At 34.3% G+C, this 55,255-nt stretch overlaps 5 protein-coding genes across 6 annotated transcripts; all 5 read left to right on the top strand.

Annotated features, from left to right (window-relative positions):
* Window positions 1-115: 115 nt before the first annotated feature.
* Window positions 116-12,255, top strand: yellow-e (L-dopachrome tautomerase yellow-e). Its single transcript, XM_017625306.1, has 5 exons — window positions 116-181; window positions 9,650-10,002; window positions 10,137-10,476; window positions 10,749-10,935; window positions 11,017-12,255. The coding sequence occupies exons 2-5, from the start codon at window positions 9,679-9,681 to the stop codon at window positions 11,888-11,890; spliced, it is 1,725 nt and encodes a 574-aa protein (XP_017480795.1). The 5' UTR covers window positions 116-181; window positions 9,650-9,678; the 3' UTR covers window positions 11,891-12,255.
* Window positions 12,256-22,741: 10,486 nt separating this feature from the next.
* yellow-d (L-dopachrome tautomerase yellow-d) lies at window positions 22,742-29,335 on the top strand. The gene is made up of 6 exons (XM_017625307.1): window positions 22,742-22,828; window positions 25,495-25,739; window positions 25,846-26,030; window positions 26,207-26,434; window positions 26,728-27,240; window positions 27,306-29,335. The coding sequence occupies exons 2-6, from the start codon at window positions 25,532-25,534 to the stop codon at window positions 27,435-27,437; spliced, it is 1,266 nt and encodes a 421-aa protein (XP_017480796.1). The 5' UTR covers window positions 22,742-22,828; window positions 25,495-25,531; the 3' UTR covers window positions 27,438-29,335.
* Window positions 29,336-39,536: 10,201 nt separating this feature from the next.
* yellow-e2 (L-dopachrome tautomerase yellow-e2) lies at window positions 39,537-44,455 on the top strand. 2 transcript variants are annotated; one of them, XM_017625305.1, is made up of 4 exons: window positions 39,537-39,661; window positions 42,909-43,165; window positions 43,234-43,421; window positions 43,487-44,455. In XM_017625305.1, coding segments are annotated over exons 1-4 (1,308 nt in total). In that variant the 5' UTR covers window positions 39,537-39,659; the 3' UTR covers window positions 44,348-44,455. The 2 variants fall into 2 exon arrangements, with proteins under 2 accessions (XP_017480794.1, XP_017480793.1); XM_017625304.1 differs by lacking the exon at window positions 39,537-39,661 and adding an exon at window positions 42,779-42,854.
* A 4,303-nt stretch (window positions 44,456-48,758) lies between these two features.
* Window positions 48,759-52,116, top strand: yellow-e3 (L-dopachrome tautomerase yellow-e3). Its single transcript, XM_017625303.1, has 7 exons — window positions 48,759-48,978; window positions 49,090-49,364; window positions 49,472-49,662; window positions 49,717-50,113; window positions 50,443-50,714; window positions 50,797-50,901; window positions 51,972-52,116. The coding sequence occupies exons 2-7, from the start codon at window positions 49,133-49,135 to the stop codon at window positions 52,092-52,094; spliced, it is 1,320 nt and encodes a 439-aa protein (XP_017480792.1). The 5' UTR covers window positions 48,759-48,978; window positions 49,090-49,132; the 3' UTR covers window positions 52,095-52,116.
* An 859-nt stretch (window positions 52,117-52,975) lies between these two features.
* On the top strand, window positions 52,976-53,514 carry LOC108370060 (dolichol-phosphate mannosyltransferase subunit 3-like). The gene is made up of 2 exons (XM_017625302.1): window positions 52,976-53,240; window positions 53,300-53,514. Exons 1-2 carry the CDS (start codon window positions 53,085-53,087, stop codon window positions 53,432-53,434), a joined length of 291 nt encoding a protein of 96 aa, XP_017480791.1. The 5' UTR covers window positions 52,976-53,084; the 3' UTR covers window positions 53,435-53,514.
* Window positions 53,515-55,255: the final 1,741 nt, after the last annotated feature.

Raw genomic sequence — 55,255 nt, 5'->3', positions numbered from 1 at the left:
AAACTTGCGAAAAATGGATCAACGTAGTTGCTAAAAACAAGTAGCAACATCCAAGCATTACCTGTGAGCATAGCAATAAATAAAAAAGAGCATAGCAAAAAAAAAAACAAATTGAACAACAAACAAACATTCGCGAATATATAACTATTCGTATGTAAAAACGTATATATTTGGTATGTACGTAAGTATATATGTAGAAGCAACAATACCGTGTTGCCGCAATCATCAACACTATCGACTAGTTACCGGCCTCCAACAGATTTTTAGCATCTGGCGGAATCAAGTATAGCAACAACTTTTGTCGCGACTGACTTTTAACACATCTAGATAGGTATACAAATGTATGCATAGTAGATATGGACCAACAAACATACAAAATTTAGTGCAATTTTAAAAATTTCATTGATTCTACTGTGCGCACTAGTCACCGGGCGCATGCACATTGGGGTTTAGGTCTTAGAATCCTCACAAAGTGTTGGAAAGGTAGTTAAGAATAAAATTTCTCACAGAACTACTTATGTATGTAACCCTATTATTTAAATTTCAAATAAAATTCAGAAGGCTTTCTATTTTGCTTAATTATGAAATATTGATCAGTGAACGTAACATCAATCATAGAACAATATAAAAAAAAATCATGTGGGAAATAAAATTATTGCTCAGTCGCACAGTGTGAATAAGTTTTGTGTGGATCCTTCTTTCTCTATTAATCCTATTACCACATTAATTGTGAACCCGCATGGCATTAAAACGTCAAAATTGAATTTGGCATTTTAATTAAGTACGTGCAACGCTCTTCAAAAACCGAACGGATATTCCAAATGTTAGTCACAATTGCATACATACATATAAGCGATTCGTGGGCCAAATTTCATGTAAATCCTGGCAACCGCTTCTGAGTGGAGAGAAGTCTCGCAAGGTATGGTTTCTCTCATTTTAAATCACCCTGTACCGATAAAAAAAAAACTCTCACTTCAAAAGAAACGTTAGTTCACATCTACTTGCACGTCTCTTTATAAAAAATGTCTTCGCGTTGAGATGGACACGACTTTTCGAATAGGTGGCAACCTTAATCAAATGTATTTTCAAACTACAGCTTTCATAAAACTTCTTCGCTTGACACTCTTCAAATATTCAAAGATACTGATTTTTTTTTTTAAATATTCACAATTTTTTTCATTGTTTCAATATTTGAATGTTTTTTTTGTTATTTTTTATATAATCATTGTCCAAGCTCCAGGTAAAAATCTCAGCGTATATAACGTCAATTGACTCTATTTCCCATAGTGGTGCAAAACAAAATGAACCGACGTAACTACCTTTTCAAAAGGTAAATAAATGCAACAACAATTTAGAAGTAAAGTAAATGATGCTATTTCCTAATTCAAATGGAAATAACGCCAACAATGCTTAAAGTATGCCGAATAAAAGAAAAAAATGTCGTACGTGAGATATGAATGTTACAATAAACAATGCCCCGTAGGTGTTGCCATGGATGGAGGTTATTGCCCAATCCTCAGTGCTATTAATCAACACAATCATTAACCACCACCAATTGATTTTATTAAAAAACTTAAAATTGCGAAATAATTAAAACACCCCTGCGAAAAACCAAACCATAGACCAGGTATTCACAATACGCCAAATCTTGGAAAGGACCCGGGAGAAAAGGGTCGACACTCATCACCTATTTTCACCACCTCCCTCTCGGAAGAGTTTAGGTTCAGTTATTCATGTTTTTCTTATACCAATCCAGCATCAAAAATCTAATTATTACAATTCCGTTAAATTTATTATTATCATTTTTTTTTAATATTTTTATGTTAATTTTTGTTTTGTTTTGTCATTTGAGGGCATTTTTTTTTTAAATCATCTTTAAGAACTAATTTTATTCACAAAAACCTCCATATTTGGAGGTATTTTCAAATCGGTCCAGCTCGCTTACATCTTAATATTTTTCGGAAATATTTTGGTGGACGTCTGAAAATATAATAGATTTTATAAATCCAATGGAAAAACAGTACCGATTTTTTTTTGGGTAATGATGCAGTCTAGTGTACATACATATCTTGTGCATAAGTTAACTAAATTCGACCTTTCAAAGTATTTTCAAACTGAAATCGTTTAAATCTCTTTCGTATGAGTTTTCAAACATGTAACGATTCGGGATTTCTACTTCTAATCGTACGAAAAGGCGCAGATCGTTAAGCATGGCTGATTTGTGGAGGATGCTCCAGTAAGGGGACGGAGAGGAGTTAAAACATCTCATCACCAATTAGCATGGTTGCAATCCCGAATGGCAAGAAAGGCTTTTTATGTGAAGTTTTTTCATGTCAGAAGTAAACACGAAGTTCTGTCATTGAAAAATGTTTTTGAATATTGCTCGAATCGAATTAGGGTCCTAGCGGTAGAATATCACATCGCCCCTCCCTATCCAAAAATTATACATACACCCCTGTCGATACAATCGATGAACTAAATGAGGCGAATAGATGAATGAACAAATGAGTGAACCAATTTAAACTCAAGCAACGCAGCGAAAATATGTACATAAATATGTATATGGGAACGCATTCCTGGGAAGTTTAATGATGTTAAGTCACTGAAAGTTCCCTCATCATATACATACATATGCATACACAATGGAACTATTTCTACATAGTCGGCGGTTCAAACACAGTACGCACCTCTTGTAATCAGTGATGTTGCGAATATTTGTTCGTTATGCGTATTTGGAGTTATTTTTAAATCGATCCAGCTCGCTTAGATCTTAATATTTTTCCAACAAATTTTGGTGCACGTCTTAAAATATAATATATTTAACAATTCCAATGGAAAGACAGTACCGATTTTTTTATGGGGGGCGATGCAGTCTAATATACATACATAAAGCATCTTCAGTTTAAATAAACCTCTTTTCAAATTAAGCGAAACCCTTTCCAAATATAATAAAACCTTTTTCAGATGAAGCGAAACCCTTTTCAAATTAAATGAAACCTTTTTTAAATTGAATAAAACTTCCTTCTTTCGTTTACTGAGAATTCGCTGTTACGCGTTGCTTTTCTTTACGGTCAAGGCATATTAGATTACTTATATGGAGCAGTAAAAAACTGCTTTGATTTTTTCGAAATTGTTTATATTATATTTGGACTTTAAATTGCCAAAATTTGTATATCTTTTCACATTCATATTCACCAATAATTTGTATCACATTCTACTATGAATTCGACCCATTTCCAAGTATTTATGCAGGAGCTATTAAATAAAATTGAATGTAGATCAGAGCCATGGGCGCAGCCAGAATTAGAATAAAGGGTGTGGGAGGGCTGGGAGGCTCGAAGTTGTTCGGGCACGGAATTTTAATTTCGAAAATGTCTTTTCTATGGTTTTCAACAAAGAAGAGTATGCTGGCAAAAATTTCGGTAAGCATCCATTATTATCCCCATATCTCTTACTTCTTGGGATATATGAATTCTGGCATTATTATCCTTAACTAAAAATTAATTTTGTAACTCTGGTCATGGGCGTGGCCAGGTTGGAAGAGTGCTCGAGCGCCCTTACTTGCAAGTTGTCCCATGGGCGTAGCCGGAATGAAGTTTATGAGGGTGCTCGAGGATAATGCCAGAATTTATAAATCCAAAGAAATAAGAAATATGGTGGATAATAATGGATGCTTACCGAAATTTTTGTCAGCATACTCTCCTATGTTAAACCCTATATAAAAGGCATTTTCGAAGATCAAATTCCATTCCCGATCATTATTCAGAGAAACAACATACAAAGTTAGTGTAATTGAAGAATGTAGGCACAAAAGGACTGTGCGAACGATGTTATGGACGTGATCATCCAAAATCCGAAAGAGCGAATAGACAAGGTTTTCACTAATTTTATAAACTATGACTTAGAGCCGATTGCATCATGTCGGGTTAACACTTTCTCCGAGTTAAACATCATAACCAGCGTTATGGACTTCCTGTTATAAGCATGGCGTCGATAACGATGTGTAACTAGGGGTAAGTGTTATGCAGCGTTTTTGCTGCTTTTAAAATGCAACGTTTAGCACTTTCGAACATATTTTTTCAAAGAGTGTTCATGCTATCGCATTTAGCAACTGTACATTTACGCGAGTTCGATATCGTATGCTTTTGACAAACAGACGTGTTCCAGTCGCTTATTCAGATCCGTATATTTTACGATCAATTCGCACGCAGAAGAAAATGTGCAAAAAACCCTACTGAAAAGGAAAAAACAAATTTTAAACCAAACATTCAATACAAAAACTTGAATTGTTTTAACCATAACCGAACATTTGTTTGTGTATATATTCATTTGTCGGTGCTGTCAATTAAAATTTCCTCACTTAATTAGGAAACAAAACAAACAGAGTTGATCACAAATGGATCCAGATTTCTATCAGCATCACATCGATGTTGAATTTGCGTAACTTTTCTTTATCCAAATAATGTAAAATAATAAATGAAATCTCGATCGGCGATCACTGAAACGCAGCTAGCCACTGTATACCCGAAAAAGCAATGTTGCCACTTTTTCTCATTAAACCATGTTCGAATCGTGGAAATTTTGGAAGATCACAGGGTTGCTTTTAGCATTTAGATTCTTAATGCAAAAATGGAGTTGCATTTAGGTGACGAATTTTGTATGGATAAATGTACATTTAGAGTAGCATTTAGAGCTAAATGTGCATTTACGCGTAAGCAAAAACAGCCCATTAGCTAGACATGGTGCAAATGGCTCTTAATAGGTTAAGTTGATTTCCTGTTCCTAAACTCAATAATGTTTAATACTTAATTTAAGAATGTTTCATTTCATTTGAAAAAAAGTTACATTTAATTTGAATAAAGTTTCATTGAGGGCGTGTGTGAATCGGTAACAAAGTTCTATGGGGAATGCTGTTGAATAATATATTTTTACTATGGTGAGACAGTTTTGCCAATCTTCTGTGTGAAAATTTTTTGACAGCAGTAAAATTTTGATAACCGCAGATTTAGGCGGAACAAAATATTACAAATTGAATGAAATTAATATTTTAAGAAAAGATCTACCATCGTTGATTGCAATTCATCAATTTCAGCTTTTATTTAACGAAAAATTACACCCTCAACAATCTTTGCGATTGTAAAAGTGTTCTATGCATTTATCAAAAAATTTCACTAGCCCCATGAGCTACTGAAGTTTTATTCACCTCATAGTTGTCAAAAATTTACTCGCCGCGAACTTTGTTACCGATTCACACACGCTCTGAATCTGAAAAAGGTGTAATTTAATTTGAAAATGGTTTCGCTTAACTTGAAAAAGGTTTCATATAATTTGAAAAAGGTTTTCACCGTTTTCAAATTAAGTGAAACTTTTTTTTTATTAAGCGTGTATATATCTGATAAAGTAACTTAAGGGTTGTCGAAAAAAGCTCGATGCAAAAAAATACTGAAATACTGAAGTCAACATATGTATTGTGTGGCCGAAAGAAGTTCATAATACTAGTGGCAGAAATAAAAGAAACGCCTTATTTCAACCAGTTTAGTCTATATTTCTTTTCGTTATTTAATATTTAAATTTTTTACAAAAGTCTACCTCAATTTAGATGTAATTAACTGCATTTAAAATTTATGAAAATTTGTCAAAATTTCAAACTTTTTACTCTCTAAAGTAAGATAAAATGCAAGTTTCATGCAGTTACAAAATATCGTTGATTTTTGGGAATTTTTTAAACGATACTGGGCATTTTCTTCATATAAACAAATGGTTGAACATACTCTGTACGAAGGAAAATGCATGACACTGCCAGCAAAAAAAAATGCAAAAATCAACATTACTTTTATGGTGATTTTGTTTCTTCCAAAAAATGTTGATGTTACACTCAACCCTATAAAAATACAAGTTTTTCCCTTCTTCTTCATATCTGGCTCAAGCATTTCATAATACTGTCGTTTTAAACAACCATCTGATTTTCAGGGCAACCATCTGCCCTGACAAAGCTTCACAGGGCAGAGAATGTGCATTTTTTGCCTTACAAGGGTGTGACATTTTAAGAAACGAACAAAAATTTGTCTCACCTTTAATTTGGAATTGTACACCACAAGAGAAAGGGACAATCAAAAGGCGACATTTTTTGGCAGAAACGAAATCACCATTAATCATTTGAAACTTGCACATTAGCCTCCTGTAATTTAATGGGCTATACTTATAAAATTGCGTACCTAGAATTTTTCTAAACAATTCCGAGTAAAAAATTGAAACAGGTTGAAACAAACAAATTTCAAAACACACCAAAATAAATATTGCAAAATTTCAAGGATAAAATTTTTAAGGACATTTTCAATACCTTATGCACTAAAAAATTTAATCTGTTCTTTCTCTATAGCATTTTTTCTTTAATCTGATACCCATGCTGTTTTCCTAAAGTACATTGCACAAAAATTTTCAAACCATTTTCTGAATTACTCATTCTATTCAATTTTCAAAGTCCTTTTAAAAAATTCTGATTTCACAGAGAAAAACTAAAAACGCAATTTTACTGTATGTGGCTTCGCGAGTATATTGATTTGTTGTGTGTAAAATTGCCTGTCGCACGGTGTTATGTGTATGTATAATTAGCTAGAGATTTATAAAAAAATATTAAATATTAAATAATCAAAAGAAATATAGCAAAAACTGGTCAACATAAGCCTTTTTTCTTATTGCCACCATTGCAAATTACAAATCCCGAATATCCCGGGACTCTTAGCAAATAATCCTAGGATTTTCGGCTCTTAAAAAAGGCCGGGATCCCGGGATACCGGGATTAACGTCCCTAATAGTAACTGATGAAGTAAGTGTACATGACGTCTTGAGACCATATTGGCATAGGTGGAGCCTAGGTCAAAATGTACTTTAACGATTATAAATGCTTATATGCTTTTTCCTACAAATCTGCATTAAAAAATTCCTTCAATTGTAATAAAATTTCATCCTTTTAGAATCTTAATTTCACAGTATTCTTAATTTTAAGAAAAAAGAACACATGGATGCAAAACTTGTAATCAGATATTGGATAAGCAATACAATTATTATAATTACATAATTGTTTTTCAACAAAACTATGTAAACTTACAGCATTTAAAATTACATTTGTGAGAATATTAAAATGATAAAAAATTAAACATCCACTTACCTATGCGTGCCTTTTAACTTATACGCGATTGCAGATTATTGCGTAAATTAAGCAACACTATGCGATTGGCCTTAAATTGCAAATTGCAAAAAAAAAAATATGTGAATTGCTTTACATTTAACAATTCCTTGCTTTTTCACCAAACACGCGTACCTATTACCATTTCAGTAGAGAATACCATTCTTGAGTGGTTAAAACATCGACTTTCAAAACTATTCAACCGTAGCTAAGCGTAGAAACAATAAAACTGACTCATTAGTTAGCCATAAAACGGCTTGCCGCAGTTAACCAAGTAGAGTAAATCGCGAGTGCGAAGAAAAAAAATAATTGCAACGTTTTTTTTTTTCTTCAATCAACTTCATTTCTGGACAGTTGGACTGACTTTGTCGTATTTGAAGTGTCGCTTTTGACGCGCAAATGCACATACATATATGAGTCAACAAATAAAATAAACACTTGCATCTTTGTGCCGTATAAGTTAAAATGTATGTATGGTTGCGGGGAAAAATGATTAATTGTGGCTATTTTAGCCGCCAGCATATTTTGCAATGCCGAAACTAAGGCATTTTATTTGGAAACAAAGTAACAAATTTAGGCGCCAACGCTTGGCCTCGTTATCGTGCTTAATTACAAGCACATTCATGTGTAAACACGTAGTAAATCTGAACATAGGCATACTTTTGAAAACTACTTGTTACAATTAAATTACCAATAAATACATATTAATTAAGTGTGGGTCCACTTGCATTGTATTTTGGCAATTAAGTTATTAACAAAGCACGAGTGACAGACACTTCAAAATGCTTTGCTGCGTGATGGTTTCATTAGCTGATTGGCTCAATCGATGATCGATAAGAAAAGGCACACAAGACAATAATTACCATCAAATAAATATTTAGTAAAAAGTTTAAGTTCAGGCGAAACTAAATTTTATATACCCAGTGCACGTATTAAATGTAGTTATTTCACCTTTCTGTAAACAACATTATAGCAAGTAGTAGTATAGTTTTTCTGCATTTGAGACATTTTCGATAATATGCTCAATTAGAATTAATAAAATAAATGAATCTAGATTGATAGAAACCGATAAATTGGTTACGTAGATTCACTAATGTTGTCATAGATGGGCGGTTCCAAGCCCATTTTCCAAAAATCCACAATAATCTTATTTTTAGTTAAGAGATTGTTGTAAGTATTAACTTGTAATAAATTAGTGTCTCTAGCTATTGATATATCGGAGTTTTCGTATTTCTGTAATTTACCGTTATATGGGAAGTGGGCGTAACTTTGGTCCGATTTCAAAAATTTTCAACACAGATATACATACATATACATATATTTTTTACCACCGCGTCGAGTTTTGTGAATATTGATAAATCGGTTATCGAGATGCACATATGTGTCCTAGACCTCCTCTAACATGGAGCGACATGTTTTTTTTATTGAAAATACGCAAAAATGTAACGTATCAAAAAAGGGATGTTATATCTTTTAAAGATATTACAGACTTTCGGGTACCGGAAGTGCACTATTTTATGCGGAAGTCCATTCCATTCGTTTTTCAATAAAAATATATTGATCAATTTTAGAAGTAGTGGAAGTGCGAAGATCATATCCAGGCGAAACCCTTAAGATAGAGTATCCCTGATTTGGTAGTTTTCAATAAAAAAAAAAACAAATTCCCCTCGGTTTTAGAGGGGTGGACGAGCGGTCTAGAAGACCCTATATACTTATAAGTGGGCAGTGCCATGCCCATTTTCTCATTTACTACCAAGAAATTATTATAAAAATCGATTGAGTGAAATGGCTTCGGTGGTTACGAATTTATAGTAGTTTTCATGTTTTTGTTATTAGGACCCCCCTAGATAGAAATAGAGCTTTTATATAGGTGAGCCACGCCTATTTTCTAAAAGTTTCATATTTTTTTATTTTATGCCAAAATTCCATTTTGCATTGCAACTTACAACAACCTCTACCTCTAATACCGTTCGATTTCGGCAACTTCCAATACCAACCGAAGTTTTTGCTCGAGTTATCGTGTACACGGACGGACAGACGAACATGGCTTAATCGACTTCTATCTTCATTCTGATAGTATATTAGTCCTTTACTCCGTTACAAACAACCGTTATGCGAACAAAGTTATAATAAGTACCCTTGTGCGCAAGTTCACTCGGGTATAAACATGCTTCAACAATTGTCAGCCTGTGTTTGACGGCAATTGCTTAGGCTTCGACTGGTCGAAAATCTCACTCAGTCACAAAATCTGAAATGATTATCCACAAATAATTGACTGTACAAATGCAAACTGCAACTAGATTTTCGTCACATGTACATACCCACAAACATAGCAATACACACCTACATACATATGCACACACATATTTTAATGTGCCATTATAGCTCAGTCATTAAATCAATAAAAACGTAAAATTTTCGCATTCATTCATTCATTTTACAGTCATTTGTGCCGCATTACAGTTGTAAACAACTTAATCAATCAGCCAGCAATGATGAAGCGATTTACAACTACCGCAACGCTCTTGATCTTTGCTATCGTGACTGCCGTCTGGCTACCGTGGACTGCCGTTAGTGCGTTGGCTGAGTCCTCAACCTTGCAAACGGCTAAGCAGTGGAAGCTGTTCACCTATAATTTCTTACCGCATGCACCCATACACGATTTGAACTTCTACAATCCATCCAATGTGCTGGCAACCGGTATTACTGTTTCCCACGACCGGATTTTCATTGCGACGCCGAAATTGTTCTCTGGCGTTTCGTCGACCGTGAATGTCGTCTCGAAGGCGGAGTTCGGCGATTCACCAGTGCTTCAGGTTAGTAGACAAAATCTCCAATATTTAGGCAGAGTTGGAAAAAGGTCCAAAATATGCAAACACATACTTGCACGTTTTTGCTCTTTCTATACTCACACATACTTATAAGTATTTTTGCATGCACTTCCTTCTAGGCTTACCCAGATTGGTCATTTTCAACAACCGGTCGCACAGATTTCAATTGTAGCGACTTAGTTTTGGTGTCTGTCTACCGCATGCGTATCGATTCGTGCAATCGTTTATGGCTTTTAGATGCTGGTGTTTCACGCTCACTCGAAGACTTTGAAGTCACTTGTCCGCCAAAGATTTTAATTATCGACTTGAATACCGATCAAGTGGTGCGACGTGTAGACTTTCCTAAGGAGATACTACGTGGCGAGTCGTTGTTCACAAATCTGGTCATTGACGAGACGACAGCGAAACATGGCAACTGCGATGATGTGTTTGCGTACATAACGGACACTGTGGAGCCTGGTAAGTAAAGCAGTTAATGAATGCTTAAGGAAATGTTAGTAATGGACAGTGAAAAAGCGGCTTATAAAATATGGCAAAAAGTACTAATTGTGCTCCGATTTCGGTTTAATTTTTCAGCTGTAGTATATTTTCTTAGGGGGTGTTTCACTAGGCGGTGGCAGGGGTAAATGTTATCAGATTTTTATCAAATTCGATTTGCAGCTTAGCTTTAGCCATAAAGACTTATAACTTTTTTAAAATAAATAAAAACATAACCACTCTATACTTTTCAGGGATCATCGTTTACGATAGCGGACGCGATGTTACCTGGCGCGTTTCACATCCTGCTATGTATCCCGATCCAGATTTTGCGCAGTCAGAGATTCTCAACGATCGCTTCATACTAATGGATGGCGTGGTGGGTTTAGCATTCGATCACAAATTGGGTGTGGTATACTTCCAGCCGCTGGCAACTGATCGGTATGACATAAAAATAAAAAACTCACAATAATTAATTTCTAAACTTCATTTCTCTCACTCCACTTCTCATCTACTTCACAGCTTATTCTCCGTCACCAAAGAAGTATTGCGTGCCGGCCCGCTTGCGCAAAATGAAATACTTAAAGTGAAATTGGTCGGTAAGAAATCTTCACAAGGCATCGGACTCACCGTATCGCCAGTGGATGGTAGCATTATTTTTAGTCCACTTACTGAAACTGCAATCGCTGCATGGAATCCACGCAATAACAATCAACTTGTGCTCGCTCACGATCGCGAACGCCTGCAATTTGTTGCCGATATGGCAACAACACCACATGAGCCAGGCGTTATCTATGCTGTTTCATCGAAATTCCATCGATTCTTTTTGAAAAATCTCAACCACAATGAAGTGAATAATCGTGTGCTTCGTTTGCGCTTAACCAACGATTACGTGTCAACACACGGCGCTATCGGCGCTCAGCCCTATGATTTACATACGATCAACAAAGCTTCCAACTACTTCGGAAGTCCATATAAAAAAAATTCTTTGGATCAAACGAATGTTATTGGTTACGGCAATTACATCTACAATAGTTTACATGCTGGGGTTAAGTCCCAACCGCCCTATAACTTCGAAACTGTCGGGTTAATCAATTTCTCTCTGCGAAACCCCTTCACTGCTCTTAATGCGGGCGAAGCTTTTCCGCCGCGCAAAGAACAACGTTCGAATGATCAACGGCCTTCGTATTTGGATAGCTTGAATGGTGAGCGAAGCACTGCTAGTCCAGATCTACGTTACCACATACCAACAACAACATTATCTCCAATACTTCACAGCGGTCAGCACACGTCGATTCCATTCAGTGTCGAATACGATCTGCCGCGTCGTATACGTAATGCTGAAGGACAAGAAATAATAAAAGGGGCCATAGAGTCAACCACTGTGAAGCAGTGATGGCGAGCGGTATTGAGGTTGGTACACTGGCGTGCCTTAGTAACTACTTAGCATTTATTCGGCTGTCGAAAACAGTGTGTACTATGTGCAACTGTTTAGAAGCATAACTTGTGTATTGTGTGTGCATACATACGTTGTTATACTCATATACATATGTACATATAAGTATTCAAAATTGGTAGTTCATTTAGTAAAACTTATTTTTGTATGTAAATGTATCTACGTATACAAATACAAAGAAGTGTATATAAGTAAATAAGAAGTTGTTTATTCTAAGTGTGCATAAATTGATTCGAGTTAATTCAATCACAAACAATAAAAATCAGCTAATTTGTATTGTAAATAAACTAATAAAATAATTTATATACGCCAAAATTGTGTTTACAATGACTTGCAGTAGCGTAGTTATTCATTTCTGTGCTACGGAGTAACAAAATAGTTACGGTAACCATAATGCCGGATTTCCACCAGGCATTAAATGACAAAGTTAGGCATTAAAACTGCTTGCACCATTAGGTTAACAGCAATTGTCATTGAATTCGTTTCCACATGACATTTTTTAAGTGTCACACATTTTTCGTCAATACAATGCCTAGTGGAAATACTACATAATAAGTGGGCCGAAAAAATAAGCAAGAAAAATGTGTTTTAAGCGCTTAGATAAGCACCACAATATTGGCACATAAATATGCTTGCAAATATGCTCGAAAAAAAAACACACAAAAGGTTAAGTACAGTTCAATTTTTATACCCGAGCGCACTTGTGTCCAAGGGTATTTGTTCACATAACGCTTGTTTGTAACAGCCAAAACGAATCGAGAAAGATATAGACAAATGTGTACATAAATGCTCCAAACGAAAAGAGAATTTGATTACGCTATGTCTGTCTGTCCGTCCGTCTATCCGTCTGGAGCACAAATTGAGATATGTCAACGAAATTTGGTAAGTAGGTTGGTTGCTCTTTATCCAAGGTAGATTGAGATTGAAAATGGGCGAAATCGGGAGATAACCACGCCCACCACCCATATAATGTTTTTTTTGAGATATGCAAAAACTAAGATATTTCCGTAAATATTGGATCCAAATTTTTGAAAGTTGGTATTTGAAGTCGAATTTTGGCATAAAATAAGACAGTTACAAAATTTTTGGAAAATGGGAGTGGTCCCGCCCACTTATGATTAAATGCTGTATCTGTGTAGTCCCTTTACCAATGCCTAGCAAACTCGGTGAGAACTTTGCTTAGGAAACTCGGCCACTTCCCATATAACGGTAATTTGAAGAAATACATACGACAACTGCGATAAATTAGTAACTATTTAAACTAATTTACTCAAAATCGGTATATGCAAAGACCTCTTAACAGAAAATGATTTTCAGGGAAATTTTTGGAAAATAGGTGTAGCACCGCTCACTTACACTTGTGTATTTCGGTACCCGGTTTATCAATTTCTACCAAACTCGGCACGATTAGCAACCTTGGCACAAAAAAGCAATATGTTGAAAATTTTTGAAATCGGACTAAAATTACTGCCACTTAACATATAACGGTAAATTTCAGAAAGACGAAAACTCCGATCTTTCAATATCTATAGATGCCAACTTACAACAATCTTTTAACAAAACACTAGATTATTGATTTTTGTGAAGTGGACTTGGCACCACCCATTTATGACTACAGAAGTATATTNAAAATTTTTGGAAAATGGGAGTGGTCCCGCCCACTTATGATTAAATGCTGTATCTGTGTAGTCCCTTTACCAATGCCTAGCAAACTCGGTGAGAACTTTGCTTAGGAAACTCGGCCACTTCCCATATAACGGTAATTTGAAGAAATACATACGACAACTGCGATAAATTAGTAACTATTTAAACTAATTTACTCAAAATCGGTATATGCAAAGACCTCTTAACAGAAAATGATTTTCAGGGAAATTTTTGGAAAATAGGTGTAGCACCGCTCACTTACACTTGTGTATTTCGGTACCCGGTTTATCAATTTCTACCAAACTCGGCACGATTAGCAACCTTGGCACAAAAAAGCAATATCTTGAAAATTTTTGAAATCGGACTAAAATTACTGCCACTTAACATATAACGGTAAATTTCAGAAAGACGAAAACTCCGACCTTTCAATAACTAAAGATGCCAACTTACAACAATCTTTTAACAAAACACTAGATTATTGATTTTTGTGAAGTGGTCTTGGCACCACCCATTTATGACTACAGAAGTATATTTTGATAACCGCCTTACCGATTTCCACCAAATTGGGTCCAATTAATTCAATATAGCATAGCATATTATTGAAACTGTTTGACATTGGGAAAAATAAACTTCCTTAGCATGCAGTTTACTGAATGGTGAAAGGAACGGTATTTAATACGTGCGCCGGGTATACAAAGTTCGGTTTCGCCGGAACGCATACATCTTTACATGTTTTTTATTCAGTTTATTTCAAGGATTGAAAAAATAAATTAGAAACGTAGAGAGAATAGAGAAATACGATTATGCCTAGCAAACATTTTTTTTTTAACTAACTAAACCCATAAATATTTCGAGATAAGATGAGAACCTGCCTAACGTCCGAACACAAGTTTTGAGGGTAAATAAACCGCAATTACTTTAAATTTAAATTTCTACTATTTGATTCGCATAAGTACTGCTTTGAAAACCTTCCCTGAAACTATAAAATTTGTTTCACTTATTTGCCCATATCATTTAAAACTGCGTAATTTAGTGCTTTCGAGTGAAAAGGGCTAATTATTTTTTTGTTTAACGAATAACCTTTTTTGTCTTTCAAANAGCATAGCATATTATTGAAACTGTTTGACATTGGGAAAAATACTCTTCCTTATCATGCAGTTTACTGAAAGGTGAAAAAACGTTATTTAATACGTTCGCCGGGTATACAAAGTTCGGTTTCGCCGGAACGCATACATCTTTACATGTTTTTTATTCAGTTTATTTCAAGGATTGAAAAAATAAATTGGAAACGTAGAGAGAATAGAGAAATACGAATATGCCTAGCAAACATTTTTTTTTAACTAACTAAACCCATAAGTATTTCGAGATAAGACCTGCCTAACGTCCGAACACAAGTTTTGAGGGTAAATAAACCGCAATTACTTAAAATTCGAATTTCCACTATTTGGTTCGCATAAGTACTGCTTTAAAAACCTTCCCTGAAACTATACAATTTTTTTAACCTATTTGCCCATATCATTTAAAACTGCGTAATTTAGTGCTTTTGAGTGAAAAGACTAATTATTTTTTGTTTAACAAATAACTTTTTTGCCAGCTACAATTTATACGCTTTTTTGTCTTTCCAGTAAATAATTTTTATTATTGGCTCTATCAAATTAGTACTTAACGTCTAACATTAGCAACCCCTCGATTGAAATTTCATGTTTGAGAAATGCGAATTCATGTTGTTTGATTGACTTGTTTTTTGCTTTTATAATGCAAGTTTACTTTTACATTTGCAAAAAATTTTCATCATTTATCATTTTGAGNGTAAAGAATTGTTGCAAGCATCAATTTTGAATAAATTAGCTTTAATATTTACTGATTTATCGAAGATTTCGTATTTCTCTAAATTACCGTTATATGGGATGTGGGCGTGGTTATTGTCCGATTTGAAAAATTTCCGTCCATTTGGTATGTTGTAGTAAAGCCAACAACTGTGCTAAGTTTGGAAGAAATTGGTGCAGCGGTTACCAAGATATGTGAAGTTCCACACCAAAATGCTACATTTCCATCATAAATGATTTTACGTAAATTGGTAAAGTCTGTTTTTTTTTGCCGCTGGCCATTTAAGTAGGTTTAGTTTTTTAAAGCAATAATTACCTTAAATAACTTACCTTAAAAAACTACGAAACTATTCCCTTATTTGTATATTAAAATAGTTTCCCTTTTTAGCCATTACAAGTTAATTCAAAAACCAAATGTTACTTTTTGGTGCGACTGATTGGCAATGTGAGTTCATTATAAAAATGTTATGTTATGTTATCTTTCAAAAAAAAAAAATAATACTAAGGTTCGAAAAGTAAAGATGATAAAAATTAATTTAAACTTTAGGTGCACAATCAATCTCACAACAATACATACTTCTAATTGATCGTCAATTTCGAATTTTTCGATATAAAAAGAAGCCGTTTCTTCGTCCAACACTGTTTTGAAAAAATTTAAATCTTAAACATGTCGCCATCCTTTTGTTTACGACAAAGTATGCATGAAAAAGAACGTGCTTGCGTTTTTGATATATTGATGGACGGTGGCGTTGTGTTCCATAGGGTGCAATAAAGCGGGTCAAAAACTTATCTTGTTGAACTTTACTTTCTTTCTTAAAAAACAAGTGCCTTTGTTTTGCTATTACTTGCATAGCAATAATCGAACACGTCAATTTACTATTTCCCTTATGAGTACATGCCCTCTTGAATTGTAGTAATAAAGGATCTTATTTGCATATCTAAAACAACAAAAAACATAAAAATATATTCCTAAACTTTTTCCAAAACTCGCAAAAATTCAGCAAATTTTCATCAAAATTTTCAACTTTTTAGTCAGATTTTTTAGAGTATGCAGTTTTGCAGCCAATAAATTCTAGTAAAAAATGCAAGTTCGGAGTTAGTCTAAAATCGCGTTGATTTTTGAGATTTTTCTTTGTTGAAGGTGTTTTGCATTTTTTCCATATAAAGATTTTCGAAAAAAAAATTATATCCAGGAGTTACCGTTGATTTTTGGCAATTTTTTTTCATGCTCAGGGACCCACAAAACGTCACAAACAAAATAAAAAAAAGTGTGTGAAAAAGTGAGGTGATCGAATTTCGACAAATGGCGATACCAGTTTATATGAATTCTTTTATATATTCGTAATGCCACATATACCTGATATTTGTTCCTTTGCTAGGTGTTTAGCCAAGCTGTCGTAGCAATACTTATGTGTTAAAAGCTTATTATATTTATTAAAAGTTGCAATTAAAAAAAGCAATTAATTTAATTAAACGAGGCATCGTGCGCGTGCGTAAACGTAAGCAAAAATCACTCACGTGCCCACCGCCAGTCGCTACCTCTGAAAAGGATACATCGGAAATCACGCCAGTATAGCTTTTGAGATAATCATTCTTCATCAGTAAGAAAATAAAACTCAATAATATCTTTGAGCGAAAAAATAAATGTTAAGTAATAATATCTTCTTCTGAGCGAAAAAATTTAACTCAAATATCAATTATTACACTGGCCAATAGTCATTTTTTTGAGCTAGGCTAGGCATTTCTAATAGATTTTGGGTTGCTGAATTCGAATCTGCTCTCAGAATTCCACTATTAGCTAATGTTTTTTAAATATCCCAACAAGAGATGGGCAAAACACGTGATTGTCTACGTTACACGTCGTGTCACGTTTTCTCACGCGTGAGCATGCGTGGTGTTGAGAGAAACTTAAAGTAACTTCCGTGATCGTGCGTGACTGAAACTTTGGTTAACGTGAGCGTGCGTGAGTTACATTTTCTGTCAACCACGTAATTTTCACATCTCTCGCCCTAACTTCCAAAAAGATTTATGCCACATTTTTTCAAAATTTTCTTTTTGATGCAGAGATGTTCTTGGAGCATCTAGATGCACTTCTGCAACAAAATTAAGAATTTAAAAAAAAAAAAAAATCGCTTACATCTGTTTAATTTATTTACTGTATACACTTCTGACGACTTCACCACAGATGAATCTGCAAAAATAGTTTTTGAAGACAGNCTTTTCAAGGCAAATTTTACACAAACCAACTAGCTCGGCAACTAGTGAAAGAGTTTTTTCTGTGTCAGGCAGAATTCTAGAAGAAAGACCTAAACGACTGCTTGGTGGAAACCTCGACAAAGTAATATTTTTAAACAAAAATATGAGCTAATGTCAATTTAAATTTACATTGAATGAATATTGATGTGAATTCTTTTTTATACTCGTAACACATTATTATTATTATAGTATTTGTAAAAAATAAATTATAGAGCGTTCATCCCAGGCAAGGCATTTGGCCAAGCTCTTATAATAATATTTATATGAAATTCTGTTTATATAAATAAGGTTTAAGCTGAAAAAATGTCCGTCAAAAAGCGTGCGTGATTAAAAAACTAGACGTCGTGAGCGTGCGTGAGCGTGATTGGAAAAAATTTAACAGAACGTGAGTGTGCGTGATTTACAAAACCATCAACGTGAGCGTGCGTGAACGTGAGCCAAAATTACTCACGCGCCTATCTCTAATCCTAATCTGTTTGCATGGACGACGGGCAGATGATATGACGAACTGTCAGATGTTTATAATGACACGAACATAATTGATCGCCTAAAAATAAAACGATAGCTTGGACATTTGATCGCATTTCTCAACTGTTTGGCGGCACCCATGGGTGGACAACGAGACGGCAAAGGGCGCCCACTCACTTTATGGAAAGATCAAGTACCAAAGGGTGTCAGCAACTGGCGGAGCTTTGCAAAACAGAATGGAAATAAGCGGTTGTAGCGCCAAAAAAGAACATTGGCACAGAAAACACAAACGGCAACTAAGTACATACATATGTATGTACTTTATGGTAATCGCAAGCTGAGAACAATAAGTTTATGGCTAATACAATGAATATTTAATTTCCGAGTAACTGTCAAAAGTAGATTGTTTCAAAATTCAAATACGAAATAAATAATATATATCAATACTTATCATCGTTTGGAAAACCATATTACGTACATAAAAAAGCCTCTACGCGTATTGCATTACTCAATTTTTGCAATTTTAGTATTTCCCCATCTAAAGTAAACAGAAAAAACAGAAACAATTCCATAAATTTCTAATATTTATAGCCCGCCAAACAAATATCAGTAACATACAAGTGGGAACATACATATGCATACTTACATATACATATGTGTACATTAGTGTGAATCACCAAAAAAAAAAGTTGCGGAATTATAATGTTTATTAAATTTTAAGATCTCCGCCAAAATAATTCGAAACAATTTAGATTTACGTGAGCTATGCCGATTTGCAAATACCTGCAAAGATTTTATTATTTTCATTCCGTTGATGAAATATTTATACACATTTTTATGCATACCTACCAACATATAAGCTTAAACCCTTCTATCACCTGAGGTGATTTTAAGAAAAACATATTTTTAAAAACTAATTTTATTTATAAAAATTGATTTTTTTTTTAGGCATTTTTCAATAAGTAATCTCACATAAATCTAAAAAATATTTTTTTCTAAAATATTTTGGAGGTAGCCCTAGAAATATTGAATTTTATATTTTCGATGGAAAAGGCGTACCGGTTTTTGTTTTGCGTGGAGAGTAATGCACCCTAATGTACTTAAGTACATGTAAACGACGACAACGCCTTAAACTACTTCGTGTCCGTTTCAATCTAGATTTTAAAACAAGCTCGGCGATGCTACATAACTACCTGAATAGTATGTATGTTGAACCTGTACGACATCCGCGCATCATAAAAGAAACCAGGCTTTAAAGATATGCTTACATATACATATATGTGCACTATGGTTACATGTATGTATGCATGCATCCCTGCAGAAAAAAATTATCAATTGATAAAAAATAACCAACATGTAGTTAGCTTTTTGCGGGATTTCTATAAAATATATAACTTTCAGTTGAAAAGTAATGCAGACGTAATCGGGATATTGTTCTCTTTAGACAAGTTTGTTTTTACATAAATATCGTCATACAAATTTTACTTTGAATACACTTTCTTTCTGCACTTCACAAATACTTTTTCGAATTGAGGACAAATAAAAGGAAGGTCGAAAGAATTTTGTTTTCTTATCAATATTTTATATCCAAAATTAGTTAGTTACAAGTTAGTTGACATTAAAAAATATCAAATAATAGTGACCTTTAGTTACTTAATCAACGTCAAGGTAACTTATAGTTAGATACATTTCCCGCAGGGATGATATAGATAACAACGTATGAATGGGGCGAACTTGACGCTGTTGTCATAGCGTTCGATGCTTCTGAGAGATCTGAGTGTGAGTATCGATTTTCTCCGAATATATAAAATAGTTTCTCCGTGTAATCGCACACGATAACATCGTTTCCGTTATTGTTAGAAAACAATATATATATATTTGTACTAAGCAGTGAAGAAGCGTAATGTTTGTGGGAAGAACATTGGAGGACTAAAACTCTTCAAGTAAAAAAGCAAATCGATTTCGGTGTAAAAATTTAGTGTGATAATGAAGAGAGTTTATCATAAACCATTTATTCATGATGAAAGAGTGGTATTTTTCTCAATCCGGAAATAATTATTTCTTGAAATGAGTTAGCCCTTATTTACTTCGAAAAAGATTATAATTCAACTCAAAAATTAAAGAAGAAAGTGATCTGTTTTGGTATGTTTTGAAGCCTTTTGCTGTGAAAGTAGTGAATGGTGTGAAAAAAATATAAAAAAGTGACTCGAATCTGCTAATTACAATGTCAAAACATTAGTATCTGTGAATGGTAATCAAATCATAATTTCTTTTGCAGTGGGTTTGTGTTTACACGTTTTGGTCAAAAACTCAATAGATCAACAATTCAAAAAAAAAATAAAATTGCGCCGGCATATTGTTAGTGGTGTGTTAAGCATTAGCAGGGCTTTCAAAAATATACCAGAAAAAAAGTGAAAATAGCGCTATAGAAAGCTTGATAAATTACCAAAATATACTCTCAAATATGCGAAATCAATGAAGGTTTACTCAAATTTTTCAATATTTTTATTCAAAATCTAGAAAACATGCTTTTTTAAATTAGCAATCTAAACTGACCTTCTCTTGTCGTTTAAAATTGTTGAATAATTAGAAAAACTCCATTCCACATCTGTAGATGTAGTTGGGCAACATTTGAACAAACTTAATTCTGCTGGGTAGCACTTCGATAGATCTTCACTACTAGTTGTGGAGCTAGTAAATAATATCTGGCCAAAATACTTTCACGTTTTTTGAATACATATATATTTGTGTCAATATTTGGTAATGCTCTTTCACAGGTGTCACAATTTGCAAACTTTCTTTCATGGTCAAACATTTTTTTGCTTGAAGCTTTATTATAGCTACTTTCACAAAACCAAAATTTTCCTAAATGAGTACCAAATTTGTTCCGATTTCTTCAAGCTCTAGCAGTATCAAGGCGAATTCATACCAGGTGGTAGCAGAAGTATAAAAACATATGTACATATATGTATATGAATTCACCTTGTCACACGCATTTCTATCGTGTTTCCCCCAAAAATGTGTGAAATGTTGTCAAATATTCAAAAATAAGCACTTAAGTCGAATATATGCAAAAATCAAAAAATTTCCAGACATATGCAAAATAAGCTTTTGCAAGCATTTGCCTAGATTTGCCAGCCTTGGTTATTAGGCAAAGAACATAGTGACGCGATAAAGAGAGCGACAATACATTTTCGGATAATAGCGACAAAAACAAACCGTTATTTTTCAGAAACGCGAGAAAGCGGCAAAGTGCATAGCGACGAAAATATCTTAAATTTTCGAATTCGCCGCGTAACACTCTCATCTTTAGTGATCGCATTTTTGGTTCTTTAGCAACTCTCAGTAAAATTCTGCACTTAATATTTAATAGGATATTTTAACCTCTCCTTCATGAACTTTTACAGAAAGGAGTCAAAGCGACCCATAAACAGCGGTATTAAAGGGTTAAAAATATGTACGAAAGAATTGCTCGCTAAATTTTACTATAGGTTTTTGAAGACAATACTTCGACACATGTACATTTTATCTCCTAATGGAATTATACATTCAAAGAGATCCTCCTACACCAAATTTATATGAAGGCCTATAACATTTCTACAGTACATCTTTGTAGAATATTTTAACCCTCCATCAGCCGTTTTAAATGAGCTCAAATGTTACTTCTTTAAAAGAAGATGGGTTTCTATCCATTACGTTTAAAGTTGAGAGTTTAAAATGTTCTACGAAAAAATTGCTGTCTCAGTTTCACTATGTGTAGTAGATCTCTGTTGCTAAGAATTATCTTTGATGTTACTTTTTACAAAACACCACATGATATACTCGTATAATTAAAATACATAAGTGTGACAAATAAGTGTAAACTTTAACCCACTGCAAAAAAAAAGTTGTGACGACTTGGCGCGTAGATACTACTTAACATTCGTACATAATTTTGTTGAAGCCCTAAAACAAAGCCTAATTATTTCGCAGTGTCATTAAATATACATACTAATAAATATTCACAGATCATTACACATGTACAGATAAACATATAAACCTGTATACATATTTAATATATGTATACTTATGTAAATACTTATCGATATTATTTACAATTAAATTTCTACAAAATTTTGATATAAATACATATGTATACATACATACATGTTAGTATACATATGCACACTAGTAATTTCCAATTGAACAAGTTTCTTGCCGAACTTTAATCTTGCGTTTTGTACAATTCAGCAGCATTTAATAAGAAGTGATCTTCAAAGCGTCTGATTTTTTTTAGTTTAAGTGGAAAAGTGATAATTTTGTTTATTTAAATAATAAATGAAAGATAGCGATTACTCTATCACAAAACCGTTTAAAATAGTGTTAATCTTTTGAATAAATACGAGAAGTACGGGTTTGCTATTATTAATCAAGGGGAGAGACTTGTCTTCGCTTCCACACGAAATTTAAGCTGCGTAAAAAACTAAACAAACGAAAGCAACACTTTTAATATTTCCAAAATTATAAAACGCTATTGTTATTGTGCTGTAGTGTAGTACTAGTATATTTCAGTTAACAGATGTACGTTTTTTATAATAATTAATTCATAAATACGCGCCCAAAAATTCAAAATCGGTGAAAGTGTTTACGTCAACACACCACACAAAACAAAAATTAAATTATATTCATTAATTAACATCTTTTGGTAAGCAATATTTGGGTAAGTTTTCTAATACATATTTAGCTATTCTACCGGTTTAGAAGTTTATGACGCTCTTATCTAAGCAAACTTCTATCAAGTAGAATTTTTAAATACTTTTATGTAATTTATTCCATGTAAGTTAAACATTCAGTGGCTTTGTTTGGTATGCGAGACATATCTTTAACTTACAAATATTGATGTTTGAGTTAGGTTTTAATAGAAATTACTTAAAAAATTCAATGTTTACAGCTGCAAATTTATTATATCGATGTCCGAGTAAAATATCAACTTATCTCTGCAGTCAGTTCGAAAACGCCCTATCTCAAAAAAACTTTTCAAGAACTCCCTACTTCAGAATTTTACTGAAAACACTCTATCTCATAATTTGGTTGAAGAACGCCCTATCTCAGCTGTCGATTCAAAAACGCCCTATATCAAAAAACTTTTCAAGAACTCCCTACTGCAGAATTTGATATAAGAACGCCCTATTTCAGAATTTTATTGAAAAACACCCTTTCTCAGAATTTGGTTGAAGAACGCCCTATCTCAACTGCCGATTAAAAAACGCCCTATCTCAGCATATTTTCAATGTATTTTCAGGTGAGATAGTAGGGTTTTGAGCCGAGTTCCGAAAGAGGGCGTTCTCCAACCAAATTTGAAGATGTGGTGTTTTCAATCAACATCTGAAGTAGCGCATTCATGAAAAGTTCTGCGAGGGCGTTTTCGAACTTGCTTCTGAGATAGGTCGATCTTCCACTTAAGTGTCGATATGTAAATACATACATACATATAAAAAGCAGGGCAATGTTAGCATGTGTGGGGGCTCGATGGCCGCAGGGGATGTGGGACGCTATAGCGATTACTGGCTTCACGGTTGTGAAGGATATTTTAGATGAAGATGGAATACGATTAGAGGTAACTACCTTAATTGCCGCCTGACTGTCTACGTATAAGTTTACTTTTTAGTTGATTGCCATTTCGGTGGAGGCTAGCTCTGCTGCTATCATCGTTGCGATGATCTCTGCTTGAAATATGCTGCACTGGTCAGATAACCTCACTGCCCACCTGAGGTTCAGTTACCGGCAGTATATTTCGGCACCCACTCCCGTTACAACTTTAGAGATGTCCATGAAACTACGTTTGGGAAACTACGGCTAGGTTTCATTCCCTTGCGCCAACTCTCCATCAATGCACTGTCCATTCCGCTCTTTGGAAAACCAAATGAGCATCAAATTCAGATTCAGCGATTCAAATTAGTCTGAAAAAATACAGATTAAAAAAAGTCTGCTTCGTTAATTAAAAATCTGTGAAGTAGAATTATGTCCGTTTTTTCAAAATTTGATGCTGTCGGGCACCTCTAAATAGACGATGAGGCAAATAATATTTTGCATCCTTATTTCTGGGCGAGAAAGGCAGATTTCTGGATGTCTTCTTAAGCTATTTAAAAAAAATGTAATTTCACGCGACTTGATTAAACAGTTTAGTTGCTGTATTTTTTACTTCAGCTTTAATGCTCGGCGGCCGCTGCGGTGTATCGGTTAGCAGTGCACGCTACCATTCCGCAGGGCCTGGGTTCAATCTAACATCAAAAAATAAAAAACAAAAAAGTTGTATTCTAATAGCGGTCGCCCCTCGGCAGGCAATGGCGAACCTCCGAGTGTATTCTGCCATGAACAACAGTTTCTCATAAAAAATACAATCGCAGTTCAGAGTCAGTGTCACAACATCAAAGCACACGCCACAAATCGGAAGAGAAGCTGGGCCAAAGCCTAACATATGTGTACGCGCCAGTCTATTATTATTATTATTATTATTATTATTGATATTATTATTATTATTATTATTATAGTGCTTATCATAAGTATACGACACCCACATATTGACAAGTTTTGACTAATTTTTTTTATTACATACCCCAAATGATTATTATTATTTTTTTTAACGAGTAATTTTTAAGCAAAAAACAAAACCGACTTCAAAAACTTAGTTAATTTTTATATTTACAAATTATTTGTCCAATAATTNCCTGGGTTCAATCTAACATCAAAAAATAAAAAACAAAAAAGTTGTATTCTAATAGCGGTCGCCCCTCGGCAGGCAATGGCGAACCTCCGAGTGTATTCTGCCATGAACAACAGTTTCTCATAAAAAATACAATCGCAGTTCAGAGTCAGTGTCACAACATCAAAGCACACGCCACAAATCGGAAGAGAAGCTGGGCCAAAGCCTAACATATGTGTACGCGCCAGTCTATTATTATTATTATTATTATTATTATTGATATTATTATTATTATTATTATTATAGTGCTTATCATAAGTATACGACACCCACATATTGACAAGTTTTGACTAATTTTTTTTATTACATACCCCAAATGATTATTATTATTTTTTTTAACGAGTAATTTTTAAGCAAAAAACAAAACCGACTTCAAAAACTTAGTTAATTTTTATATTTACAAATTATTTGTCCAATAATTAATCTACAAATAAATCTAGAGCAGCACTGGGTATAAAGACCTTCGACCTAATTATGTTTGTCTTCTTTTATATGTATCTTAGTTATAGCCATGATACAAATTAAAGTAAAGAACATCATGTATAACTACATAGAAAAAAATGAAATAACATCAACAAATAAAAGCATATTTTATTTTGCTCTTACAGAATATTTATTACGCGTTCATTTCTAACCAATTACGTCATGTGGACGGGAGGCTTCATTCTATTAATATTGGCCTTAACACTCCAGGTCATAGTCTGTGTAAAGCAGCACAATTTAGAAACAGTATATCAGTGGAAACAGCTCGTCTATGGTTTCCCTACCGAGCAAGATCGGCAAGAAGCACTAGCCAATGGTAATTTAGTACCAGCAAATGGAATACCAATCGATGTGGCGCCACACCAACAATGTATGTATATTTATTTACAAAGCAATTATTGAAAAAAATATATTATGCTCTTTAGTGCAAAATTTAAAAAAAAATTTACATATATTGCTTTTCTCAACTTTAACAGCTCAAAAGGGTTCGCGTGTCTTCATCACAATTCCCCGATTTCAAACCGGCATCCCGTACACGCTGGCCACAGTGAGTGATAGTAATGAAGCTAATGGTCCGGTTCTGATACCATATCCTAACTATACTTGGCATAATGCCAATGGCGAAGATTGTAATAAAATCACTTCCGCATTTCGTGTGGCGGTAAGTTAAAGCATTGAGCACATATGTAGAGTGCCCAGATGCCTATATAATTTTAATGTATGTCTTCTGCCTCGCANCGCATTTCGTGTGGCGGTAAGTTAAAGCATTGAGCACATATGTAGAGTGCTCAGATGCCTAAATAATTTTAATGTATGTATGTCTTCTGCTTCGCGTAGATCACAGAGTGCAATCAGATGTTTGTTATTGATTCAGGCGTAATCGGAACTACTCAAAACTGTCCGCCACAGCTACTGATATTCGATCTAAATACAGATACCTTAGCGCATCGCTATCGCTTTGAAGGCAACGTGTACGTGCCGGTGGCTTCACTACTCATCACTCCACTTGTTGTCGTGCACGATCCTCCACCAAAAGGCCGCTGCCAACGCCTACATGTTTACATTGTAAGTACATATGTAAATGCTATGTATTACAAACTGCAAGCCAAAATTTCCGCTCACGTACTCTTACAGTGAGACCAGTTTTTCTTTTTTGCTAGAGGCTGTGTTATGTATACTATATGTACCTTGGCATTGTCAGGCATACATAAAGTTCCACTTTGAAATATAGTCGCTTTCTTGAGTAGATTCCTTAAGTGACAACTTTCACGCACTGTCATGCAATGCTAAGTATGCATAACTGAACCATGACTTCACACGCTCATGTTTTTCTTGTTTACACTAATATTTCATTCAAGGCTGATGTCACACATCATGGCCTGGTTATCTATGACTCGGAGTCGAATAGCGCCTGGCGTGCCGAGAATAAATTCATGTACCCAGATCCCGATTATGGCACGCACACGATTGCACGCGAAAGCTTCATGCTGATGGATGGCATGTTTGCTTTGGCCACGGATGACCGCCAACTCTACTTCCATCCGTTGGCCAGCAACAGCGAATATGCGGTGCCTTTGAGCGTCTTAAACAATCGTACAAATTGGGATGGCAACATGGAGGCAATGCAAAATGAATTCCGTATGGTGGGCAAACGTAGTAGTGAATGTGCTGCCGAAGCGATGGACAGTCAGCGGAATTTATATTGTGTCACATTCAATCCGATCAAGTTGATTAGGTGGAATCCGTACAATGTAAAGAATGAAATTGAAGTGCCGGCAGATCCGCGTTTATTAGAGTTTGTCAGTGGCATGAAGGTGTACAAAAACGGTTCGGGAAAGGAAGAATTGTGGATGATATCGAATCGTTATCAGGTATAAGCATTATTTAGCATTATTTCTTTGTTGTGGACTAATATTAAACACATTTTTTCTCATAGAAAATAGCTGCTGGCACTTTAAGTGACCGTGAAATTAATTTTCGCGTTGTGAGGCGGCCGCTGGATGACATACAGGCGCAGAACATTCCCACGCCTAATCAAGATCTGAGCCAACGACTGATCTTCTCTTGAAGTATTTAACAAAAACATTTACCTTATAAGTACATATTTAATGTTTTATTAGGCCTTTCTTGGCATATACTTAAGTAAGCTTCTCATCTACGTATATATATATATATATGTATATATATATTATATATATATATATAATAATCAGCCTCATTGTGTACGTCGCAAAATAGCCTTAAGCCCACGATTTGACTGACCTGCATGGCCTATTTTCGTGCTGAAATAAGTAGACGCCGAAAACTAGCCAGTGCTGCCAAGTATTCCCATTTTAATACAGTATTCGAATCGAAGTTTTAGCAATGACATGTATTTTTCGATACGACTTGCATCCGACATACACCACGCTCGCAATGTGGCTAAATATGTATGTTCACCTGGCTATATTACTCTGTAAGTAGGTACATAGTGAAAACAGTGTCATAACTTCATAACTAGGGCTGGGAGTTCTATCCCAGTTTCTATTTATTTTTTTATCCATATAATCCGGATATTCGAATATCTTATTAAAAAATCCGAATATCTGGATATTAACCAGATGTGAATTGGATATCCGATATCCGGATTTTATCTGTATACACGAATATACGAACGGATATCCAAATACACTCGCTGCAAAAAAGAAACCTAAACAAAAAGTTTACTAAAAATATCAGAGGTGCGGCAAAAGTATGGAGCTTAAAGTATGTTCACATATAAATATAAATTCAATCAAAGCTCATTTTATAAATAACCCGTTTACACAGGCAAATCTTAGATTATTAGCTGTCAAATTTTTTGTGCTTATTATTCTCACATCTGAAGGAAAATTTAAGTTCCATCTCTGTGCCACCGTGATCGCTTTTTTCTGCTATATTAAGCAATTTAAATATATTTAACTTAATATTTGTTTAAAAATACCTTTACAAACCTCTTTTCTTTGCTAGCGCATTTTTTTTTTTGCATTTCTCCTCTTCTTCGCAAAAACAATCGATAAAACTAGGTTGGACACCGAAAAGTTATCGGTTTAATCTGAGATTATTTTATAATTACAGATTAACGAGGGACGAATTTTGTATAGCTAATTTCTTTTTCTAACTACAGATTAGAGAGTTAAGCTCGAAAATGAGGATAATCTATTTATATGTAGACTTAGTATTAGGCTTAAAGGCCAAATTAGAAGGGCCCTAACCATAACTCCATAACGAAGCAAAATACTTCAGAGCTGCTTATGGTTCTGGCGAAAAACTAAAATAGAATAGATCCGGCTCTGGCGTTATAATATGGCTCTAATAATCGTTTACAGAGCTGCGTGTATGCTTTAACGGAACATTTAATTGCTATGGTTGTGGTTATGGCTATGGTATGGCACCAGTAATTCAGCCTTCAGGAAGGTTAGTCCTCAATACTTATTTATTTCGGTGGTAGGTAACAAGATCAACAGAAATAACGTCAACTGACACTATTTCCCACAGTGATGCGAAATAAAATCAATTGACGTGATTTCCTTTTCAAAAGCGAAATAAAGTCAACAAAAATTTGGAAATTAAGTAAATGATGCTATTTCCTAATTTAAATGGAAATACCGTCAACAATGCTTAAAGTGGGTCGATTTAAAGAAAAAATGCAAAATGCCCTGATTGCCTCAATACAGAAAAACTCTTACAATAACTTACAAATATAAAAATGTTAAATATGTAAGATATATTTAATATATAAAACTTTAAGTAAAAACTATACTAAAAATATATCTACCTGCGTCACAGCACGGCGGGCAAGGTGACGCACCAGTATGCGAAATAGTGTCAATTGACCTTATTTCCGTCGATTTTGTTGCCTGTCACCATTTGTTTCATATAAAATTAGTTTTGTAAAAATAGTTCATAAGATTTAAATCAATATGCACTTACGTTATAAATATTATATGTAAGTATTCTTAAGAGTAAAATTTTATGAAAAAATAAATGGAAGAAATGCAAATAGTGTTTAATTATTTTAAAAAATGTTCAAAGAAATTTGGTTACAGGTCCGTTCTTTCAACTGAAGATACTCTACATGAATTTTGTTTCTTCGTTAGAACTGGTATATATATGCAAGTCCTGAATGAGTTAATCCAAAGTGATATTAGTCGAGTAAATATCTGGTCCAAGCAGCGTGGACTCCAGTGTAACTCCTACCAAGTCCGATATTGTGCTCGTCTTGAGGAAACATAAGCTTCCTCTATTCACTAAATGTGGTAGAATTCACTTTCTCAACCGTGGTCCTTGAGGTTATTTTAGACAGAAAAGTCGACTTGAAGCGAAACATGGAAGGTCACTCCAGGAAAGCCATTACCGCCCCATACGCCAGTATAGCGGCTATAGGGAATATATTGGGAATAAAACCAAATGTTGTACACTGGATGTGCACAGCTCTGATAAGAACCATTCTCTTCTACGGGATCACTATCTGATGGTCGTCGTTAATCAAGACTGTGTCCAGATGCAAGATGGAATAGGTAAAACGGACGGTTTGTATGATTGTCAAGGGAACACCGGAAATAGCCGTAGTCAATTCTGCTCAGGACGTTTTTCAACCTCCAGCAAGCACACATATGTACTTATGGCGATCTTAAGCTCTCACTCGCCTTGATCGTGCCTATCTCAAATAAATGGTCGGGGGGGAGTTTAAATCCAAGTTTAAAATTTTATCTAATATTTAACACAAATTCAGTAAACCTTCGTAAAAACTTCGACCTATTTATTTAAATTTTGAAGAAAAATTTTTATTATGCAGCAAATTTCAATACAAAAGCCAAAGATGGAATGAAGGCTTCAAATGTTTTGGACGTACATAGAATCATAAAGCCAAACATCGACTCAGATTTATATCTTTTCCTTTCGAAAAGCTGCAATAGTACAATCAATCACCAACTTTCCAACTCCACTCTAACACCTATTATCAAGAGAACACTCTTCAACAAACCTACATATTCGTAGAATCACGATTCCAGCTCAATAGGTACTACCGCCGAAAACGTTATCAAATTTCATTGAGCTCAAAAGTACAACAGGTACAACGGAGCAGCCACGCCGCTGGTATTAAAGGAAGAAAAGTCTTCCCCTGTGATGGAAATATCAGGTAAAGAAGGACTTGGCTTCCATTGGTATTTCCAATTAGCGTCGGTTAGACGGTTACAGCGCCGATCAAGAAGGATAAGAAATGTAGTTTACAACTAGTAGCTTTCCCTGCAGGACACATCATATACATACATACATACAAATTGCAAGCCATCTGTTGGACAGCATCAGCGAATATGCGGTACCTTTGAGTGTCTTGAACAACCGTACTAATTGGGATGGCAACACGGCGACAATGCTAATTAATTCCTTTAGGTGGGAAAATGTAGTAGTGCAATACCTTACCAGCAACTTACACTTCAACCGGCGGTCCTTACCACCTAACTGACGAATCTCCCTTGATTGAACAAAGACGTGGCCGCCTAATGTGAGTAGGAATTTAGAATGCACATTTGGTATCAGACATACTTCTGAGCCGCTTTACAAAGTAAGTTACGGAGAATGCAGAGCAGTCGCTCGGAGTAGTTCGGCGCTTGGAAATAATTTCGGTGGTACGTTATTTTGCCAATGACTATGTAATGTGTCGTGGGGGGTGTTCCNAATGCAGAGCAGTCGCTCGGAGTAGTTCGGCGCTTGGAAATAACTTCGGTGGTACGTTATTTTGCCACTGACTACGTAATGTGTCGTGGGGGGTGTTCATTTTGTGTTTTACTAGTAGATGACATTGGTCATGATGACAATTTTGGTACTAAAAACTGAAAGCAAATAAGGCTTACCTCCTAAATGGCATACCTATTTTCACAGTGGGACATGCATCAGTATNAGATGACATTGGTCATGATGACAATTTTGGTACTAAAAACTGAAAGAAAATAAGGCTTACCTCCTAAATGGCTTACCTATTTTCACAGTGGGACATGCATCAGTACGAATGCACACATACATACATAAGTATAATAAAGAAATCGTTTGTAGTTTGTTAATTGTAGCTCATTTGTCGATTGAAGAAAGACATGCATGCTACAGACGTTCATACTTAACACCAACATTGTGAAAACAAATGTGAAGTGAACATACCCCGCAAACACCCCGCAAACAAATTCTGAGCGTTCAGAATATATGAGTCCGAAAGGAGTCCTAGATAGATGTGCGACTTTTAAATGTATCTTTAAGGATTCATATATGATCCAAGTTATGTGCCAGCACCTTGTACCATTATAAAAACAATAAATATTCGAAATTTATATTTAAAATTTTTTATACAGAAATTGAAAATAATTAGAAAACAAAAAAATTAGCAGCTGTTGCTATTAAATGCATGTTGGAATGTGTATATGTACGTAACTAGGTATCTATGTTATTTGAAAAAAAAATAAAATTTGCTGAATGCCTTTGCAAATATAGTGCGTTGAATAAGGCTCAAAGAACAATCACAAATAAGAGTCCGAATGTAGTAACTTATGTGGCCGATAAGAGCCTCAAAAGTAGTCTCAAATGATTCATATATGAGGCCAAAAATTGTTTTAAAAGAGTCTAAAATGAGCCGTATATGAGGCCAATAAGATTCGAATATGACTCATGTTGAGGCTCATTTGATGTATGAATTTTAGTTCATAAGCTCGTAAGTCGACCTTCGGAGGAAGGGAAAAACCTTCATATCGGACACTTAAATGAGCTCATTATGAGCGTAAAGGCTCCGAAATAGGTCTCTTCAAAGACTCATTTATGACTTCAAATGTTTGCTGGGTTGATAAAAACAAATGTTAACTGCGGCATGAAAAAGCAATTTGCAAATCATTTGTCGAATAACGAGCCATGCAAGGAATTTCGTGATATCTTATATGCACTAAACTAAATATGTATATGTATGTACATACATGCATAACTTAATACCCGTACAGGTTAATAATTACCCAGTGGGAATTAGGAGCACGTAATAATACCTTATTAGCAACTTACTCTTCACTTGGCAGTCATTGCCATTTCCCTGCCGAACGTCCCTTACTTTTACAAAGGCATGGCCGCCTTATGTAATTAGGAATTTAGAATGTACATTTGGTATCAGACATACTTCTGAGCCGCTTTACAAAGTAAGTTACGTGTAATGCAGAGAAGTCGCTCGGAGTAGTTCGGCGCTTGGAGATAACTTCGGCTGCACGTTACTTTGCAACTGACAACGTAATGTGTCGTTGGAGGTATTCATTTTGTGCTTTACTAGTAGATGACATTGGCCATGATGACAATTTTGGTACTAAAAACTGAAAGAAAACATGGCTTACCTCGTAAGGTGCTTACCTATTTTCCCAGTGGGTAAGTATATTTAGAAGTGTTTGTTATCTTCTAATCTCATAAAAATATTTCAAACCCAAAGGCTTTAATTGTTATGTATACCCATATGTACATACATATGTATAGATGTATATCCACATACATTTGTGCATTTATAAACACATTTTACACTTTACAGCAGCAATAATCGCAAATAAAAATATTTTTTTACTTAAAATTACGGTAAACAGTAACACTTATTTAAAAAATTTCCAAATGCACTCAAGCGTTAAGCTAAGGCTACATATGATGCATATGTTGGTATGTATGTATCATATACATTAGGGTGATCCAAATAAACTAACCTAACGAATTTATGGCCTTAAAAGGACTAATTTACTAAGAAAATTCTCCCTTTTGGAAAAAATTTTACTCCAATTTTAAAAGCTGTCGTTGGGCATTTGTAATTTTCCACGTAAATAACATGAAAAAATGTTGCATTAAAAATGTTATAACTATTGACACGTTTGCGGTAAAATCTTTTTCTAGGCACATTCTTGTAGTGCATTAAATTTGGTTGTCTTAGAGACGATTAAGAATATTAAATATGTTAATGATATTGCTGAACGAGGTATAGTATTGATACAAAATTATAATCGGGCGATGAGGGCGATCGCCCCTCCCACCCAGAGTTCAAAATAGCAAAATTTCGAATAAAATATATTACCTCAAACGAGAAATTTGAAAAAAAAATTTAAGTTTTTTAGGCTTGCACAAGATTATTTACATATAGAATAAGAAGTCGTGTAAAACTCTTCATCAACGTGAAAAATTAAAACAATGGGTATGTAAATATTATGAAAGTATGTATGTATGTCAAATCGACAAAAATTCGAAATGACAAATCAGATACGGCCGGCATAAAAAATACGCCTGTAGTCAGCCTGCATATAATGTAGTTTCCGAAGCCCACCAGGAGGAGGCTAGACTACGAATTTAGGCTTCACTTTTTTAATTTTTTGTTATTTTTTAATTTTTTGTTTTTGTTTTTATGTTTATAATTTTTCTACTTATTGCGAATGTGGACTTCACTGTTTTATTTTGCATTTGTACTTTTGTTTTTTTTTTATTTTAATTTTTTACCCAATTACTAATTCAGGCTATACTTTTTTAATTCTTTTCGTATTTTCCCTTTCTTTTGTTTTTTATATTTTTAATTTTTTTACCAATCATGAATTGAATTTTTTTTTTTAATTTGTTTTACTTTTTTTTTTTTATTTTAATTTTTTACCCAATTACTAATTCAGGCTATACTTTTTTAATTCTTTTCGTATTTTCCCTTTCTTTTGTTTTTTATATTTTTAATTTTTTTACCAATCATGAATTGAATTTTTTTTTTTAATTTTTTACCCAATTACTAATTCAGGCTATACTTTTTTAATTCTTTTCGTATTTTCCCTTTCTTTTGTTTTTTATATTTTTAATTTTTTTACCAATCATGAATTGAATTTTTTTTTTTAATTTGTTTTACTTTTCTTTATTTATTTTGTATGTGTTTTTTTAATTTCACTAAATTAAGGTGGTTGAATGCTTCTCTCAGAGAAAACAATTTTAAGTTTCAGTTTTAAAATAAAGCATAAAATTAAAGTGTGGATGAATCGTCAGTTATGCTTTACTCTTCCTCACCATCTCGGAACTTATCTCAGCAAAAACTATTAATTATCTGCAGGTAGTGATTAACACATATAAAGGATTGAACAGAAATCGCTCACGCGGTTACAGCGCCAGTAAAGAAGATCANATTTTTTTTTTTTTATTTGTTTTACTTTTCTTTGTTTATTTTGTATGTGTTTTTTTAATTTCAGTAAATTAAGGTGGTTGAATGCTTCTCTCAGAGAAAACAATTTTAAGTTTCAGTTTTAAAATAAAGCATAAAATTAAAGTGTGGATGAATCGTCAGTTATGCTTTACTCTTCCTCACCATCTCGGAACTTATCTCAGCAAAAACTATTAATTATCTGCAGGTAGTGATTAACACATATAAAGGATTGAACAGAAATCGCTCACGCGGTTACAGCGCCAGTAAAGAAGATCAATAACATAAAACAATTTCAAAATGTGCAAAATTTATTAAATTTATATTAGAGTGTTTAATGCGGAATAGAGCTGGTACGCGGGAGTACTGCTAAACGACAATGATAAAACTAATGCCTGACTCAATAAAAGGTGTCGAATTATTTTAAGTCAAGGCTATATTGAATTATGTTTTTCTATTTTTTTATTTTACCGCATCTTGTTAATAAGAAACAAAGAAAAATATTTATTATTTTCTGAAAAAAAAATTTAATTTTACTATACACCGGACTTTTAAATTTCAAATACAACTATTTTAATGAAAGTGTAATTGTGACCACGATATTGAAAGAATTGCTATAATATTTTACTTACAGTTACCTTAACTACTGTATATTTTAATTATTAGAATAAACAATTAAAATTACAAAGTTGACTTTTGGCCGTTTTTGAATGCCTTCTGGCCCTCTGCGCAATGCCTATATTCTGGCCCAGATTTTTGGAGCTTTTCGAGAGTTTGAAAGTGTTATATTATTTACGGGGCAATTCTAGCTAAAACAGTAAAAAATCTTTCGTAAGGCAAATAAAAGATCTTTGTTATTCTAGCATAAAAGTATAAGAAAAAAAGCTCTCTCAGGCACCACTCCTAGTGAAAGCGCTTGTATATCATTTAGCTCGGGTCGCTTTAATGCAGAACACTGGCGTTAAATACGGGAGATCCGAGTTCGAGTCCTAAAACAGAGGATTTTTTTTTAGTTTAAATAGTTTTCTTTTAATTTTAATAATGTTTTAATTGTTTTAAAAAGAAAACTACTTTTTTTTTTTTAATTTCATTCAAATTGACTCTTATTTTATGTATTTTTTTCTTTCTTTTTTATTTTATGTATAATTCCATTTAATTTTTAGGAATTTATTTAATTTTGTCCTTTTTTGAATATTTTTTTTTAGTTCAATATGCTCTAAATTTTATTGTTTATGAAAGAAAAAACTTATTTTATTTATTTATTTTTTTGTTTATTTATTTTACTTTTCTTTTGTTATTTTCATTTGCTTTTAATTTTTAAATTTTAGTGTTTTCACAAGGAAAATATATTTATTTCATTTAATTTTTACAATTGTTACGGAAGACTTTTATGTTTCGAAAGACTGTGGTGAGTTGAAAGGCAGGTGCCCGAATCGTCCTGATAATTTCAGCCCATCCATCGAATATTTTGACTGAGAACCTAATCGGAGGATGGAGGAATAAATTTTAAATCCTACTCCTTTTGCTATGTTTTACAAGTTTTAATAGTTTCACCAAAGTAACTGAGCCATGAAATGAAAATGTTCGACTGTGACCCAAGAAATGCTCAAGGGTATCATTATCATTGTTTCCATCCTAAGACATTTTCATTCTGTATCAATCCTAGGTTCGCCGCGTGAAATTATATGAGCCAGTGTACCATAAGTACCGCAATCCCGATCCCATCCATTCCGAAATTGTATTTTTAAGTCCCGAACCAGTCCACAACGTTTTTTGAAATTTTACCGCGGGTTCCGCGCGTGCCGAAATCTATTATTAAGAAAATTTCACATGCCTTTCAAATTAATTTTAAGTAAAAGATAATGAAAGATCTTGCTTCGATTTTTTTTTGCTTTGCTGTTCGTTTTCGTCTCAATAAAACATAACACATTTCATTCAACGTTTTAAGGAAGATTTTCTGAATTTTCGGCAGTTGGGGGTTTTATCGGGAGTGTCGGGAAAGGATTTTGAACCAGTCCCGCCCACAAAATTTGTAATTACCTTCCCGATACCACCCGGCCTTTTTGAAATCAGTACTGTGGGTCCCGCGGGTCCCGATATTCCGCGCCCATCTCTAACCCAAACCACTAGGCCAGGGAGTGGTGGTTTTTGGGTTGTAATATGGTATGTATGTACAAATATCTAAACAAAATATATATGGTAAACGTACTTATATATATGTATGTATGTATGTATGTATTTACTTACAATATTTTTCAACCCAATTAACAAAGTCGTAATTTATCAATTTTACTCAAAGGCTCGTCATTTTTATTTCAAAAAGATATATTACAAAATAATCCGTATTACTTTTGCCAGTAGAATGTAAAATTTACGAAGGGGCAAATTGTTACGGTGTAAATAACTCAAATGTTTATCAAATTGTACGTACATACATATGTATGTATGAACTGAGCAGCAATAAATCAACAAAACGTTGAAAGCAATCTACAATTGCATCAGTTTACATGGGTAAGAAATGCCAATTATTTAGGATATTAAGAAACTATAACTAAAATATAGTATTTATGTATGTATGCGTGCACTACATATTTATGTACATTAGTGCATACCTTAAAACTACACATTCGATATGAATAACTTGTAACTTAGTTAAGTTGTAATGAAATTAGATTTATGGAGGAGTTGCGTACGCTTACGGTACTTGAAATAGCCAATAAAGACCGAACGATTTATATACATACATGCATTTATTTTAATTTATTCCATTGCAATTTTCTATTATCAAATTACCGTCGACACAAATAGTAATGTACATTCCTTAAAATATAGAAGTTATTTGATGTTGCCGCTCTTTGGCAATTAAACAATTAATTATGGTAGGGAAAGTTTAAAATAAAATAAAATAAGTTTAAAAGATAATCAAAGGCAAGAAGTACACTGAACATATAAACATATGTGCCTAAAAAATATGCCCTAAGGTCAGCCACCGACCATCTTTATTTATTTTAATTTTTTCGGAATGTCGCAAAAATAACCAACGACTGCTGCTGCGCATTGTTAATAACCCGTTAATTTTTAGGGTAAACAAGCGCATTTAATAAGGAAACCTGTTGAACAAATAAGATAAGCAAGTTCAGGTGCATTAATTTATACTTGTACCAGTGTTGCCAGGTCTTCGGCATGAGAAAACGTCCCTCTTGGTTTGAAAAAACGTTATTTCCTACCCAAAAACGTCTTTTCCAATTGAATGTACAAAAAATTCGAGCCCTAACCGCCATAATAACGTAAGCGACATTTTTTCAAAATTTTCTTTTTGATGCAGAAATATTCCTAGAGCATCTAGATGCATTTCTGCATTAAAAAGAAAATTAAAAAAAAAATGTCGCTTACGTTATTTTGGCGGTTAGGGCTCGCTTTGTACTAAGGTATATTAAAATGTCATTTGAGAACGTTATTATAATTTTATACATACAATTGTGATCAGCTGATTAAGTCATCAACATTTTGATCGATTTTGGCTGTTTCTCTTTCGTTTATTTATGTTTATTATTTTGCCATAAAAACCAAGCTCATTAACAAACAAAATATAAATCCACAAAAATTGTGCAAAAATTATAAACAATCTGCAACCAGCTAGATTTTCAACTTCTTATTCAGATTTTTTAGAATTTTTTTTTTGAGTATGCAGTTTGATAGCCCATTAAATTTCAGGGCAATAATGTGCAAGTTTAAAAGGGCGTTAATTTTTAATAATTTTTTTTTTTCTTGTAGACATTTGGCCCCTGACTCGGTTGTCGAAAATGCAAAATTACGTTCTGCTAAGAAGGAGCACAGCAATAGGTCCACTCAATATCAAACAATTGTTACGAATTGTTGCTAGTACTTGCAAGTTTTTACTGGAAATGCATTCAATAACCCAAAATATTTGCAAGAGGGAGCGAATTCGAGAGCGCAACTATCCGAGAGAGCTGCAAATTCTTTCAAGTAAAAATTTTACTCGCAGGAATTTGCAGGAGTCAAAAAGTAAGGTTATGTTTCAAATTCAAATGTAAACAGACTGTTTAAGAGGATGATTTGATGAAACCTAATTAGTGAAATGAAAATATGGATGAAAAATATAAATATATTGTATACTTTTTTTTTTTTTTATGACGATGGGAACTATTCCCATTTAAAAAGAAAATTTCGCATCAAAACTTAACCGTCAGAAAGTGTCAAATGGCTTAAGTTGCAAGTTTTTACTTGTTTTGCGTTCAATAACTTTTTCTGAAAATTTTCTCTTGCTCTCAATTTTGATCTCTATTTTTTATTTACGCTCTCGCTGCACGTACTTACTGGACAAGTTATTGAATGGACGTAATATTTCAGTCTTTTTTGTGTTCATTACATTTTCAATGAAGTCTTAAAAAAGTCGCCTACTTTTTTCTGACGTTTTATGCTGCAGAGCTTTTTTGATGCTTTTTCGAGCGTGCCTGCTGCAATAGATCGGCTCTTCCTGAATTGGCTTTTAATGTGCTATTGCAAACATTACAGCAAGCCTCGTAACCTCAAGTGTTTACAAAACCAGCCTTTGACACGGGATCGTTAGTCCAAGAATCAATCTTTTGAAGCAGCTGCAGCAAAACACAAAAATTACAAAGATTTATTAAGAAAATAATTCAAAATCAGTTCTACTTATAAAATTTAGTAACGTCCAAACGTCAACAGGATACAAAAAACGTCCAAATGACGTTAGAAACTTCAACCTGGCAACGCTGACTTGTACATACTACATTCATATTCCTGCATATTTAAACGAAGAAATGCAAAGAAATATTATCAGGCACAAAGCAATAACAATTCTGCCCAAAATTACGAGCATTTATTTCAATTCGAAAAACTCGACTTTTGCACAAAAAATTTCACCACAAAACTACAGGGTAACGAGCTCAAGCCAGAAATGAATGTAAAGCCTACAATCAGTGCTGTTCGAAAGCGTCAAAGGGGAGCATTCTTCAATTTGTTCTTGAACCTAAAAGGTTCCAAATTTGAGAATATATATATATATATATATAGCAATCAAATATTTAATCACTCTAGCAAACGTAAATAGATTGACGACTAATGTGAGTGTGAAAATTAATAGTGTAGTGTACATACATATTACATATTGCTCAACAAAATGTGTGTACAAAAATTGATAAGCAAATGATTTTTATAAAAAAAAAATTATTTAAATGAAATTGATTTTTAATTTATGAAATTAAAAAGAATGTATGTAATAGTGCTAATTAATTAACTGTGAAGTCAATTACTTATGCGAATTCATAGCAAAATATACAAGTAACTGAAATCAAAAATAATTGTTTATAAAAGTGCGTATTTGCAGATGAGCTTAAAAATAGATACAATGTAAAATATTAATTTTTAAGAAAAAATATATACGTGCGAAACTACAGGTGAAGTGTAGCAAATCTGTGTTTTTAGTTTTTTTTCACAAAACGTCAAAATTTTTTTTAAAGGACCTTTAAGTTTCAATAAGGATAGTGGTTTCAAAAATAAGGCCATGAGACACAGAAATATGGATATCAAATGAAAGAGCGATATTTTTCGTTGCCATTCTGTAGTAAAAGACCCTAACAATGTCCTTTAAAATTGTTTTCCTTGAATATCCTTCGCAAATTTTATTAAAATTCCTTAACAAATAAATATTCTGTGAATTGTTGCTGTTAGTGCATATGAATCAATGCAAACCCTAACGGATATTAAAGAATAAAAAATTTTAAGGCACATATTTGAGGTATTTTGCCATAGGATAACTATAAAAAAATGCTTAGGATTGTCTGCACTGTCCTCTTTCATTTGGTACTCATATTTCCATACCCTGTATAATTTTAGAGCTACATATATGATTCTTTGGAACCACTATCCTTGTTTAAACTGTAAGGTCCTTTTAAAAAATTTAGAAATTCTATGAAAAAAATTAAAAACGCACGTTTATTATACATGAGCCCTATTTCCTCATGTATTATTTGGGTTGTCGCATGGTGTAATAGCCCAGTTTTTGTAAAAAATCTGTTGTCAATCATCACTTAAGTGACTCAAACAAGTGAAGTTTTTTAAATAATCACGCTTTTTTCAAATTAAATTTATTTTTGTTGTTTTTCTATAAAAATATTTAATTTATGTATTTAATCAAAACCATATAAATCAAAGTTTCAATCTTTCTACAAAATTTACGAAAATTCAACAAATTTTCATGATAATTTTTTACAAGTACAAATATCCCAGCCTTCAGAATGATGGAGGGTCCATGTCTGCCGGACTTACCCTATATTATNTTAAGTGACTCAAACAAGTGAAGTTTTTTAAATAATCACGCTTTTTTCAAGTTAAATTTATTTTTGTTATTTTTCTATAAAAATATTTAATTTATGTATTTAATCAAAACCATATAAATCAAAGTTTCAATCTTTCTACAAAATTTAGGAAAATTCAACAAATTTTCATGATATTTACAAGTAAAAATATCCCAGCCTTCAGAATGAAGGAGGGTCCATGTCTGCCGCACTTCCCCTATATTAGACATCATCGATCAATCCTATCAAATTTGATACAAAACTATGCCTATAGAAATATCGCTAGCTTTGAGTTTTCGAAAATTACCGTTTTTTACTTATAACTATTTCAGCATTTAAATAAAATGATTCAAGCAAGAATTCATTGTTTTTACCATGATAAAAACATTACAAGGTAAAATCATTGAGAGGCAGTCTGACGTTTGCCTACATTATAATTTTAAAATTCGTACTCAAGCTCACACACAAATTCTCATTTTTAATCTCAAACAACAACAATTGTGAACAATTTCATTTTTTTTTTTCAATTTTATATGATTTTAAAATGTTTGCAAACGTCAGAAAAAAATCATGGCCGACGAATTGAGAGAATGGTTTTACCTTCTAATGTTTTAATCATGGTTTTTACAATCAATTTTAAAAAATTTAAAAATTGTCTTATTTACAGCCTTGAACTGGCGGGTTCTCGAGATGTGCGCATATGTATGTACATTAAGGTAGTCCAAACAATGGAAAGTCGGAATTTTAACGCTCACACCACCTTGCAAATTCCAATACCACAAAAAAATTATACCCCTGTTCTTTTTTTGTTTTTTTTTTTTTAAATCAAACTATATTTAGCGGCCGCTCAAAGCGCCTAATCTTTTCCTGTATTTCGCTGTGGAACACAAAAAAACACTCGAATGCGCATATGTTAGGTTTCATAGCTGGTGACCATAGGAACAATGCCTCATACTCATGCATTTACTAGATCAATTCGTGATATCTAGAAAACAAGTTTTCAGGATCCAAAAATCTCAGTATGAGAGCATTAAAATTCCGACTTTATCTTTTTTTTTTACCACCCTAATGTACATACTTCTTCATATCCAAGCCCTATGCTAAAGAAATATTCAATATTCAAAAAAATTCATAAGTGGGATTTTATTCCCCATTTGTCAAGGGTTTCGTCACATAACCAAGATGTCCTAGTTATGGTTGACGGGTCCATCGCCGCTAAAATGGAGGAACAATTTTTTTTTTTAATTTACAGAATATTCTCTTTCATTTGGTACCCATATTATTATTCTATATTGCACTGAATTTTTGAAATAATTTTTAGATTTAGTCAAATATTTGCAATTTGAAAGTCCTTAAAAAAACTGAAATCTGAGAAAAGAAATGAAAACGCCGGTTTACAATATATGTGGCTCGTAGTTGTACGCAAAATGTATTCAACATAGTGTGATTGCATTTGACATTGCTCTCAGAAGAACCATCCTATAAAGTCAAATTGAAAAAATTTTTTAGGAATTTCGAATTGCTTATTTATATTTTTTAGCATAATAGTACCTTAAAAGAGAGCCTACCTGAGCTGACAATCACACCTTGTTTAATACACATTGGTTGTACGGGTATATTCATTGTTTTGTGTGTTTTGTAATTTTTTTGTTTTTGTCGCACGGTGTAATATAATACATGTAATAAAACTAGTGAGTTTAAGTCATTGTTTATAAGCTTTGTAATATGATTTGAGCTGCATGTATGAAAGTCCGTACATACTTGCTTACACATGTGAAATGCATATTGCAAATTTATTTAAGTAAAACAATCGGTATACTAATAACATTCTTACTTTCACGTGAAAGTCTACAAAGGTCTTTGCCGCTATCCGCCGTTGAACTGGTTGTACATACAAATACATAAAGTTGCTTTATATGTTTAAATTGCGAGATGAAGCGCGTAATCAAGACAATAATATGTACTCTTCTTTTCTACAATCAATCCATCTGGTATACCATTCAATTTATTGCAGGCGTTCTACCTGGTTTTATTTAATATGGATTTTCCTCATCATCTCTGACAGCGAAAGTTCCTCCAGCTTTGGCAATCAAAGGCAACACCACGGTCACAATGTAAGATCAAATAAATATAAGAAGTTGGAAAAGGAGTACGAGGCCAACAATTTGGAATTCGCTTTTCCCAGCGAAGCTGAAAGACAGGCTTCGTTGCGTGATGGACGTTACAATCCAGATAGTCCCTTGCCGATAGATGTGGATGTATATTATCCGCGTAAATATTTGTTTGAACAATCAACAGTTACAAGCAGTGCGTAGATATACCTTTGTCCTTATTCACAGCGAATGGAAAAGATACCGTCATTTTCATGACCATACCCCGCTTTGGCAGAGGTGTGCCCTACTCGTTGGCATACTTGACAGACGTGGAGCGACCAAATGGCACTGAACTTCAACCATATCCAAGTTACGACTGGCACAAGTCGCATGGCAGTGACTGCGACGGTCTCACGTCGGTTTATCGCATTCAGGTATATGTAAATTATGTAAAGCTTAATAAAACATACTATATAATCAAATCGTACAATCCCACCAGATCGATTCATGCGGTAAAATGTGGATACTGGATAGCGGTGAAATCGAATTCACGCAATACTGTGCGCCGCAATTGGTTGTGCTCGATATAGCCACGACAAGAGTGGTTCACCGTTATCGTCTACCGCAAGGCATGTTCAAACCCACAATAAGCCGTTTTGTTACACCGTATGTGGACATTGCGGACCCAGCACCGTTTGGCTCTTGTCAACAAGCTTTCGTCTACATGGCAGACCCCACTGGTACCGGCTTTGTAGTTTACGATGCGGCGAATGGTCGATCGTGGCGTGTTGAAAATAAATACACCTTCCCCGATCCTGACTTTGGTACGCACACTATAGCCGGTGAGAGTTTTGAGCTCTTGGACGGCGCATTCGGTTTCGCTGTGACGCCTAGACAATTGGGTGTACGTCGCATGTTATACTTTCATGCGCTCTCCAATGATGCACAAATTGCGATTCCATTGGATATAGTCAATGATCCAACCTATTGGAATAATGGCATTAATTCTGGTTTGGAACACTTTGTGCTCTTGGGTAAACGTGGTGTACAGTGTGCTACGCCGGCTATGACATCGAATGGTGTATTGCTTTGTGGACATCTTGAACCGATTGGTATTTTCGGTTGGAACATACTAACACCGTATACATTTGCAAATCGCAAGTTGCTAGCTGAAAATCCAAAAACGCTGCAATTTATCAGTGGCTTGAAGGTGATAAAGAATTTAAAGGGCAAAGAGGAAGTGTGGATGGTAACAAATCGATTACAAAAGTCATTCACGGGTACCACGAATTTTGATGAGACCAATTATCGTATTCTCAAATGTGGTGTTGAGGAGTTGCTAAACGGAAGATCTTGCTAGACAACGGAATATCAGTAAATTCATAATATTTTGAATAGTTTTTACACATCCGCTTACAATTGTGTAAGTATGTTTATAGAACTAAGAGCTCTCGAGAAACATACACAAGTCAGCACTAAATAAATATAATAAATATTTATGTAATGCATCAGCGTTTACCCACATCGCTTATAAAATTTGTTTTATTTAGGGGACCGTAGTAAAATCTTAAGCTTAACAATTTTAGGGGGCTAATTATATATTTTTTATCAGATTAAAAACATTTCGCTGTAGTTAGAAATCCTCTTAAAAGTTGCCTAGAAAACGAACGACTGCGGGGCGTGGAGTCTCTATGACAAGAACAAGAATATAGGTAACGACTGAAATGACAATAATGAATATGTACCCATAAGAAGCTAAAGACAAAGGCAATATTCCAGTCAAAGGCAACGAAAAACACAAAAATTAAAAAAAAATCAACAGGGCGTCGTTGGTAAGTCGTGAAGCTGAACCCGAGCACCCAGTAGTTGACGACGGAATCAATGACCCATCGCTGCTGAAAAACAACAAAATTGATAAAGCTTTCCACCCTGCCAGATAAACGGTTTAAGTACGGTGGCAAGGAGTTAAAGCGCCTCTGGCTCGTTTTCCAAAACGTCTTAAAAAAATTTTAATTTGTGTGGAATAAGCCATACCTTAATTGCTGCTATTGCAAATATTACACTGTTCGCGTGCTTTGTTTTGTGATGTACATACATTAATAAGAAAAAAAAGAGTTGTAGTTTTTGGGTCTGACAACCAATACATCCTGCAGCCAATTTATAGCAACTTGAGGCTCTTACAAAGTGAGTAATATGTACGTATTTACATTTTTTAAATGCTGAGATGTCATAACACACGCAACTCAATGCCACAACATTGCACTATGTCGAGAGGTCAACCATTGGAATAACCCCTCATTCCTTGGTGACTGCATCATTATTGAATGAATTGACTTATGAGTTGTTTGTTCCGTTCTTATTGTTTATTGTTTACACTTTTAGTTTGCTTTTCCAGGTAAAAAAGATGAAACGAAGAACCAGCAGATACTAATTTATATACCTAAGTATGTACATGCATACATATGTACATTAGACCGTATCACATAAAAAGTTCAAATTTTTTTGTGGGAAGTATGTAGGCTTTTTTAATACATTTACAATAGTGTAACATTTATATTTAGAAATCCGACATCCAAAAAAAGGAAATGCCTTTTAAGGGTTTCTAAAATACCCTCATGGTGAATGTTTACAATCGCTTAAAACAAATTGATCTTTTTTCGGCACACCTATACCTATACCTATATATGTACGTATGTACATCCATTCCTGTGGATGTGGTATGTGCATCAAGTCAACCGTAAATCACTATCGAAGCTATTCTTACACAGTACAGTGGAAGCTGCGATAATTGACTCTGAAACCAAACAAGTAAAGAAGTATAAGTCCGGGCGAAACCGAACTTTATATAGCCGGCGCAGTTATCAAATAACGTCGTTTCAACTTTTTCTAAACAACATTTGCATGATAAGCAGAGGGTTTTCCCAATTTCAAACTTTTTCGATTATATGCTGAATTAGAGTTAATGAAATAATTGAACCTAGTTTGGTAGAAATCTACCGAGATACACCTTGTAGTCATAAGGTGGGGGGTGCCACGCCCAATTCCTATAAGTCTATAGCAGACTATTAACTTGGAGTAAATTTGCGTCCACAGTTATTGAAATATCGGAGTTTTCGAATGTCTGAAATTTACCGTTAATCGGGAAGTGGGTATAATTTTAGACCGATTTGAATAATTTTCAACGAATTTCTTCCTTGTTCTAATATTATTAAGGGCACCGAGTTTGGTAGAAATTGATGAATGAGTTACCGAGATAAACATTTGTGATCATAAGGGGGCGGCGCCACGCCCATTATGCAAAAATGTATAATAATCTAATTTTGAGCTAAGTGGTTGCTGTAATTATCGATTTTTAGTCAATTAGCTCCAGTATTTACTGATTTGTCGCAGTTTTCGTGTTTCTGTAAATTACCGTTATATGGGAGGGGGCATGGTTATTGCCCGATTTTAAAGCTTTTCAACAGATTTCTTAGCTGGCCGTAGAAAAAGCTCGTACCGAGTTTGGGAAGCATTGGTGAACTGGCTACTGAGATACAGCAATTCATCATAAGTGGGCGGGGTCACGCCCATTTTCCAAAAGTTTGGATCCAATATACCGAAAATACCGTTATATGGGAAGTTGGTGTGGTTACAGTCCGATTTCGCCCATTTTCAATACCAACCTACCTTGGGTAAAGGGAAACCTACATGCCGAATTTCGTTGAGATATCACGGACAAACAGACATGGCTTAATCGACTTCTCTATTTATTCTGAGCACTTATGTATACATTTGTCGATATCTATCTCGATTCGTTTTGGTTGTTACAAACAACCGTTATGTGAACAAAGTTAATATAACCTTCTGCACAAGTGCACTCGGGTATAAAAATTATTGATCAGTTTAATTTGGCTTAAACGGAGCTGTGGTATTGGGACTCCACTGTACCCAAGGTTGCGCTGTTGTACCTGTTGAACCATTTGTGCTAGGATATGTGTTTGTACTTTGCACCAAAGCAGTCATCCACTCACTCATACATGCGTTGAAGCAAATGTCTGCAGCAGCTAACAAAGTCAAAGATATTTGGCTAAAAGTCGTCCAGCCAAATGCTTGTACGCTTTTTTACAAGCACTTTTTGTGTTGGCATTGATGTCGGTCGCCATTGATAAAGTGAAAACAATGAAATACAAGTATAACTCAAAATTATGTTCGGTCAAGAATAGTCGTATTGTGCCCTACTCTACAACAAACATTAACATAAATAAAGAATAAAAAACTGTATGCGGCCTTTTAAGAATACTAATAATTACAAAATATTCTGCGCAACCCGCGCTGCTGTACCCCTTAATATTGCTGCGGACCCGATGTGCCGTGGGTGGGGTGTGTACATATTTTTCATATCTACGTACGTATCTCTAAATAGCTCATATGTAGAATAGTTCGCTTAGCTTAGGTACATTATCTCCCAATATCTTTCAGATTCCCAGATATGTATGTATAGGGTATACAAGTGAGTTTTAAAGAATCGTCAACGAAAAGCACCAGTAATGTTTAAGTATGCCGGACAATGTTGCAGCCCACTTCATGTGGAAGCGCCAACATTAAGACATATTTAACAGTGTAAGTAATTTCATCAAAGTGTAAGCCACATTTTCTTTGGTGCGACGACTATGTCAGTCGATAGTAGGCAGGCATACTTGTCGGTGGGACAAAACAGTACCGGAAAAAGAAGGGCACCTGGGAGTTTGCACATCATTTGTGCATAGGTTTATACTCGGCAGAGGGTTACCACTATAATAGGAATTCCTTGTTTAAGAGTGTGATTAATAAACATGTAATCTGATTAAAAGCGAAGATTTTTCAGCTTGTGAGTACTGGTTTCGGCGTTGCAAAAGTCGGCACAACCGACATGGAGCGAGAAAGGAGGTAATCTGCGTGTGTAAACGGCGGCTTGAATAACTTTCGGCAATAATAGGCGGGACTTAACAAGACATAGATTGCATAGCGATTGAAAGCCTTTTTTTTTTGTTGTCCAAAAAGTTGGTTACTGTGTTCCACACGAGTTCAACCCAAGATATATCGCACGGCGTGTAACTGTTTTCCAAATGCTCCTTCAAGGGTACAAACCGAAGTCGTTTTTGCATTGTATTGTCACCGGCCATTTAAAATTGTTTTCATACAACCGTGCCAAGCGCAAGAAGGCGTATGTTAAGCACGCCGAACATGGACCATCTATGCCAAAGGAAAATATCTTTGGCAGCAAGATAATGCTCTGCATTTGGTGGCATCAGAAGAGATTCCTGTATCATGAGCTTCTGAAAAATGGTCAGACAATCGACCTCTACTGAGAACAAGTGATGCGATTGAAGCGAGCTGTTGCGGATGGAAAGTCCTAACCCACACGCCTTATAGCATTTACCTTGATGCAGAACGACCTTATGTGCTCTTGGTCTCCAAAGACGAGCACTTTTATTGGCGTAAAATTCAGGAATTGCCAGAAAAGTGCGGCAAAGTCATAGCTAGCTATGAGCAATACTTTCAATGAAATACATTGCACCAATTTTGCATAATAAAGTTTTCAATAAAATAGACCTCGGTCAAGAGTTGTGCAGGTGCTTTCAATCCAAAGCAGCCAAAGTAATACGTATTTGAGTATTTAATGGCCCAAACACTTATGTATAGCGTACCTTTATGAATATCTATTGTTGTTGCACTATGTACGTACATATGTGCATATGTATGTACGCAGTCTGCAGAATGAAGTGAATCCTCAATGCATTCGGCACGAAGTGGACGGTTTATTTTGACGTTTGGCTGCATTCGAGAATTTTGTTGGCTAATTAGACTTGGTTAGCGCCTACATAAAAGCCAGACAGGCTAACAGACATTGTGGCGGACATTTGTATGTATGTGCGTAAGTGTGTTTCTTACTCCAGCAAATGGCATTTGAAGAGGATGCTGCATGCGAGCACGCAACCATTGAAGGCGCATTCAGTAAGACTTTGGAAACGTGTCTGTGCAGACGTTATACGCTCAACTCAGAAATTTTTCTAACCGCTTTTAATTTTCGTTTTTTTTTTGTTTTAATTCGGAGTATTCGTTAAATATTTGTGTACCTATTAGGCGCCTTTGTGTGTTTGAAAAGGCCTACCTATTGTCATATAGAATGTGGCTGATCTATTGTTGTTTGGCACAACTCCTGACAGGCATGACCATAGCAGGTGTTGCAGAAAACGATGGTCGGCCAGTGTTACAAAGGAAAGAATTTGTAACGCTTCATAAATGGACTGAGCTGAAATTAACGGTGCCGGAGAGTTATCAGCAGCCATCGACGCTGGATGCTATACGATTTGCACAAGATAAGCTCTTGCCAGTAGATGTTGATGTGGAGTACGGTGGTGAGTGTACATACATACCTACATATATATCTACATATTGCAGTACAAAGCATGCATTAAATATTTGGATTTTTGTTTTTTTAATTTGTTACCATTTCTTGCTTTAGATGATGGTTACCACCGCACCTTCCTTACAATTCCACGTTTGAGCAACGGCGTTCTTTACTCACTCACTGTGGTCGCTGATAGTGATAACTCGACTGTTCTCAATCCCTTTCTGGTGCCCTATCCCAGCTATGACTGGCACTTGAGTTTTGGACAAAATTGCAGCACTATAACATCGGCGATAAGAACTTTTGTAAGTTGAATTAATTTTTAAGTTATACAAAGTTCTTATTCATTCTACTCGTAGATTGATGACTGCTGGCGTTTATGGGTAGTTGATTTGGGTCAAATTAATGGTATTCAATATTGTGCACCTCAAATACTGGCTTTCGATTTGGTCACAGATCAGCTGATACACCGTTATATTATTCCTGCATCACAGTACACGCCTGGTGTATCGATTTTCACGGCACTCGCTGTAGATGTGGATGAATCTGCGCCGAGTTTGGAGTGTGTTAATGCTATGGTCTATATTGCCGATCCTTGGGGCTATGGTTTGATTGTTTACAATATGGCGCAAGGTCAGTCTTGGCGCATACAAAACACCCACATGCAACCAGATCAACTGTTGACCCAAGACAAGACGGGCAGTAGTGGCATTTTCACAGTGAGCATTAGTCCTCGGCAACACAACAAAGAAGAAGGTAAATTTCAATCTGGCTACGCCGATGTATACGTCGACAAACTTTGATAGCGATACGAAAATTTTCGCTAACTCGTTTGAGAAGGCCCCACAGAAGAATTAGTGAATTATCTGACAAAGGCTCAAAGTAGACTCAGAACCATATCAACGCCATTTAAACCAGCTCAAAATAACACAAAGTTAAAAATGCCCTATAAGTTAAAAGCATAGTGATTTCGTTCCCTTAGCATACGTTTCTAAAAGCTCTTAGTTTAAATACAAAAAAATGTATGTAGTTCAACCAGAGTCATACCACAAAAGTATACTTTTTCTTTCTTGTCTTTCTTGTAGCTGATCGGCGTCTGTATTTTCACGCGCTTAATAGCTTTCTAGAAGTAAGTGTACCATTATCTTTGGTAAACAATGCTTCGCTCTGGACACTTCCCAGTAATTCAGAAAAGCAAGATGAGCTATACGATCAGTTTAAAATAATCGGCAGCCGTGGCATACAATGTGAGTCCGAAGCAATGGACAATGATGGTAATTTATATTGCAGTTTGATTAGTTCAAGTGCGTTGACCGCTTGGAAGGAGGACAGCGATTACGATTCAGATAATTTGAAGGTAAATAAGTATGAAAAATAAGAATAGTTGGATGCTCTTTCCTAATGCAAATATTTAAATGTACAATTTTTAATAATTACAGGTAGTCGCCTACAACCCAGAGAGGCTACGATTCGTCACAGGATTAAAGATTAACCGAAATAATCTTGAGGAAGATGAACTGTGGGCTTTGAGCAGTAATCCTGAGGTTAGTTACTATATACATATGTACATTAGACCGTGTCAGAAAAGAAAAAAGTCGCCGAACACTCCTAAGTGTACAGAACTTTTGCAAGTCAATTTCGAAAAAAATATATATATATTTCTTTACTGAACGTAAAAATCCATTGACTGGGGTTTGGGGTTTGGACCCATTTTAGTACTTACCCACCAGAGCTCTGTTCCCATAACGTACCACCCTAATGTCAGTAATTTAAAGCTAATTCCTTTTTTAAAGGAAATATGAAATTAACGATAATCTTAAATTTTTTAAATGAGAATTGAAGTCGGCTTTGTTTTTTGCTAAAAAATTACTTGTTATAATATATGTATGTATACATATGACATTTTTGCCAAAAATGGTCTGGTTAGGTAGGTTAGGGTCGAGATATTTTGAAAACCCGTATTTATGCTCTGATTTGTTTCACTTTTCGCATATTTAGTTGAAACGTAGTTGGACATAGGTTTGCAAAAAATTAAACCGCTGGTGGCGCTGATGTCAAAATAAAAAGTACGTTAGACATAAAATGCATGTTTTCTTCCCGTTAAAAATTCTTTCAAGAACAAAATTAACAAAATTTTTTCAATGAAAATTTTAGTAACGTAACGCTAGCAAGAAAAGATTTTTACATTTCACAACTTGGAAAATTAACCTTAAAAATTTCCAATATTAGTACAAAAGCTTTTATACAAATAGTCTTGCCCAATGGACAGAGTTTTTCAATTTTTTAATTGAAGTGAAAATCCACTTCTGTTTTTTGTAACGTCACGCCAGCGCATAAGTTTACTAATATTTTTAAATCGCTAATACCAACAGTTGTAATTTTTTTACTGAATAAGGGGTCATTTAATTGCTACGCAAATCTAGAAAAGCCTTTTTAAATTTTGACTTTTTCAAATTTTTAACATTTTGTCATACGATTAGTTTGGAAATACCTCTCGGCAAAAAAAAATAGAAATTTCCTTACAATTTTTTTTATTCTCAGGGGGTAAGGTCTAATGTACATAGGAAAAAGTAAAACAAAACATTTCATATCCTGTTTTTCTCAAATCTTCTAGCTTTTTGTTGGCGCAAAAGTACAGACCGACGATATAAAATTCCAAATAATTGGTTGTCGTGTCAAAAATTTGCTGGAGAATGAGCCTTGCTCAGTGGTAATAAATCATTTACGGAGAGCGTGAATGAAAATTAAAATAATGTAACTCAGCGAAGAAAAAATTACTTTCTTACATTTAAATAAATGAAGTGCTGAAATATATACGTGTGAATATTATTTTTAAAACTATGTAATTCCAAATACTACACAATTAAAAATGTATCAACCATAGGCGCTAAACATTTACTTACATTTTCGAAATAATGCACAAAAAAATGTACACAGAGCCTTTACCTTATTTACCTCTAAGCAAAAGCTGGAGCAAATTTTTGGTATAATTTGCTGAAAAAACCTAAGGTAGATCTAGCCTACGAAATAGCTTTTCGCATTTTCTGACGAACGTGTAATTTTGAGTTGTGTCACTTTTGAATGAATGTAAATGTAAATGTAAAAATGTTATTACAATTTTAGTCACCCCCAAAAATTCCCCAATGTTTTCGAGAAAAATCATTTTCGTATGGATTTTCAATAGTTAATATTTAAGTAATTTTAATAATACATATACATACATGGAATGTTCAACTTGTTCTTATCGTGTTCATCTTGTTTNGAAGGTCCAAGAACTGTGAATGCCACATTTTTCGAGCCAACTAAACTGGCGAAGCGCATTTCAGAGAACGTATATTTACTGGCTGGCCGCTCTTAAAATGCGCTTCGCCAGTTTTGTTGGTATTTGACAGTTTCCACGCTGATCCGTTCTTGGACCTTCTCTATAAATATACGTTCTCTGCAGAGAACGTATACGTATATATATAAATATACGTTCTCTGGTATATACGTATACGTTCTCTGCAGAGCATAACAATGCGCGCGCCATCTAGCGGGACTACAGCTCATTCACAATAGTGATTGAAAAACGTCGCCGTTGAAATATTCAGCCAACGGCGGACAATAACCGATTTTGCCCAACAGCTGATTGCAAATGTCAAACGGCACTTAAAAAACACGCAAGTGCTTTGTTATTTGTATTTAATTTTTTTAACATTCCAACGCATTGAAATTTAGCCAGCAGAAAATGACTATAACAAATTTACAACGTTGGCTTCTCTATATAGGACTTTTCGCAATACCTTATCTAGCTATAGTGGCTGGTTATCTGCGGGCGCCTGTGTTAACCAAGTGGGAATTGGAAATCCAATTGTTGCCGATTGTGCTACTGGTTTTGTTTGGAGTTAGTATACAAATTAGTATGTATGAAAATTATGTGCTATAAATGTTCTTTCATTATAGGCTTATGCAGCCACAGTTGTGCTCTATCGCACCTTTACATTCAACGACTGTCCACAAGCGGCCAAGGAGTTGCAGCAACAAATTGAAGAAGCGCGGAAAGATTTAAAAGAAAAAGGTTTTGTATTTCGCGACTGATGCATATTTGTAACTACTTTTATAAGCTGATTAACTTTCCAATCATATTAATTATTAAATATAATTGAGTTATATGTAAATAAATATATAATTATGTACTTACGTATGAATAATGCAAAAGGAAATTGAATTCTGTTTAGATGCATGCTGCGCGAGTTCAGTAAAACTTGTTTGGCATTCCATGAGTGTTGCTTTAGCGCTAAAGATTAAAATCAGGTAATTAGTGAGCTACTAAGTAGACAAAATTAAGCTGTATTTCTCTTATAAAGGTTATTTATCAATAGAAAATGTATCGTACCGATGCGTTAACATACATTAGATGCGTTCGACAAGTCAAACATTTTTAATAGTTTTCCAAATTTTTACTGGATGGCGTTCGATAACGACAAAAAATTATCCAACACGAAAACATATGATCACAAAACATATGGTTGCAATTTTTGTAAACAAACAAAATTGCATTTTCCGAGTTTTGGTATTTATATGCTTTTTGGCTGCCTGCTATGTGACTTACGGATATTTTCGATTTTTTGTTAGTTACGGCATATTGGTGGCAAACTATCGATGGCACTATCGAAAATTTTTCAAATTTAAAACACAAAAATTGTAAAGTGGCAATACTTTTATATAAAAGAATATCTCTGATCCAGTACTTTATGAACTTAAAGTTTTTACACGAACTTGCAGGAAGTTACAGGAAAAATGTTCGCGTACTCTAAACTCCTGTAAATGAGGGCACTTTTTTGGAGAGTTGTGTAGAGAATGAAATTAGAAGATTTTAGCCGAACTTTTTCTTCTGGTAAAATCATGAAAAGTATCAAGCGATAAGCTGTTTGACGTTTTTACAGGAAAAGTGCTTTTTTGTTCCAGTACTTTGCGGTTGTTGCTCAGTTTTTACTTTCAATTCAGAGAGTAATTTTGCTATTTGACATTTTACCATGATAAAAACATAACAAGGTAGAACCGTTCTCTCAATTTGTCGGCCATGATTTTTTTTTTTAAGTTTGCCAGTATTTTAAAATCATATAAAATTGAAATTGTTCGAAATTGTTGTTGCTTGAGATTGAAAATGAAAATGTGTGTGTGAGTTTGTGAGTAAATTTAAAATGTTTGGAAACGTCAAGATTTTTCAAAGTAACTCTCAGCGGTTCTACCTTACTATATTTTTATCATGCATTTTACAAGATTTTGGACGAAAAGTATAGGATCAGAGCTAATACATGGCCTAACGTCATCAGTAGAATCGGGACGAATGTAGAGTAAAGCAGCTTTAATATTAAACGAAAAAAGATCGCAACTAAAACCTAAAAATATTGGCATGCCATGTTTCCTATATCTTATATATAAATAGGCAATCATGTTTTCTTCACACCCCTATTTCGGCTAAACCATACCTCTAAGGTATAAACTATATGTTATTATATATATTATATATATATAATAATTATATATCATTAGAAAGAATTTTGAATTTTTGAAATTTCAAATTAGTTTAACATAAAGCGAAAAAATCAATTCAAAAGTGACACCTCCTAAATGTATGCTTTAATATTGATACTGAATTAAAGAAATGTGCTAAGCAGCAGTTTAGGAATCAGATTTATGTAGACTAAGATTCATGCAAGGAAGAAGGTAAAGTTGAGTATGTAGAAGAAGAAAGGGATAAAGGCAAAGAAATAAAAGTAAAGAAACCTAAATATAAAGACAAAGAGGAAGGGAAATTTAAATACCTGACCTAGTAACAATGGTGGGATAAAGGAAAATATAAAGATGAAGACGAAGACGAAGATGAAAATGAAAATGAAGATAAAGATGAAGATG

Source organism: Rhagoletis zephyria, unplaced genomic scaffold, assembly GCF_001687245.7.
Source record: "Rhagoletis zephyria isolate East Lansing unplaced genomic scaffold, Rhagoletis_zephyria_1.1 Rzeph_scaffold_03988, whole genome shotgun sequence".
Lineage (NCBI taxonomy): Eukaryota > Metazoa > Arthropoda > Insecta > Diptera > Tephritidae > Rhagoletis > Rhagoletis zephyria.
The sequence above is the reverse complement of the archived record's forward strand: the minus strand, read 5'-3'. Positions and strand labels throughout refer to the sequence as shown.

What these genes read in the sequence shown, in the direction of transcription:
- yellow-e (XM_017625306.1), top strand. Translation starts at nt 9,679, where the DNA reads ATGATGAAGCGATTTACAACTACCGCAACGCTCTTGATCTTTGCTATC. An exon ending in GCGATTCACCAGTGCTTCAG is followed by an intron (nt 10,003 to 10,136) that starts GTTAGTAGACAA and finishes ACTTCCTTCTAG; the next exon opens with GCTTACCCAGATTGGTCATT. An exon ending in AACGGACACTGTGGAGCCTG is followed by an intron (nt 10,477 to 10,748) that starts GTAAGTAAAGCA and finishes TATACTTTTCAG; the next exon opens with GGATCATCGTTTACGATAGC.
- yellow-d (XM_017625307.1), top strand. Translation starts at nt 25,532, where the DNA reads ATGTGGACGGGAGGCTTCATTCTATTAATATTGGCCTTAACACTCCAG. An exon ending in CTTCCGCATTTCGTGTGGCG is followed by an intron (nt 26,031 to 26,206) that starts GTAAGTTAAAGC and finishes TGCTTCGCGTAG; the next exon opens with ATCACAGAGTGCAATCAGAT. An exon ending in AACGCCTACATGTTTACATT is followed by an intron (nt 26,435 to 26,727) that starts GTAAGTACATAT and finishes ATTTCATTCAAG; the next exon opens with GCTGATGTCACACATCATGG.
- yellow-e2 (XM_017625304.1), top strand. Translation starts at nt 42,811, where the DNA reads ATGTTTAAATTGCGAGATGAAGCGCGTAATCAAGACAATAATAT. An exon ending in TGTGGATGTATATTATCCGC is followed by an intron (nt 43,166 to 43,233) that starts GTAAATATTTGT and finishes CCTTATTCACAG; the next exon opens with CGAATGGAAAAGATACCGTC. An exon ending in CGTCGGTTTATCGCATTCAG is followed by an intron (nt 43,422 to 43,486) that starts GTATATGTAAAT and finishes CAATCCCACCAG; the next exon opens with ATCGATTCATGCGGTAAAAT.
- yellow-e3 (XM_017625303.1), top strand. Translation starts at nt 49,133, where the DNA reads ATGTGGCTGATCTATTGTTGTTTGGCACAACTCCTGACAGGCATGACC. An exon ending in GCAACACAACAAAGAAGAAG is followed by an intron (nt 50,114 to 50,442) that starts GTAAATTTCAAT and finishes TCTTTCTTGTAG; the next exon opens with CTGATCGGCGTCTGTATTTT. An exon ending in CTTTGAGCAGTAATCCTGAG is followed by an intron (nt 50,902 to 51,971) that starts GTTAGTTACTAT and finishes CAAATCTTCTAG; the next exon opens with CTTTTTGTTGGCGCAAAAGT.
- LOC108370060 (XM_017625302.1), top strand. Translation starts at nt 53,085, where the DNA reads ATGACTATAACAAATTTACAACGTTGGCTTCTCTATATAGGACTTTTC. An exon ending in TGCTACTGGTTTTGTTTGGA is followed by an intron (nt 53,241 to 53,299) that starts GTTAGTATACAA and finishes CTTTCATTATAG; the next exon opens with GCTTATGCAGCCACAGTTGT.